This window comes from Lemur catta, chromosome 7, assembly GCF_020740605.2.
Source record: "Lemur catta isolate mLemCat1 chromosome 7, mLemCat1.pri, whole genome shotgun sequence".
NCBI lineage: Eukaryota > Metazoa > Chordata > Mammalia > Primates > Lemuridae > Lemur > Lemur catta.
This window is the reverse complement of record NC_059134.1, coordinates 60,830,845-60,901,855: the sequence shown is the minus strand read 5'-3', so window position 1 is coordinate 60,901,855 and position 71,011 is coordinate 60,830,845. Positions and strand designations below refer to the sequence as shown.

The 71,011-nt window shown below is 42.6% G+C and overlaps 6 protein-coding genes across 7 annotated transcripts; 1 reads left to right on the top strand and 5 right to left on the bottom strand.

Moving 5' to 3' along the window:
• Positions 1–2,694: 2,694 nt before the first annotated feature.
• Positions 2,695–12,110, bottom strand: LOC123641548 (olfactory receptor 51E1). Its single transcript, XM_045556423.1, has 2 exons — positions 12,007–12,110; positions 2,695–3,964 (listed from the first exon to the last, which is right to left on the bottom strand). Exon 2 carries the CDS (start codon positions 3,923–3,925, stop codon positions 2,969–2,971), a length of 957 nt encoding a protein of 318 aa, XP_045412379.1. The 5' UTR covers positions 3,926–3,964; positions 12,007–12,110; the 3' UTR covers positions 2,695–2,968.
• Positions 12,111–15,392: 3,282 nt separating this feature from the next.
• On the bottom strand, positions 15,393–16,495 carry LOC123641649 (olfactory receptor 51D1). Its single transcript, XM_045556527.1, has one exon. The coding sequence runs from the start codon at positions 16,473–16,475 to the stop codon at positions 15,459–15,461; it is 1,017 nt and encodes a 338-aa protein (XP_045412483.1). The 5' UTR covers positions 16,476–16,495; the 3' UTR covers positions 15,393–15,458.
• A 9,459-nt stretch (positions 16,496–25,954) lies between these two features.
• Positions 25,955–34,737, top strand: TRIM68 (tripartite motif containing 68). 2 transcript variants are annotated; one of them, XM_045556421.1, is made up of 7 exons: positions 25,955–26,033; positions 28,597–29,079; positions 30,818–30,913; positions 31,744–32,004; positions 32,467–32,489; positions 33,065–33,165; positions 33,338–34,737. In XM_045556421.1, the coding sequence occupies exons 2-7, from the start codon at positions 28,711–28,713 to the stop codon at positions 33,886–33,888; spliced, it is 1,401 nt and encodes a 466-aa protein (XP_045412377.1). In that variant the 5' UTR covers positions 25,955–26,033; positions 28,597–28,710; the 3' UTR covers positions 33,889–34,737. The 2 variants fall into 2 exon arrangements, with proteins under 2 accessions (XP_045412377.1, XP_045412378.1); XM_045556422.1 differs by lacking the exons at positions 25,955–26,033; positions 28,597–29,079 and having other exon boundaries at positions 30,851–30,884.
• Positions 34,738–39,454: 4,717 nt separating this feature from the next.
• Positions 39,455–40,496, bottom strand: LOC123641463 (olfactory receptor 52I2-like). The gene has a single exon (XM_045556268.1). The coding sequence runs from the start codon at positions 40,400–40,402 to the stop codon at positions 39,455–39,457; it is 948 nt and encodes a 315-aa protein (XP_045412224.1). The 5' UTR covers positions 40,403–40,496.
• Positions 40,497–51,618: 11,122 nt separating this feature from the next.
• On the bottom strand, positions 51,619–52,644 carry LOC123642015 (olfactory receptor 52I1-like). The gene has a single exon (XM_045556943.1). It carries the CDS (start codon positions 52,615–52,617, stop codon positions 51,619–51,621), a length of 999 nt encoding a protein of 332 aa, XP_045412899.1. The 5' UTR covers positions 52,618–52,644.
• Positions 52,645–65,314: 12,670 nt separating this feature from the next.
• LOC123641459 (olfactory receptor 52I1) lies at positions 65,315–66,410 on the bottom strand. Its single transcript, XM_045556265.1, has one exon. The coding sequence runs from the start codon at positions 66,309–66,311 to the stop codon at positions 65,337–65,339; it is 975 nt and encodes a 324-aa protein (XP_045412221.1). The 5' UTR covers positions 66,312–66,410; the 3' UTR covers positions 65,315–65,336.
• Positions 66,411–71,011: the final 4,601 nt, after the last annotated feature.

Below are 71,011 nucleotides of genomic sequence, written 5' to 3'. Positions count from 1 at the left end.
AAAAACACGTCCAAGCTACATGGGATTTAGGACTAGTGCAAAAGATACTCAAGGCAAGGATTCCAATGTGGAGGTTGTGGCAATTGTCCATGCAAGAGGTGAGTATCTGGACCTAAGGGTTGGTAGCCATAATAGAGGGCACAAGGCATGTTAATGAAATATTTCTAAATAAAACCTAAAAGAATTAGCAGGTGATTTAGAGACTGAAATTTAATATTATTCAGACTTCTCCAAGACTCAACAAAGGTCCAAATGGCTAAGATGGTAGAGCCTGAGACAGGAGGAACCAAACAAAGGAAATGGGGGAGGTAAAAGGATGTCCTCGTGAAGGACATGTGATGACCTTTGTCTAGAACATACCCTAACTTTCCTGCCAAATCCCTTAAAAGAGGCTTTATCTGCTCCTCAACTTGGTTCTCAACTCCAGGTTCTTTCAGAGAACCCAGTGAGTCCCATGAAGTAAATCACCAGAGATCTTGCCTACAAGTTAGGAAATTCCTGCTATACTTTTGCTGCTGTTTCTGGTATTTAATATTTGTTAAGAAATGTAAGGAAGGTGGGGGTGGGGGGATGTGTTTGTGTATTTACATTCACAAAATGCTTAAATCATTCAGGATCAAAGAATATCCTGGCATATCAAAGCATGTCCTGGGCATATTCACTATCACAGACTTGAAATCCATTCTAAAATCTGCGATAATGACTGCATACGTAGAAAAATTTTAAAATGAGTCTCCCTGATTTAACTTGGTATTATCCATCCATGGATAACATTAGTAAGTCTGTCTTCAGTAGGATTCTAAATGTGAAACAGATGCACACATTTATCATATGCTCATGCAAAATCATGCACACAAATACATATTAAAAATCTGGATGAATAAACACCAAAATGCTAACAATGTTTATTTTAATATTTTAATGCAACTTCATTGAAGATTTTCATTACATTTTTATTTCCTTTATATCTTTAGGGTTTCTAAGATTTTTGTTTAAGGTGTTCATATACTGCTTTACATAAGAAAAACATCTGGCTTTCCTCTGGCTTTCATTCTGTCTTTTTCTCTCAATCCCAATGGCAGGGCACTTCTGGGCAAAGGTCTGACCCTCCATAAAATTCAAAGTGACCAAACCCTGCACTGACCTTAGTTTATTCTCCTAGTACTGTTGGCCGCTACTCACTTGGGCATAGAAGAATCCACACCGCCCACAATTGTCATCTTCTGGATTCCAGTTCAAAAAGTTAGATATGCTGCCTCTATGTGTCCTCTCTACTAGGTACGCCTCTGTAATAGTAGTTACGTTAGTAAATTCTGGCTGGCCATGTGTCATGCTCTCCACTGTGCTCCCTGCCTCTCCTACTCACCTACTTCACTTTGGGTCTGACTAGCATCCCCTGTGGGTGGTGATCTCATTCCTGCCCTGTCCACTCCTACTGTGGTGGCCACAACCACTCCTTCCTATTCTGCTTCCCTTTGGAAGTGCCCTGCCTGGTTGGTGGGGCTGCCAGATGGGCCTATGGGGCCACACCCATGCTAAGTACAGCTAGCAGGGATTCAGTCTTTATTACCTTGACCTACAGTCTTATTATCCAATTATCAATGCTGCGAGCTTCTCCTGAAGGACAGCTCAAAGATCTGGGGATGTGTGGCGTCCACTTATATGCTCTCCTCACTTTTTGTGGTCCCATCCTCCCCTTAGCCTTGCTTCCTGGACAGCCACATGGGCCACTGTCCCTACTCAGCCTCCTGGTGCCTCTTGCTCTTGACTCCCTGGGCCATGGCAGCCAGTTCTGCCATTTTGCCATGGGCTGCTGGATGTTGTCAGCTGTTTCTCTACATAAACTGTCTCTCAGATGTCTCAGTGACTCCGCTGCTAATCGCACTATTTCCCAAACAAGCCACTCCCCACGCATACTCTTGTTTCCACTACACAGATACAGTGACAACCGGACCAGGACAATGAGCAAGAGCTCTTGGGATTAAAGCCATGAGTTCTGTTGTCAGGAAACTCCTAAATACAACATTAGAGGAATGAGAATAAATGAAATACCTTCTCTAGAAAATACAAGACTCTAGAAATGCCTAACTCACTCTCCTACTGGTCTCTTTAACAGTTCTTCTACACAATATGGGATTGAGCATTACAAGTCTTATTTTTTTTTTTTCTTTTTTTGAGCTTGTGTGACCTCATGCAATTCACTGATCCCCACTGAACGTTAATTTTCCCATTGGTACAACTAGGGTACTAACAATATCCCTGCCTAAATCAAAAGGATCATTAGAAAATTAAATAGGAAAAAGAGTGTCCATATGCTATAAAAACTCTCAGAACAGAGTATGTCATCTATCATTAATGTAGGTATATGTAGTCTTTTCAAGGTTTTACTTCCAATCTTGCCCTTAAGGGCTAGTGCCCAAAAGAAAAGAAATTATTTCTTCTCTGTATAGGTAATTTTGAAGAAGGTAATCCAGGTACATCTCTTTTCCTGAGATCCAATATGGTTGGGAGTTTTGAAGAGGAAGTCACACTTTTAGGGCAGATTATCTCATTTTATTGTATCCTTGTGTTTACTTTCCTTTTGCCATGCTTAAGCCTTCTGATAAATGTTCTTTAGATATTCCACCTTTATTTCAGAATGCCTAGGACCATCAGTAGTAGTAGTTTAGAATTAAACTGGACAGTAAGATGGAAAATAATAACTTTCTAACCACAACCAACTCAGGGTCTTAATAATTATATATAGAGAAAAACCAAAGCGGAAAATAATATTGAAACATTGGGATTAGGAGTATATAATCCTGCTATGCCTTTTCACATGGCGATTCCCCAACCAGATTCATCTTTGAAGGATCTGAGTTGTATTTTTATTATGGGAGATTTTTTTCTTAATACTGTCTTCCAAAATGTTGACATGAAATTCTGAATCAGAAGATTTTGAATGGAAAAGACGTTAGATCATGGACACCTAGGGATCCGACGTGTGTGTGGCCACATGGAAAAGACGAAGGATGCGCTGCCTGATCTCCTTTGTCTTCACTCCATAGACAATAGGGTTGAGCACGGGAGGAACAAGCAGATAGATGTTGGCCATGACAACAGGCAGGAGAGAGTCACGCCGCTTACTAAAGCGGTGCACCATAGATAATCCAATGAAAGGCACATAGAATATAAAAACAGCACACACATGAGAGACACAAGTGCTAAATGCCTTGGCCTGGGCTTCACGTGTCAAGCCCAACACAGTCTTAAGGATAAGCAGATATGAGAGGGAGATGAGAAGTGAGTCCAGGCCAATGGCAACGATGATGACAATGAGGCCATAGATGACATTGACCCGGTTGTCAGCACAGGCCAGCATCATGACATCTTGGTGCAGGCAGTAGGAATGGGAAAGGATGTTAGAGTGGCAGAAGGGCAGCCGCTTGATGAAGATAGGCAGGGGTGCCATCAGCGCAGCCCCCCGCAGCACAGCAGCCACGCCAATCTTGGTGACACGAGGCAACGTGAGCATAGTAGCATGACGCAGTGGGTGGCAGATGGCCACATAGCGGTCAAAGGCCATGGCCAACAGCACTGTGGACTCCATGCCAGATAAGGAGTGGATGGCAAACATCTGTAGCAGACAAGCATCAAACTGGATGGTAGTGGAATTGAACCAGAAAATCGCCATCATTTTGGGCATGGATGAGGTGGAGATGAGAATGTCAAGGCCTGAAAGCATGCAAAGAAAGATATACATGGGCTCATGTAGACTGTGCTCAGTCCATACAATGTAGATGATCGTCAAGTTTCCTAGCACGGCAATAAGGTACAGGGAGCACAATGGGAAGGCCAACCAGAACTGAGCTTCTTCCAAGCCTGGGAGGCCGATTAGGATGAAATATGTGGCACTGGATTCATTTCCATTGGGGGCCACCATCATGAAAAAGATGAGCTGTCACCAGCGTCGGGCAGGTAGAGGCTGGAATGCAAAGATAAGCCATTGTCAGATCTTGCAGAATCCCAATACCACACTTTGCTCCCTCCTGATGTCCTATTCTCAAACCCAAACTCTAATTCCATTGCCTATCCAAATTTTGATCCTAATCTAAATTCGCTCTAACTATAACTCAAGGATCTGGGGCAAATTCACCTAATTCCACTTACTAACCACATCAGTGTAGTTAATACTGAGAGCAAGTGAAATACTAAGATAAAAATTTTTAAGTCTATTTCAAATCAGTTAGTTATCCAAAGAAAGGCTACTGAGTATACATCAGTCTTAGATGGTAAAAATTTCTCATCACTTCTTCTATCCTATCCTACCCTTTTCCTTCCCTATTCTTAACACTAACTGTAATTCTAAGCATATCATTAGACTATCTCTAAAATGAATTCCAGTCCAAATGCAACAGTACTAATAGTAACAAAGATTGACATTTAAACATAACCTCATCACTAATCTAATGATTTCACCAATTCTAGTCTTAACCCTAACTTTGACATTAACCTAAGATTTAAATTTAATAGCCACTTCAACCTTAATCTAGAACTTAATAGCACCTATTTTATTATGATAAACCCTAATCCGATAAAACCTGACACTACCTTCATCCTGAACTCTAACTCCATATTTCATTCTTGCATAGTTTTACACTTGTCCAGACTACTCAGTTTATATTAGAAAAGGAACAATGGCTATAGTGAGTGTCATTGGTATCCCACCAAGATCCCATTCACAAAGTCAGCACACCTATCTCCCATCTGCAGTGGGTGTTGAATGCTAAGGGCTCACAGCTCCCCTTTCTCCAGAGAATTGTCCTTGGTGAAATGGGAGGCACCTCACCCAGGAGGTTACACTATGCCCCCATGAGGCACATCTAGAGGTCAGTGACTGCCTGACATAAGGGTACAAAGACCAGCCCCTTGCCTGCAGGTGAGAACAACACTATGGTGCAGTTTGTGCTTCAGAGCTCCCCAGGGAACTGTGCTGAGGCTGGTCTCCAGCTGAGAGCACAGACTTGCTTAGCTTTTGTCTCCTGCCCTAGCCAGCTTCCCTCCCTTTTTTTCTCATGACAGCAGTCCCTCAATATATCTTTTGGACAAGAATCTCCATTTCAGGATCTGCTTCTAGGAGACCCATCCAGCCTAAGAGAGTGGGATTGACACAATTAGAACACTAACCCTGAGTGATGATGGCATTGGAAACATTGAGGAATAATCAATCCTATAGCAGGGTTCAGGCTGAATATGAACTGAATCTGGCTATAAAGGTGATATATAAGGAAATATTGCTGAGGTGGAAAATGTCAGACTTGAGTTATCTTAGATTGCATCTCTCTGTTGAGAATTAACTAACTCCCTTCCTCCCTTCCATCCACAAATACTTATGTGTTCCTACCACAGGTTGAGCAACCCTTATCCAGAATTCTTGGGATTTCAGATTTTTTCTGATTTCAGATTTTTTCAGATTTTGAAATATTTGCATTATACTCACCAAGTTCAGCATCCCTAATCCAAAAATCCCAAATTTGAAATTCTCCAATGAGCATTTCCTTTGAGTGTCATGTTGGCACTCAAAAATTTTCAGATTTGGAGCACTGCAGATGTCTGATTTTTAGACTAGGAATAGTCAACCTGTATTCATCAGATCATTATATTACGTAATTTGTAGTTTTCGAATCATTTGAGACCTTGAGAGCTGGGGTAGGGGCTTCATGCATGGGTTACCAGGAAGTAGTTGAATGTGAGGCAAGCTCATGGCCAGTGTAGGAGGGATATAGACCATTCACTGGGCTCAGGATGTGTCAGTGATAATGGTTCCATCATTGAGCTGTCATCCGGAGGTTCCCTCATACCAGAAAGAGTTCAGTGGGAAAACACCGGGAGCATGAGTTTTAGAACAGAGGGTGACAGACTTCAATTCAATCTGTTTGAAGAGAAGGTTTAAGGCAGAGAAACTATATTTAACCTAGAATTCAGGCCAAGAGGCCCAAGTCATCAATCCCCTTTCACTCTTCCATAGTTTCACTGTAGCATGTGGTACCGTGAGCAGTCCCCTCCCTCTTAAACTCCTCTGTCTCTGTCCTGCTGTCCCTTATCTCTTTCTCATCACTAGTTCTGAGTCTCCTTTCTGGATCTCCACCTTCCTCTTCTTGACTCTTCAACATACCCTTACATGATACTGCTCTTTTTTTATCTTCAGTGCTCTTCTTGTTCCATAATTTCTTCCCTGACCATCTCATCTCTTTCAGTAGATAGATAGATAGATAGATAGATAGATAGATAGATAGATAGATAGATAGATAGAGATAGAGATTCCCAAATCTATTCAGTGATCTCTGAATTCTCTTTTTTGATCCAGATTCATAACCCTAAATTGTTACTGAAAGGGTCCACCTGGTTGTCTCTCAAGTATCCAACTCTCCATGTCCCAAAAGCTGAGCTCTCCCACAGACAGCCTTGTATAGCTGTGTACAGTGTGACCTTTGAATTCCATCCTGCATTGAAACCTCAGTCAACAACCTCACAAGCTGTGTGATCTGGGGCAAATCATTTAACCTTTCTAAGCCTTGGTTTCCTCATTTTTAAAATGATGATAATAGTCCCTGCCTAGTAGGGGTTAAAGTGAGGAATAAATGGTATGGTAGGTGTAAAGCATTTAATACAATACCCCACACGTAGTAAATATGCAAAAAATGATACCTGTTTTCCTCCAGTATTTCTTTTTTCTGTTATAGTGGCCTGAGCAGCCTCATAAGAGAGGTACTCTGATCCTGACTGCTGTGCCTCTGGTGTAAACTTTCTCATCCACACAGTCCCAATAATCTAACCAGTTGAAATCAGGTCACTATCTGTTGTTTTAAAAAATACCCTTGAAACTCCAAATTGATTCTAGAATAAGACTAAACCCCTTAGGAAGTAGCTAAAGGTCTGTCTTTCAGCATCTGGTCCTATGTCCTCCCTCATCGCCCCTCACTATGACCCCTGTGCTCCAATGACATTTCATAAATGTTTCACTGATTCCTGTGACTCTGTATTTCTGTCCTTTTTACTTCTCATACCTTTGTCCAGAAGAACTGCTGCCCCCAGATCTCCCTCCTTGACTTCCCACACTCATTTTTCACGTCCTGGCTTACTGTTTCCTACACTACTTTTACAAAGCCTCTTTCCCCTGGGTATAATTAAATGTTTGCTGCTCTGTGCTCCCAAAGAACTTTATTTAGGTCTTTTTTTATTGTATTTACCCTCCCGATAAGAATAACCATAATAGCTATTTCTATATTTATTTCCCTGGAATTATGAGCTCCTTAATGCCAGGACCCTACTATATGTATTAATTAGTGTTTAATTAATGTTTGTTGAAGATGAAAATGAGTTTTGTCAATGGAAGAATCCCTCAGTAAGCATCTACTGAGGGTAACACAGCCAAGGGGGTAGGTAGGACTGAGAGTTGTCTGAACTGCAGAGACTTTTGAGAAGGATGAAAGAATGTAAGGTCAGTGGAGAGAGATCTTAAGTTCAGAACGAGAATCTTTAGGGTCAAGCAGAAAAGCCCTTTCTTACCCAGGGAGCCAAAGGGCATGACAGGATGTACAGAAAACAGGGCAGCTGCAAAGTCTTGGCCCTAATAAATGCAAACTGTACATGCAGCACAGTTTGTGCCTGAAAGCAGGGGAAACCTAGGATCCCTCACCTGGAGACATCAGCAAGAAGATTCTGGTACTCCAGAGGGCCAGATATCTATGCCATCCAGCAATTTTATACAAACAGACATAGTAGAGCAGGGTGGTCCCCAGGATGAAAATGTGCTGCCTTAGGAAACATATTGGGAAAGAATCATATATGGGCATAAGCAACCCAATTGCCTCTGAAGATAAAGTGATGTGGTGAGCAGAATCCTGGTTTTGGAATTCATGTCTTGGCTCTTAATAAACACAGAGAATAATAATAGCTTCATAGCGCTGCTGTGAAATTATATGAGATAAAGCATGTTGAAGGAAGTTGCAAAAACTAAATAACAGTGCACATTTTCTCCCAGAAAAAAAGGGGAACAAGGCCTCTGAAAATGTAGGAAGTTTCTAAATACTTTCATTTCCCAATATGTGTCACCATTATCATCACTCGGCTTCTATGCACACACTCAGGCACATACATATTGACTAGCACTCAATCTCTCACAATGGCAAGACTGGGCCCTGATACAGAGATATTGGAAATCAGAAAGGGTAGGATCCAGCCCTCCTGGGAGCAAGGTGGCTAGGCAGCACAACACAGGCAGCTAGAGCTGGAGGTGAACTATCGGGCTGGCCCTCAGAAGTATGCAGCAGAAGCAAAGTGAAGGACTCTAGAGGGAGCCAGCCAGACAGCCCAAGTACCATCCTTCAGACCAGCCAGCCCTGGAGCATCCAAATCTCCAATAGTCCCTACAAGAGGCAGAGAGAGGGACCAGACGACTTCCAGGTAGCCCTCAAACCTAAGCAGCTGTTAGTAATTAGGACTCAGAGAGACGGTTTGGAGCTCCGGATGAAGTTGGAACTCAATCATTCTATTTTAAAAGTAAAACACAATCAAGGAAAAATAAACTAAGAAAGCTTTTTTTTTTTTTTTTTTTTTTTAAGAAAGCCCACACACTACCCTAATCTCCAGGGAATAGCCTTATGCCTGAGATTTTCTCTGAAAAAGTTGCACTATCTTAACAAGTCCCAGAAATGTTTCTTGGAGAACTATGAAGGACATCTTAGCCATTTTTGGGAATGGGGGAGCAGGAGCCCCAGCTGTGCAGAGTGGAAATCCGCTTTTAGGCCCTCAGCCCTGCTCCTTCCTTCCCCCTGGCCTTCAGGACTCAGCCTTCCAGGGCCAGCTCAGCCACCACCAACAACCAGCCCATCCTCACACTCTTCCCCAGAACTCTGAATTCCTTCCTGCTCACAGACCCATGGAAAAGCAGTCAGGGAGGTAGACCAGGCGCTATGAGCCCTATCTCTTCTCACCCAAGAGAACAACAGGGTCACTCTTGGCCCGGATTTTGTTGTTTTTATGTTATGAACACTGATTAAGCATTTACAAAATTCCAGAAACTATGCAGTGCCATCTGTGTAAAGATTATCTCTAACCTAGAACAGCTCTGCATGGTAGGAGGTCTATGTGTCCTTTTCACATTATAGGTGAGAAAATTGAAGCTACAAAAGGTTAGATAATACTCCCAGGGCTTAACAATTGACTGCTAAAGCAGAAACTTAACCTAGATTGTCTAACACCAGGCCCTGTACACTTTCCCTCATTCTTGGCCTTCTCTAATTTCTCTGAACCTTCTGAAAGCTAATACCATCTGCCCAAGAGACAAGGTAGGAGAAGGGCATGGTAAGTCTGACACCAGACCCTTGTAAACTCTTAAATGGGAAATCAAGACGGCAGCCCAAAAGACTCTCCTGAATAGGAATGTGGGCACCTGCCTCCTCTTCCAGCCCCATCTCCCCTGGCTGTGACATGGGCAGGCCCCACAATAGAGATTCAAAAGCTTTATCCTCTACCACGTATTTCCTTCTTATCTAATTAAAGCCTCTCATCAACCTGTCAAGTAGGTATTATTAATCCCATTTGACAGATAAGGATGTTGAGGATTAGAGCCCTTAGTGCCAAATCCATTGCTTTCCAATATGCCATGCTAGTGCCTTGCCCCTCACCAGTCTCCTTAAGAATGGACTGGTGCTTTGGTAAGAGATTTTTCAATGTTAGTCTCCAAGGAATCCAAAATTGAGGCTCCATGGGTCCAAAGGCCCCTCTATGACTCAGGACACCTGACCAGCTCTTCTCACTTAGGTTCAGTGTGGAAGAAGAGCAAGGAGGGGATCTGTGGTCACTGTCAATATCTAGGCTAAACACACGGAATGCTCCATGCCCAGAGCAATGGAGTGGGACCCTCTTGTGCTACTGCCAGCCTTTAAAAATAGTTGGAAGAGAATTTCTGTGGAGGGAACCCCAAACATACCTGGGAGCCTCTGGTGCCTATTCCCAGGCCCAGACAGGAAAGGCAGACCTCAGGGGCAAGGCTGTGGCTGGCAAGGACTGTGGGAGCTTGTCACTTGATGCTTGGAGAGAAAGCTCTTTCCCTAAAACTCTGTGACAGCAGTAGCCCCAGAATCCCATCTACCCAAATTACCTGCATCTGCAGTCCCATACGCCTTGCTTGGGTTTGATAAAGCAGATGAACTCTTACAAGGTGTTGGCCACAAAAGATGGAGAGTAAAATTTCTAACTCTGAAAAAGCAAAGGGAGGCCTCCACCCCACCCTACTCACTCAACTCAGCCTGGGCCCCTAAAATCACCCCCGGACAGAGTTCCTAGGGTTCAGGTTCGTACCCCTGCACTCCCCAAGTAGGGCGATATAAGTGTTCTACAGACCTGCAAAGCTGGACTTAGGTATCAGTGCGCTCTGGGGCTACTCTAGCTAGGGAAGTGCCTGATGTGGGACTTTTATCAGTGCACTCATTTTTTCAACAACTATTGCTTGACCGACTCTGTGCTGAGCACTGGAGATACTAAGTCCCACAGTAAAGCAGGCAGAGTTCCAGCCCTCCAGGGGCAGGGAGAACTGAGACAAACATGCAGGCATCAAGCACAAGGGCTGCAGGAGCAAAGGGAACAACAGCTCACCAAGCTGTGTAGGCTCAGAGGGCTTCCCTGAGGAGGTGACATCGGACATGACCTGAGGACCAGTTGCAGTTAACCACGCCATTAGTGGGAACTTGGGGACAGGAGCACTCAGTTAAACAACAAAAACATGGTGAGAGTCAAAACTGGAAATCAGACAGTGGATAAAACAGACAAGATCACTGCTCTCACGGATCTCATGTACTAGGAGGTCAACAACAAAAAGTAAAAAATAAATAAGCAAGAAAATTTCAGGTAAAGGTAAGTGTACTAGAAACAACGCAGAAAGCTAGAGTAGAGAAAGATGGGAGCTGGGCACCCATATTTGAGACAGGACCAGAGAAAGCCTCTCTGAGGACGTGACATATGAGCTGTGTGATGAGAAAAAACAGCCATTCTAAGACCTAAGGAAAGAGCCTTCCAGGCACAGGAGGCAGCAAGTGAAAAAGGTCTTCAGGCAAGAATGAGTTTGGGGTGTTCGTGGAACAGAAGGCAGGTCAAGGTGGCCACAGCATCGAGAGCACAGCAGAGCTTTAGAAGATGAGGTCCAGGGAGGGCAGGGCCAGATCACGTAACGGGGGCTTGCACAGCATGGCAAGGAGCTTTGCTTTAATTCTAAGTGACTTGGGGGAATTTGATCAACAAACTTGATCTAATTTGTTCTTAAAATTACACTCTGGCAAATACAAAGACCCAGAGAGAATGCAAACAGACGTTTTTTAGAGAGCTGCAAGTGGCTCAGTGTGGCTAGGGAAAGTGCAAGGCAGGGGAAGGTGCACTGTGGACACTAATCCACCTTTAAATGGGCTGAAGACCAAATCCTGATCCTAGGCACAGATGATCCGGGACCAGAGCCCCAGGAAGATTACAAACCCCTGGTCTCAGCCACAGCCTGACCCCCAATGCACAGTATAGAATGGCCCTGGCCCCTCAGAGTTCCCACCTCAACCCCAGCTGTATCCAGACCCCCAGTTACAGACTCAGCTTCAGCCATGCTAACAACCTGGGTACTGGCCCTGTTCACACATCAAACCCCAACCCAACCCCAATCCAGCCCCAGTCTAACCCCACCCCAGGCTGTGCTCAGACCCGGTTCACATTCATTCACACCAGCCCCTGCCAGCCTCTAGATGGGTACCCCAGTAAACCGGTCACTGCTTGAAAGCTATCCTTAGGCAACTTCTAACACCTTCAATGAACAAACCGAGACATTGCTAAGGATGCCTGTCCTTTGAGTCAGGGGCTTCCTTGACACCCCCCACTTCTGGTTGTTTACCACCTGGCTTCTCAATCCCTCAGCAGGTCTGATGGGGGATCCCTCGATACAAGAAACCCACACACCTGGATGTCCCCCAGGTCTCCTGCACTCACCTCAACTGTCTGGAAGGAACGTGTGCCCCCTTTTGTCCAGCACTCTTCCTGAAGAGGTCTGGCAGGCTGCGCTGAAGTACAGCCTCTCCGACTCCGCCTCCTCCTTTGGACCTCCCTGGTCAGGGTTGTTTATTCTCTGCCTTACCTCCTCCCTCTTTCTGCCTCTCCCTGCTGGAGGGCAGAGTGCTGTCCAGATGGTCCACCAGCAGCTACCCCCCACTAGCCCGCTGAGGTTTGGGTTTCCTCCTTGGCTTCTGCATCCTGGGAGGACGTGTCTGGGGGTGTGGGGAGGAGGGGAAGCGGGTAGAGAGGTTTCTAGACTCCTCACCAATGGGCCTGTGCCAGCTGGGACACTTCTGCTGGCTCCCAGTATGAAGTCAGACAGGAGAGATGAGTAGGAAAAAACTAGAAGAAACACATGTGTGTGGTCATGGTCTTTGTGAGGGTCTGTCCCCAAAATTTCTTCACAGGCCAGAAGAGAGGCAAAGTATGTTTTCAGGAAGACCCGTGATTAAGTGTCAGCCCATTTCCATTCCGAAGGTTTCTTTCTCCCCTGCCGTCTGTCCCATGGTGGACCCTGCTCAGTAGTCCCATCCTCCCTTCCCCAATGCCCTAGGGCTCTCTTCTCTTTTCTCCCAGGCTCTGGTGCCTGTGTCTGGCTAACTCATAACAGAGGTCCCCAGGGACGGTGCCTCTGCCTTCCACTCCCTGGAAGAACTTGTAGCTGGGGAAGGAGGATGTCGTTTCTTTAACCCTCCCTTATCCCCAACACCAGCCATATGAGACCAGTGACATCTGGTTTCTCTCTTAAGGGCAAAAATAGTGATAGAACATTGTAGATAGTTACAGAATAATTTGAATATGAAACCAAATGCCTTATATGTTAAAATAAGTAAAAACTATGTCAATAAATAGAACAGCAGGATTTGTACTTGGTTTCTCCTGATTTTTTATTGATTGGTTTTACAACTGTAAGTTTTAAATTCACAACACAAGGCATGTCAATTCAAGAACAAAAAAATAGACAATGGAAGATCAGACCATTCTAATTCAGACCACATCAAAATTACTGATTACAGCTGGGCGCGGTGGCTCATGCCTGTAATCCTAGCTCTGGGAGGCCAAGGCTGGTGGATCGCTCGAGGTCAGGAGTTCGAGACCAGCCTGAGCAAGAGTGAGACCCCGTCTCTACTAAAAATAGAAAGAAATTATCTGGCCAACTAAAATATATATAGAAAAAATGAGCCAGGCATGGTGGCGCATGCCTGTAGTCCCAGCTACTCGGGAGGCTGAGGCAGTAGGATCGCTTGAGCCCAGGAGTCTGAGGTTGCTGTGAGCTAGGCTGATGCCACGGCACTCACTCTAGCCCGGGCAACAGAGTGAGACTCTGTCTCAAAAAAAAAAAAAAAAATTACTGATTACAAGAGCTTCTGGTACCTGCAGGACCTGCAGGCTGACACTTGCTGTCATCACCCTAGAGCCATCTCTGCTGCCTCCGTTAACTTCCCATATACTTAGATGATGCAAAAACTTAAAAAATTACCCCAGAGACTTCTATTTCTATCCAAGATGAAGTAACAGGAAGTAATACCCACATGAAGGGGAAAAATGAGACAATGTGCATGAAACAATGGTTTGCAAGACACTAGACATCCACCAGGCACTAAAGGGCAGTGAGACAGGAGACAAAGTGTACAAGGAGGTGAGCTCTGCGGGTTTACAGCTTGCTGCCTGAAGGGAGTTCCCATGCGCAGCTAACTTCCCTCTGCCCTGCTCCCTCAGAAGGACTAGCAGAAACTCTCTACAATGAAGGCCTTGTATACATGTTTGGCAGACCGGCAAGAGAGGGAGGGGGGAGGTAAAGATGTTGTGACCTGCTATTGAGGCAGAGGACAGGGTTTGGGGAGGCCAAGGCCTCAAGTAGAGTAGGCAGGGAAGGTGGGAAGAGACAGCAAAGGCACAAGAAATCCTTGCAGTTAGGGTCAGGATGAGGAAGATGTGGTCTGGCCAGTGAGAAGGCGGAAAGAGGAAGAACCTTTCACTCCCAGAGCCTGAGCCATAACCCCAGGCTGAGCCCAGGAGGAGAAGCTGGGCCTCTTAGAGTCTTGTCTCTCAACTTTGGAAATTATGCCTGCTCCTCACACGCAGACTTCCTCAATCTCCTACCTCCACCCCACACACATACAGCACCACACACTGGTTGATGCCCAGGAACACAGACGCCACACTCACGGCCCTGCCACGCAACCCACACCCAACACACAAAGGAAATCTGCGCAAGACATGGGCACCACAATACAATCACAAAGTGCCCATACACACACACATTCTCACACACACACACACACACACTCACACACACACAATTAGGACATTACCTTTCACCTACATGTGACTAAAGACACATATACCACACAAAAGGATTTCATATCACAAATACTATGCACAACAGACATATGACCAAAGATAAACATCACGTATGCCAGAAGGTATGGCCACCCCAACACTACCCATTCCACAAACTCACACACCACAGTCTACATATTACAAATATGAAGCAAAGATAGAGGCAGCATTCTCATCAGACACACAGAGAGATACTGCCCACCATTCAGGTACAGATACTAGCGTTCTCACACAGACACACATCATATAACAACAAACAGAACCACACAAACACAGTAAATGTACAGTCAGAGACATTACTTTGAAACATACACATGCCAGGACACGGTGACCTCACCCACTGAGGCACAGCTGGAGCATATTCCATGTGCCCTCTATCTCTCACATACACTAAAAGGTACATATGTCCACATAAACACACCTACACACTCTCACCCACAACCAGAATACACAGTGTCATCCTTGTGGAAAAATAGTCTCCATAGAGCCACACAGATGTACACTGACAAATTTCACAGAAAGACACCTGTACCCACATGCATACAGAAACGTAAACACTTCACATTAGCTGCCTCCTATCCTGTTACCATCTCTTTCCAATCACTATCCCCCAAATACCTTCATTAGCCCCTGATTATGACTGGGTAACCACTTTAGGGTATGAGCAATAACTTTTGTAGGCAGCACGGATTCACATGACTTGGAAGAAAGAATAATTAAAATCACATCTCAAGACTGGAATGAATCATGAGGTGTGACATTTATAGCCTTCCCACATCAAAACTATTTGTATTTTCCAGTTAGGAGAGAGAGAGAAAAGGCAAGTCCATGACAGCACAGAGACTGGGGCAGCCTTTCTCCAGGATGGTCTGTCCAGACAGGGTCGCAAGTTCTTCTGTACTGACACATTCCTGGAGACAGAATGCGAGATCTCTCTAGATAACAGACAGCCCAGTGGGTTCGATTTTCCAATTACTAAGTCAATAGATAGGATACTAATCCTCCCATCTTTGAAAGTATTGAGGACACTAGGGTAGGGGTCGTTCTTACCTGCCACCTTGTGAGAACATATGGAAGACCCTTGAACGGATCTCCCTGGTCTTGGCTCCATAGACAATGGGGTTGATTACAGGTGGCAGCAGCAGATATACATTGGCCATAACCACATGAAGCAGGGACGTGGGACCACCCAGCCTGTGCACCACTGACAGCCCAATGAGGGGCACATAAAAGACCAGGACAGCACAGAGATGGGAGATGCAGGTGTTGAAAGCTTTGAGTGCTGCCCCCCGAGAGGACAGCTCCAACACAGCCCGCAGGATGAGGATGTAGGAGAGGCTAATGAACAGGGAGTCCACACCCATCACTGAGAGGATGATGAAGAGTCCATAAACCACATTGACCGTGGTGTCAGTACAGGACAGCTTCATAATATCTTGGTGCAGGCAGAAGGAGTGTGTGACAGTATGTGTTCGGCAGTATGACAACCTCTTCAAGATGAAGGGCAGTGGGAAGAAGAATACAAACCCCCTGGCCAGGGCGGCTAGTCCGATCTTGGCCACAGTAGGCCCTGTGAGCACAGATGCATGGCGCAATGGGTGGCAGATGGCCACGAAGCGGTCAAAAGCCATGGCCAGCAGGACAGCTGACTCCATGGCTGACAGAGCATGGATAAGGAACATCTGAGCCAGGCAAACATTGAACTTGATCTCCTGGGTGCCTGTCAGGAAAAGGCTGGCCATCCTGGGCATGGTGGCAGAGGAGAGGACTAGGTCAATGGTGGAGAGCATGGCCAGGAAGAGGTACATGGGCTCGTGCAGACGCCTTTCCATGCGGATGATAAGGATGATGGCCAGGTTGCCCAGGGTGGCCAAGGCATACATAAGACACAGAGGGAAAGCCAGCCAAAAGTGTGTGTCGGGCCCCAGCCCAGGGATGCCCACAAGAAGGAAGTATGCTGGGTGCACCAGAGTTCCATTTGGAGTGGCCATGGCAGGGATCAAGAGCTGGGGCTTCTGCATCTCAAATCCAGGCTCTAGGAAAGGGAAAAGTAGAGACAGCATTTGGCCATGGCTCAGGGGAGGGAAAGAATTTATAAGGAAAAGGCATTAGAGCAGTGATGGTACCAAACAGACTTACTTTTAGTAATTCTGTGCCCTAGCCTCTCTCTGATCCGATTCTCCTTATATACAACTCTCTGGACACCCTGAGCCTTGCCCTGAGCCCCTCAAGACCCCAGCACTGCACAAGAAGATTCTATTACTGCCCCATTCATCTCCATGTGTGAAGGCCCACTCACAAAACATGTAAAACAGTCCTTCATTCTCAGAGCTGATGTTGACCAGGGCACTGGTCTCGGCCACTTCACAAGAATAGACAGGATTGCACAGAATTGTCCACACTGGCCACTGCTCTTCTGGTGTGTGTTGGGGTTAGGATGGGTTTGGATCCATAGTTAGAGGTTCAGTCTATGGTTTCCTTATAGACCCACTATAATCTGATTTGGAACAGGAAGCAGGAGCTCAGTCTGGAACGGGATTCCAAAAAGTTTGTGTTCAGGCCTGAGTATTCTCAAATTTCCCTGATAGCATGATCTAAAGTAGTTGAAAATATCGTTCATCTAGGTCCTACTCCAGGTCCACAGAATCAGAATTTCCAAGGGAGGGGCCTGGAAATCTGTTTAAAGAACAGTAAGTCCCTTTCCCATAGGTAGTTTTTTTTTTAATCAGAGAGATTTAGGGAAAGCTATTCTGGTGTCCTGGAGGGTGGGAGGTAGGGATGAAGATGGTCTATCATTTCCAACCCCTAACAAAAAAGAGAACCAAATCTGCCATCAGGATCTCTCGAGGCCTGCGTGAGGGTCAGTCTCAGATTGTGCTTATCTGGAGCATGACACAGAAACCAGATGCAGCTGAGACATGGAAAGAAAATGAGTCCGTGCTGCTGCCATCACTCTCCAGTGCCCGCAGGCACACCCCTCCCTCCACCTTCCCTCCCTGGTGACCACACAACCCTCCAGGCTCTACTTCTTTCTCTACATAGACCACACTGTGCTAAGCCTCTGTCCTGAGATCCAGCCATATAACCTGTGCCACCCCCTTGATACTTCCCCTGGATGGCCTATGCGCTTCATACTCATCCCGCCCAAAATAGGACCCCTTCCAAACCTGTGCCTCTGTTCTGCTCCTGGTCTCAGAGAATGCTGCCACCCAGTGCCCACGTCCTCCAAGTCAGGGCAGCTGGTCTCATCCCAACTTCTCTGCTCTTTCACCCCCTACATGTGATTCTACTCTTCCAATTAATCTATTGTAATTTTTTCTCTTATGTGACACACCCTTCCTCCCCTGCAACCTCATTATATCATCCACTCTGCCTTGATTATAAAAAGAGCCTTCCAACTTGCCTTCCTGCCTCCAAATCCAGTCTATTCCAATCCATCTTCCACACCACTGCCATCTAAACAGGGAAACTGGATGTGTCAGGGTCCTTTTTATCAACTTGCAGGTGATTTCCATAGCCTTCCAGATAAACTCAGCACTCTTGAAATCCCATCCTAGACTGAGCTCCTGCTTCCTGTCCTAAATCAGATTACAGTGGGTCTATAAGGAAACCATAGACTGAACCTCTAACTATGAATCCAAACCCTCCTAACCCCAATACACAAGGCCCTTGACAAGGTAGCTCCAACTTCAGCCCAGCTTCAGTTTCCAGTCACCACCACCACAACATACACACACACACACACACACACACACACACACACACTTTTCCTGGTCAAGTAATTCCCCTTGCCTTAAGTGCAGAGTAGGAGGCAGGAACTAAGGAGCCCTGTCCTGGGACAAAGGACAGGCAAAGCCTGGCATGAGCATCACGGTTTGGAAAAATTCCTCTTTGTGTAGGTCACTGAACAAGGGCCGGGATCCCGAGTTCTGTAATCCGGAGCGTGTACCCTGGAAGCCCCCTGCAGTCAGCCCGGCTGCCTGACCTGGCCCAGCGCCCTTAGGCAGTGCGACCTCCCTCCCTGCCAGTCTCCGGAGGACTTTCCAAGGCCAGGCAAGCCTTCCCTGGCCTCTCCTGCCTGCACTGGGCCTGCAGCACTCACCAACGATGCCTCTCCGGCCCATATGTAACTTCTCTGAGGCCCTGGGGGGGTTGAGGGGCCGGTGAGGGGTGATTAAGGGTGAACAACCAGGGGCTCCCTGGGACAGGCACTGACCTCAGGCGCCCAGGGAAGGCTGAGCCCTGACTCCCACCCAAGGGGAATGAGCTCTGTTACTATTCTGAGGTCAGCTCAGGAGACTGGGGAGGGGAGGAGGTTCGTGGGGTGGACAGGAGAAAAGGAATGACAGGACTGGAAGAGACGAGCTACTGGAATGGAGGCGGGGTGCTCACCAGAAGGCACCCGCGCTCAGAAAGCAGAACCCAAGGCGACCCAGAGGGGGGCCGGGGGCTGCCTCTCGCTTCTTGCTGCTGCCCCCTCGTGGTCACTTCGGGGACTTGCAGCCTCCTGGCAGTCACTGGACAGTGACTCTGAGATTGACGCCTTTAAGAACCAAGGACCTAACTGACTCCTGAATGTGATTTAGGGCAGCGGCCCCCAGCCTTTTTGGCACCAGGGACCAGTTTCATGCAAGACAGTTTTTCCACCGATGTCGGGGGAGGGGGCGGGGGGGAGGCGGAGCTCTGCGTCCAGGTCCTTAAAAGGCCAGGGACTGCAGGCCACTGGTACCCATACCTGTCCACGGCCTGGGGGTTGGGGACTACAGATTTAGGAGAAAAAAATATTTTTTCACATTAAAAAATAAATAAATGAAATATAAAAGTAGAGAATTACACAGTTACAATCAGAATGTAAATGACTATAATCTTTTAAAAATATAGCAAGCATGCATTTCATGGTATGTGGGGGGAGTTTGTTTGTTTGTTTCTTTGTTTTTAGAGACTGGGTCTCACTCTGTTGTCCAGGCTGAAGTGCAGTGGCCTGATCATAGCTCACTGTAACCTTGAACTCCTAGGCTCAAGCAATCCCAAGTCAGCCTCCTGAGTAGCTGGGACTAAAGACACAGGCCACCATATATGGATATTCTTTTTTCTTTTTACTTTTTTTCTTTTTTTTTTTTTTTTTGGTAGAGACAAGGTCTCCTATGTCACTCAGACTTGTCTTGAACTCCTGGGCTCAAGCAATACTCCTACCTCAGCCTCCCAAACTGTGGGATTACAGGTGGAGCCCCCGTGCTGGACTTATGTTCTTTTTTTTAACATTATTATGTCTGAAATTTACTTCGGAGCAATAGTATTTTGTTAAATAAACAAGTAACAAGCAAACATTCTGAATAACTATCATTGTTTAATTACACTTGGTTTCTAATGCAAAATTAAACCCAAAGAATTCAATCCTCTTCAAAGGGAACTTTTGAATTACCCTGGGTTAGAAATGCAAAGTTGTGTTACTTTTCTTCCAGATTTTGTGAATATTAACATATTGTTACAGGATTTACAGATGAATTGTTATTTAACTCAATAGGAAAAAAATTATTTTACAGCACATTGTATTGATTTTACAACCAGATTATATTCTTGAAGCGATTGTATCCAAATGACCTACAGTTTTCTAATAAAATAAGTCCAAACCATATCAAGTGTCTTTTCTGACCTCAGTGGAATAAATCTAGAAATTGATAACAAGAGGAACCTTGGAAACATCACAACACACGGAAACTAAACAAGACCCTGAGTGACCAACTGATCAATGAAGAACGTAAGAAGGAAATTAAAAATTTCTTGAAACAAATATACTCAGCAGAAATGTATGCAGCACCTAATACATACCAGGCACAATCCTGGCACTGAGGATATAGTGATGATCAAGACAACCCCTGCCATCATTTGAGACTAAATTGAGCAGGCATAGTTGTTCATTATGAACTGCTAACTGGCGTCAAATTCCCTTCATGAAGAGGTGTTTATTCCTATAAACCTCCCTCTTAGTACTGCTTTCACTGTATCCCATAGATTTTGGTGTATTTCCATTGTCCAACAACTGCAGAATATACATTGTTCTCATCACCATACAGAACATTCTCCAAGAAAGACCAGATGTTAGGCCACAAAACTAGCCTCAATAAGTTAAAAAAATAGAAATTATATTAAGTATCCTTTCAGGCTCACAGTAGAATAAAAATAGAAATCAATACTAACAGGAATTCAAGAAACTATAAAAATACATGGAATTTAAAAAACACACTCCTGGTTGATCTTTGGATCAATGAAAAAATTAAGATAGAAATTTAAAAAATTTTTGAAACAAATAAAAATGGAGACACAACATACCAATACATCTGGGATACAGATGGTAGGGCACACCTGTAGTCCCAGCTACTGGGGAGGCTGAGGCAAGAGGGTTGATTGAGCCCAGGAATTGAAGGTCATAGTGAGCTATGATTGGGCCACTGTACTCCAGCTTGGAGATAAAATTTTAAAAAATTTAAAACCAACTTTTCATTTTGTTAATCTTCTGGGTTTCTTTATTTAGTTGCAATTTCATTAATTCCTGCTCTGATTTTTATTATTTCTTTTTTCACAAATTTTGGATTTGGTTTGTTCTTGCATTCCTAGTTCTTTGGGGTACATCATTAAGTTTGTTTATTTGAAGTCTCTCTATATTTTTGATGTAGGTGTTTCAAATCCTATTCCACAATATACCAAATAGTTTTTTCTTCTTTTACAGATATCCTTTGTAACTGTGCAAAACACTCTTAGCCATGATAGATACATTAGTAGCCATATCAGATACATTCTTATTTAGTACAAACACCAGTTTTATGAGATAGGTACTATTATCATCAGTTTAAAAACAGACCTAGAAGGAGAGGTTAGGTGCCTATGTCTGAAGTTGAAACATAGCTGAAGATCTCTCCACTACACAGGATTTCCTAGTCACTTAAAATCTATGAATAAGCAAAGTATTGATTAAGAGGAGTTTGATGAAGTTTTTGTAAACAATATTGTAGTGTATTTTATTTATTTATTTATTTATTTTTGAGACAGAGTCTCACTCTGTTGCCCAGGCTAGAGTGCCGTGGCGTCAGCCTAGCTCACAGCAACCTCAAACTCCTGGGCTCAAGCGATCCTCCTGCCTCATCCTCCCGAGTAGCGGGACTACAGGCATGTGCCACCATGCCTGGCTAATTTTTTCTACATGTTTTTGGTTGTCCAGCTAATTTCTTTCTATTTTTAGTAGAGACGAGGTCTCGCTCTTGCTCAGGCTGGTCTCGAACTCCTGACCTTGAGCAATCCTCCTGCCTCGACCTCCCAGAGTGCTAGGATTACAGGCGTGAGCCACCACGCCCAGCCTGTAGTGTATTTTTAAATGTATATTTATATACACATATTTATGCACATACAATATACTGTGTATATGTACATATATTTATGCACATACAATATAATGTCTGTATATATGTGTGTGGGAGTGTGTGTGTGCATGGGTGGTGTATGTATGTATGTATCTTTTGAACCAAAAGACCAGTAGCCGTGATACAAAAGATGCACAAATATTTGTTGAAGATGCTGAGCCAGAATATTCAAAAATGAAATGTTCCCAACCTCTAGGCAAAGAAAATGCTAGAGTTGAAGAAGAAAAGTGAGTACTTTCCTACAAACCAGGGTTCAGATTTCAACTTGGGCTCTTGAGTACACATATCTACATCCCAGAGTCCTCAACTGTATGATGGATGTGATAAATCCTTGTAAGGATGTTGTAAAAATTGGACTGCATATAAAGTGAGTAGCACATAACCAATTAAGAATTGTGACCTTTTGAGTATTTACTGTTTATATGGGTTTCAATGGTTAGATATGCTATATGTTTTAAAGAAATCAAATTAAATTATGTGCTTGGATAGCTGTAATAATTATCCACATCCAGAAGAGTTTTAGTTATCTAGGTGTCTGTTCCATAACCAGCTCTTATCCCAAGTTACAGTTATAGTGTCAGGAAAATACCAATTTCAGCCGTTTTTTAAGCTATTGGCAAAGGCAAAGAATAACAGACCTTCTGGTGCACAAAACTCAATAGAAGGAAATAAAGTGGCATAAATGGCAGGGAGAAGATCTTTGAGAATTTACTTAGCCAGTAATCCAACTTGTCATGGCTTTGGTGCCCCAGAAACACAACAAAAATATGGATGTGAGTTCAAGTAGTTTATTTGGGAAGTAACTCCAAGATCAAATAGTAGGGGAATAGGGGAACTGAAAAAGGAAAGGAGAGGAAGCCAATAAAGTGTGCATTTTTTTTTACTCAGTTAATATTTATCTGAAGGTCACTAAATAGGCTGAATCACAAAACATTGAATCATAGTATCCAGTAAGTAAATGTTGGTGATTCTGGTTTGACTTAATTCCTCTTTTCTTTTTACATATTTGTATTAAACAGCAGTGTCAGTTGCATAATCATTTTAACCAGCAGTAAAATAATGATAGAGTGCCTTAATAAGATATAAAGAGACAACTATGAGGCAGTTTTAGCTTTAGGATTAGTAACAGACAAACTAAGAGTGAATCAAGAATTGAAAGAGGAAAGGAACCTCCTTAGCGGTTGAGTTGAAAAGGAAAATGAGGGAGCACAGAAAGACATTCTGATCCAGCAAATGTGTTGCTCCTATGAGTGGCAGATAAAAAATAGAGCTAATGTTAGAAGTTTACGGGGGAAAAATGCTGGACCTACTTGAACTGACAGTAGAAGAAAACAGTCATAGCTTACTATTCATGAAAAGAGAGGTTTCAACATATATGTATCTCAAAGGATAGGCCCCTCTGGGTCTCTGAAGAGTTAGGCTCTGGAATAAAACAGAAGTGCAGGTTCAGGAATCAGTTAATTGTAATTTTGCACCTCTCATGAATGTGGCAAGCAATAGGAGACCAACCTCCCCAGGAGAGCCAGTCACACAGATCTAAGGAATTTCAGCATAGGAAGTAGCTATGATAGCCACTTTGACAAAGAGCTAAAAAGTCCTTGGAAACCTACAGTAGATGCAATGAAATACAAAGAAAATACCAGATAATAAGAACTATGGAAAATGTTGGTTGCTTAATTTCATTTAAAAGTGTTTTTTGTTGAACGTGCTGCATCTTGGCATCGTGCTTGTTATGGTTTGAATGTGTCTTTCCAAAATTCATATATTGCAACTTAAGCCCCAGTGTGATAGTATTAAGAGGTGGGGAGACTTTAAAAAGTGATTAAGTCATGAGGGCTCTGCCTTCACCAGACACCAAACCTACCAGTGCCTTGATCTTAAACTTCCCAGCCTCCATAACTGTGAGAAATGGATTTCTGTTCTTTATAAACTACATAGTCTCAGGTATTTTGTTATAACAGAGAAAATGGACTAAGACACTGCTCAAAAAAATGTAGAGTTATATCCCCAGACAGAGCATACTCTCAATACTGCATTGGGGTGCTTGGAATATAACTGATGGAAACAATAATGTGGAGGTTTTATAATATCCATAATAGTATTTAAGGGAATAATGGTAAATTGAAAATTTCTAAACTGTCTGAGAAAAAGTAGTGTTTTGTATACAATTCCCCACAAAAAGGAAATTGTTTATATAGATGGATTTTTTTTCCCTCACATTATATCAGAATAATAGTACCACCCTTACTTCTTAATTAGGGATATTCTTGAGTTAATTCTCAGGTTCTGGACACTAAACAATAAGAATAGGTTGACATAGGAAATAATTCTGACAACCTGAAACTATCAATCCTTTCTTTATTCCCTCTTATTTTTCCATTCTGTGCTCTCTTCAGATAACAAAACTTTTCTGTAAGGACTCATACCAGTGATGGCAATGTGGGTCTGAACTTCTCTTTGACTGAAGAAATGCTATTATGCTATGTGGTGGTCACACTTTGTTCTAAGGACTTATTTGTGTTTTCTAAATTTTGTGAATGTAGAGTTGGTGCTTGTGGTGCTTATTTGTCATTCAAATAAAACAGCACCCTGAAGGAGTCTGAGAAGGAAAATATCTCTGCCTGGAAGGTAGACACTGATATGTCTTCAAAAGCTCACTGTCTAGCCTTCCCCTCATGAACACAAGCCCCTTACTCCAACAATCCTAAGCCCTGTTGCCAGGGCTCTTGAGAGTCAGTCATAGTTACAAATTGAAAGTTACACATAAGAAAGATCTCCCCATTGTTGCAATTTCACAGAAATTCCAGAGAAGTACAACCAATTTGATCTTGAGCTCCTAAGAGCAGAGACTGCATGACCAACAGTTGTAATCCCAGCACCCAGTATAAAGTGTTGCCAAAAAATTGATATTGAATAAATGTTTAAAATGGCTTGTTTCGATTAATCCATTCACTATTACCTTAGTGCAGCTATTTCTCCAGTTCCAGTTGAGGCAGAGAGTCCAGCTCAAACCTCAGGTACCTCTTTTCTTTTCTTTTCTGTCTTTTCTTCTTCTTCTTCTTCTTTTTTTTTTTTTTTTGTTTTTGTTTTTGTTGTGGAGTTTTTTTTGTTTTGTTTCAGTCCCATTCGTTTCAGGAATTTTATGACCTTCACCCTTCAGAATTTCACCCATGGCCTGGGCTGTGACATTGGAATGAGGATTCATAGAGCATCAGTCCTAGCAATGAAGATGTCATTTGGAACCGGGCTTCAGTCGGAAGATTTCCTGGTTATTTTCTGTGCAGATAGGATGTGCCTTCACTTGCTTACTCGGTAAAGACCTAAGTATCAGGAAAAGTACAAGGCCCTGATAGTACAAAGAAAAACCCAAATCACTGTCTTAACTAACGGTTGTGTTTGTGCATTCTTGTTGTCTGTGTGTTTGGGTGAGGGAGGGATACCAGTTGTTTAAAAAAAAAGAAAAGAAAAAAAAGAACATGTTTAAGACAGTTTGTGACCAGGGATTCCACTTCTCCACCATTTCCCAGTATCTCTTTCAAACTCCAAAGGTGTTGTGGCAATAGTGATGAGAAGCTGCCTATGGAACTATTGAAGTTTAAGAATTTGCCAGGAAAACTCAAGAGGATTTTTCAGGAGAACCCAGGATTTGCAACCTGGAGCCATGAGAAGTCATAAATCTTGCAGGGAGCTGCAGAATCCACTGCATATGTGTGCTCAACCCTGCACTAAGTTGGGTCACAAAAACAGACCCGGCTTATGTCATTGGCTGCTGAGTTTAGCAAGCAAAACGGGGGAATGAACAGCTGGCTGGGCCTCTCTTAATGCAGGGCCTGAGCAGCCTCATTCCGGAACCTCAATCCTACGACCCATCTTGGAACTAACTCCTGGGCCCCTTTACGGTGTAAGGGAATCTGAGTGAAGAAGGGGCTAGAAAAACTGAAAAAGCAGAAAACCACATCGCTATAGGAGAGCCACCTTGAGCGCCGCGCCCGTTCCCATCTCCAATAGGCTAAGGTTACCCTGATCCCTGTCTGTGATTGGCTGCCGCCAGCCGGGCGGAGCCTGCGCCTGGGCCCTGCCCGCCGCTCATTGGCTCCGACCCTGTGGGCGGGGCCTGGAGCCGGGACCGAGTCGCGGAGGAGGTGGTGGCATCCCGGCTTTAGTCACTGGCCTTAAAGCTCTGGGCTTCCGGCGCGGAACAGGCCGGTAAGTGCTGCGCTGGCCGGTCCTGCCGCTTCTGACGCTGCGGGGCCACTGGACGGTATGGAACCAGGCGCCTCCATGTTCGGTTTCCGCTGTGAAGCGGCAGGCCGGGCCGAGGAGGGAGGCGCAGGACGGCCCTGCCTCTTCTGAAGTCAGGTCCTGCAAGCTCATCGTATCCGGCGCCCGCGCGCCCGCCGCCCTAGGGACCTGCACAGCGCCCTGCGCCCAGTCCAGGGGGTTTCGTCCCCGTTGCTCCCAGACCCCGGAGGTTACTGCCTTCTCCGCCCTACCCCCTTCCCATTTGGGTCCTTTCTCGGGAGTCCTTCCCAGGCCCCGCCCTCTCCCCCAAAGGTCCTTCCCCGGCTGGCTGCCCACCCTGCGAAAGGCACAGTCAGAGCAACTAAACGTTTAATTACTTAAGTTTTCTCAAAGTAATTTATGTAAAAAAAAAAAATCGAACCTTAAAGCAGGTCTTATTTTGAAGAGCAGTAACTACTCATCTCCAAATCCTCTTTGCTGAGGCCACTGTTGAGGTCTTTCCATGACCCTAAATCAGAATAATATGCTTCCACTGCATTTCTTGATATATCATTTTGATATTTCTTTGCCTCACTTATCTTACTGCCACGATCTTCTCAATTTTCGATTACTATTTTGGTTCTTCTGTTGATCTTTGTAATTTTAGATATATTATAGGTATCAAACTTTATTGTTCTGTCGTTAGTCTTTAGATGAGGATTTTAACATTTCCTCTGCTTCCAACCTACTATCTGCTGGACTTGAACGTTTACATTTAATTCTCACATATTCAACAAACATTTGAGATACTGTTCTTGGTGTTGGGGTAATAGAAGTGAACAAAACAGACAATGTCACTATCCACAAGAAACTTTTAGTTTGAGAAATCAGACAATAAACAGACACATGGCAAATTATGTGAAGAGCAGGGTCATGGAGAAGTCATTCCCAACTGGGAGAACAGCAAGAACTCAAGTGGGGAAGAATGAATGGACATGGGGTTTCCAGGAAATCGTGGAAGTTTATCCCTTTGCTTGGCTGGGCACAGATGCTGTTGCAAGGATGAAGGGAGAGAGCTTCCTATTAGGGAGCCAGGATGGGATCTTGAGTGGGTTAGTGACTTAGCAAAACTAAGTTTTAGAATACTGGATCCCACAGTTTGGTAGTGATTGTGGGAGGAAGAAAGGCAGGCAGGAAGCCCTGTGAGAAGGCATGCCCTGCCATTGGCCTGTAACAGAGTCCTGTAAGATTTACTGCCCTGATTCCTGTAGGAAGCCCTACTGGACTATTATAAACCACAGTGATTTCTCTCTCTCCTGAATTTGTATTGTACCTTGAAGCTAAAGAGGTTAAGTAATTTGCCCGATATAGAATGGTAGAGCACTGGCCCAGCACATGTGAAATGAGAACAATAATGGTTTCTACCTAGGGTTGTGAAATAAACTGAGTTAATCCATGAAGAGTGCTCAGAACAGTGCCTGGCAGGTAGTGTAAATGCTTGAGGAGTGCTTGCTACTATCATTAATGTATAATATGCTCTCAGTTACCTAACAATTTATAAAAGCATTTTAGGTTTAGGAACTATTTTCTAGCTGGTTTATTCATTCAACAAATATTTTTTCCAAGACTGCGTTCCTATCAGGCCCTGCTTAGGTGCTAAGGATATAGCAGTAACTGAGACCAGCATGGCTCTTCCTTTCGCATACTCTAGCTAGTAACACAGACTTGCAAAGTGAGTGAATAAATATTGCCAACTGAGCCAAGAGCCTGCCACTCACCATTCAAGTTCCATACACATATGTAGCCCTGCCAAAATCTCAGCTTTCTTACTGGAGAAGTGACCATCAATATGGGTTTGTCATCAAATGATCTTTGTTTTTATCTTCCAAGGGGTTTTATTTCATCTCTGCTTCCAGCATATCACTAAAGGCTGAGGAGAGCCTTGGCATCTTGGTAAATAATAAATATGTTAGTGCTGGAGGAGTGGGCAGGAGTTTATGGGGCCTGGGGAAAGAACTGCTGTTTCCCTTACACTTTCCACTTTAGTGTGCAACACAAGAAAACAAATTGAGCATATGATGGCAGTGGTATTCTGGCAGATTACCTTTTTGCACCTTAAAGTATATAAATGTAAATGCAAACATACCAGAGAGTGAGGTGAAGGTATTTATGGCCTTACTTTGGATACTGAAACACCACATTTTATGTGACCTTACCCAAGTAGGAAACAATGCCGATTTGAGAGCATTGGCTGGAGTGGGAATGGTCTGGTAGAGCAAACCCAGAGGAGTATCAGGGTCAAAAAATGAATGAGAACTGAGAATTCCCAGCATCCACTTGCTTAGGCATCCCGTGTCCCTTCTGTGGTGTGAGTAATGTGAACAAATCAGAACTTCAGTGGGAAGGCAAATGCTTATTAAACAAAGTTGATAAAGGGTCAAAGGGAAGAAGTTTTGGTAATTTTTTTTCAGTCACTAATTGTACCTTTTACTGAACTCTCTGTTCTTCTGTCACCTTTTTCTCTTATTTCTTTTTCTTTTCTTTTCAGCCTTCGCAACTTCTCCTTGGTTATATTCATGTTCTGAGGAGGGTGTAAGAAGGAACTGTGGACCCCACAGCCTTGGTGGAAGCCGTTGTGGAAGAAGTAGCCTGTCCCATCTGCATGACCTTCCTGAGGGAGCCCATGAGCATCGACTGTGGCCACAGCTTCTGCCATAGCTGTCTCTCTGGACTCTGGGAGGTCCCAGGAGAATCCCAGAACTGGGGTTACACCTGTCCCCTCTGTCGAGCTCCTGTCCAGCCAAGGAACCTGAGGCCTAATTGGCAGCTGGCCAGTGTTGTAGAAAAAGTCCGTCTGCTAAGGCTGCATCCAGGAAGGGGGCTGAGGGGTGATGTGTGTGAGCGCCATGGGGAACAGCTAAAGGTATTCTGCAAAGAAGATGGCCTGGTAATGTGTGAGGCCTGCAGCCGGTCCCCGGAGCATGAGGCCCACAGTGTCGTGCCTGTGGAGGATGTTGCCTGGGAGTATAAGGTGGGAGATGCAGCCTGGCCAGATTTTCCCCTGCCCCTTGCTTGGCCATCTCTAATCAAAGGCTTCGCTACCAGTGCCAGAGACTGAAAACTGATTCCTTCAGCTCCTGACACCCCCAGAGCCCTGGGATCTGATACAGGGAGCTATACTTTTCCTTGTATTCATGACCTTCTTTGATTTCCTTCCCTCCCACTTCTTCCTTACCCTATCCCGATCCCAGCATGGCTCAGTGCCTAACCCAAAGATGATTTCAATACTGAGAATTTGAAGGAGACCAGTCTGGTTTTAACTGGGGTTCTGGATGCCTTGAATGAGTTTGGGGATGAGGGTGTTATATAAGTAGTGAAGGCTGTGCCTAACCTGCAAATTCCTCCCGGCAATGCCATAAATAGTCATTTGACATTGAGTGAGTCACTTATACTCCTTCATTTTATAGGCAAAACTGAGGCTTAAAAATTTAAGATCGTGGTAAATGATGTTAGAGCTAGAAGGAACCATGGGTGAGTCACTTAGGATTGAGTGAGGTTTTCTGCTGTAATGTTCTCAGGTCCCTCTGACTTGAGGTGAAAGAAGATCAGGAGCTATGACTCAGGTCATCTTGCTCTTTTTCCAGTTTTATGTCTCTTCTCAAGTTGTTTTTTTTTTTTTTTTTTTTTTTTTACTTTTTGGGCCAAGTCTTCTCTGACACAACCTGCTACTCCTTTTTCATTGCTAACTTCGTCAGCTTCCGGCGTCCAGACCTCTTGTTTCTCTTTCCCCAGTCTCCCATGTTGACATGTCTGTATCAGAACCATTATCCCAGTGATCCTGTGATCCAGTGATCCAGCATGGGTTTTAATTCTCCTTCTTAGAGTTGAGATTAGAAGGTAACAATGTAAAACAAATCCCCTTAATTAGGTTTTTTTTTTCTATATGGGAAGAATGTCTAAAAAATTAGAAGTATTTACTCACTCATTTTGTTTTTAGAATATTAAAATAGGAAGATAGCATAACATAGGGGTTAAGGGCTGGGTTAAATCCCAGCCCAGCTATTTGCTAGCTGAATGGCTTTGGGTAGGTCCCTCTCTGAGCCTCAGTTTTTTTGTTTATAAAATAGGGATAATACCAGTCTCGAGAGATTATAAGTATCATATGTATGTTTAGTGTTTAAGCCATGTCTGACACTTGGTAAATTTAAACAAAATGGTTGCTATTAGCAGAATTAAAAGTGTTATTTGAATGTTTTATGCTTTTCAGTAGAAATCTCATGCATTCCTAGGAAAGTGCTTCTTACCTTTAATGTGCATATAGGAACCACCCGGGGATCTGGCTAAAATTCAGATTCGTATTCAGTAGGTCTTGGATGAGGCCCAAGATTCTGCATTTTTGACAAGCTCCCAGGTGATGCTTCTGCTGCTGACCCACTTGGACCACACTTTGAAGAACTGGGTTCTAGGAGACTGTAGGACAACATGGTAGATAAGGATAAAGATAGGCATGGATAGGAAAGTTCAAGGTGGTTTTCTGGAAAGGTTAAAAATGGACCTTTTCTTCTACCTTACAGACATTTAGAGACTGTGGTGGTTGAAATGATTCTCAGCTCAAAGAGCCACCTTGGATGTCACCCGGGCAGAGTCTGCTCCCTCTGTAGCATTCATTCTGGCTCACTGCCTGAGGGACACTGGTCTTCCCATAACCTACCAGTGCTAGGAAGCCCAGGCTGTCTGAGCTGGCCTAATGAGGTTTTCATTTCTTGCAGTGGAAACTCCATGAGGCTCTAGAACATCTCAAGAAAGAGCAAGAAGAGGCCTGGAAGCTGGAAGTTGGTGAGAGGAAGCGAACTGCCGACTGGAAGGCAGGTGCCTCCTGGGAGAGGAGTTTGTGTTGTCCCTGTGTTGCCCTGTAGCTGGCCCCCGGTAGCTTCCTCATCTCTGTGAAGCAGAATATGGGGTTTGAAGTCCAAGAGCCTGGGGTTCCAACACCAGCTGTCCCCTACCAGACGCATGGCCTTAGGCGGCCACCTAACCTCTCATTTCCAGTGTCTTGATTATGAGGTAGGGCTAACCTGTGGTGTCTGTCCTCATGTATTGGAAAGGAAAAGTGCATACCTCACATACATGCCAGCTCACAGTGGCATGACTCGTATGATGATTTCTGTTTCACTTTCTCCAATTACAGCATATTTGCTAAGAGTTCAGTTATTAAAATATTGGAAAATCATTTCTGAAATAAATTCCAGGCTAATAAGTACCAAGCTATCAGAACTTTTGATCAATAAAAGGTAATATTGAACTGATGTAAAAAAGCACATTAAATAGATATAATATAAGCAAAAACAAAAGCCATCTAACAGTGTAGTTAAGTTACACTGCCTTAGAGACTTAAGTGTAACACATCTGGTCGTTATTCTGAAAATGGAAACTAGTCTAGAGCAAATAGTACCGAGATAATATCCTGGATCCTACCAGGGTCAAGAAGAGTGGCAGTAGGAACCAGAAGCATCCACTGGATCTGTGGGAACAGAAAAAGGAAAAATAGCATCCTTTATCTTGTCTCTACAGTGCCTGGCACATGGTTGGTACCAGAACATTCCAGGGTATGTGTGTAGGCATGTGCCAATGTCCTCAGTCCTGGGTGACCCTTACACTACAAATGCCAGTGCTGATTTCCATCTTGATTCCACAGATACAGGTTGAAACCCGAAAGCAGAGTATCATGTGGGAGTTTGAGAAATATAGGCGATTACTAAAGCAAAAACAGCCACCAGGGCGGCAGCTGGAGGTAGAGGCAAAGGCAGCTCTGGCCAGCCTGGAGCAGGAGGAGGGGGAGACCCTGCAGAAACTGCAGTCCAACCATGACGAGCTCACCCAGCAGAGCCGGGCCCTGTGGCGGATGATTGCAGAGCTGGAAGAGAGGTCCCAGTGGCCTGTCCGCTGGATGCTGCAGGTGAGGAGCAGATTTCCCTGGGAACCCTGAGTGAGGGCTGGAGACAGACTGGGACTCCGAGAGAGAGGATCAGTGGGTGTTCAGTGGGGCCTGTCGGCACTCTGCCAGCTGCTCCTAGATCCCGTATGCTCCCAGCTGTTCTCCTATCCCTGGTTGATGGGTGATCTGGCCTGGGGTAGCCTCATAGGTGGGGCAGCACTCAGGCAGCTCCAGGGTCATTCCAGGCCCTCCCCTCTGCCCTGAGAGTCTGGAGATGGAGCCTGAGTCAGCCAGTCTGGCCAAAGCCCAGCCTGTTCCGCTGTCCTCGTGTGGGCTTCTTCGCTGTACCTGTGCAAGGCTTCTCTGCAGCCTTGGTGTCTGTCTCCCTTCCCGTAGAACAACCACCTCCCAGAGTTTGGTATCTGTCCGGTTCCTCTGAGGGGCAGCACATACTTATGTGATACATTTTTTTCCTCCTTCTAGGGTATTGAGGAAATCTTACACAGGTATGTCCCATCCTTGAAGCCTCTAGGGAGCCCTATAAGAGATAGTGGGGCCTGGCCAGAGCCAGAAGCGGGGAAGGTGACCCAGGACCTACAGAAAAGCAGGTGCTGGTCCACAGTCTTGTCCCTCTTACATGTATTGGCTGAAGAAGCTTTGTTGATCTTTAATTTTTCTTCTTTTTGAAAAAAGAAAAATTGGTCAAACTCAGTTTAGGTATAGGTATAACCAAGGAGAATTTCAGGTAAAGTTATAAAATATATTGTTTCAAGTAGATCACTCAAAGAAGGAAAAAGACTACCCAGAGGCTCCCAGCTCTGAGTTTCAGCTTTTCTCCTTTGTGGCACTTCCTCTCCCAGTGTCATATGCGTGTCTGACCCTCCCCACAGTGTGGGGATGTGGGTGTTCTCACCTCTGCACACAAACTGTTTGAGGCTCAGCCATATAATCATCACATCTCTACCTTGCTTGGGAGGAGCATTTCACTATGTCCCTGGCCAAGCCCCTCTTCCCCGGACTCAGAGAAGGCCCGTGTGGCAGAGCCAGGACTCCTAGCCACAGACTTCCCGTTCTCTACCAGGAGCAAGTCTTGGAGCCTGCAGCGGCCGGAACCAGTGTCCCTGGAGCTGAAGACAGATTGCCGTGTGCTGGGGCTAAGAGGGATCCTGAAGATGTATGCAGGTAAGGGATGCTGGGGGACTGGGGGGGACAGTGAGAGGCTCAGCGCCCTCTGGATGCCCCCTCTAGCTCCCTCTGCCCATCATTGAGAAATCTGTGGCTGTATTTATCAGAGAGACCTCACCCTTGCGCCCGGCTTGATATCAGTGTTACCAGCCAGGTTCTTTCTCCCTAGCCGATGTGTGCCTGGATCCAGACACTGCTTATTATCGCCTCATCGTGTCCAAGGACAGAAAACGCGTGTACTATGGAGACGCCAAGCAGAATGTGCCCGACAATCCCGAGAGGTTTTACCGCTATAATATTGTCCTGGGCAGCCAGTGCATCTCCTCAGGCCGGCACTACTGGGAGGTGGAGGTGGGAGAAAGGTCTGAATGGGGCCTGGGGGTTTGTAAGGAAAGCGTAGACCGGAAGGAGGTGGTCTATTTATCCCCGCACTATGGGTTCTGGGTGATAAGGCTGAGGAAGGGAGATGAATACCGAGCAGGCACCGATGAGTACCCCCTCCTGTCCCTGCCAGTCCCTCCCCGCCGGGTGGGAGTCTTCCTGGATTATGAGGCCCATGACATCTCCTTCTACAACGTGACTGACAGTGGCTCCCACATTTTCACTTTTCCCCGCTGTCCCTTCCCTGGGCGCCTCCTGCCCTATTTTAGTCCTTGCTACAGCATTGGGGCCAACAACACTGCTCCTCTGGCCATCTGCTCCCTGGACGGGGAGGACTAAGAGAGCTACCATCCTGGCCAGAGGCCTCGGAGTTTGGCCTGGCCTGCTGAGGTCTTGGACGGCCCTGCCCCTGACAAGTGCCCCCTTGAACCGAGCTGAGCCTAGATTGAGGGATTCCTCTGCCTGACCCAGTGGTCTTGTGCCACTAGGCCAGTGTATGTCACTAAAGCACTCATGTAAAAAAGCAGGAACCTAGTCAAATGAGTGCTGCACCCCATGAGGGAGACGGGATAGGCCTGTCAGTGAGGATCAGAGCAGTTCTAAGGCAACTTGTTGGGGTAAGGATCAGTACTTTGTCCGTTCTCTAGCTCACACCCCTCTTCCCTGGTTTCTATCCGGTGCCATAATTAAGTCAGTGAGGATGACGGAGTGGATACAGTCTTCACAAAACCTTTAAACAGGGTTTACCAACAAGCCAAAAGAACACTATCCATATCCGAAGCTGGTTGCTATGCTGAGACCACTCAGGGGCTGCTTTCCCTGAGATTTGCTGCAACTGAGCAACCTATATTTGACCCTAGCTCTCTGACCCCCTGACTAGAGAAATTTGGTGCAGCAAAGAATACAGGACCTGCCCAGACCACCCTCTGTCATCCCTTCTCTGAGCACAAGCCAGGAAAATCACTATTTCTCAGTCTCTAAGGAGACCAGTGTCCAAGTCCTGCCCTTTTCTAGAGTGGAAGGAACAGAAAACCTGTGAGCCTTAGTTTTGTATTTTCACTTTGTGGATGAGGAAACAAATGGTCTTAGTGAAGCAAGTTATCTCTTATAAGGCTGTTGAAGATAAGAAGGTTACAAAAAATTATAAAGTGTTTTTCACATTCAAATGAAATAAGATTGACAAACTCACTTCTCAGGTCACGTGTCTGCCTATCATTCATTACGTTTGGGTCTGAAACATCTCACATGTTTGCAAGGTTTAAGTGTTCTCATTGGAAAAATTGGTGTAATTCAGCCTAAAACCGCATATTCTACCACATAGGGTTGTACAGATCCCAGATCTATCCCACGCTTTTGTTCCTTTCTCAGGGATAGAGGCAGGCAGGCCCGTGGCAACCTTCCCCTCACGGCCAACATCTTTACAACAGAGCCCTTGTCTTTAGGGGCTCTCCTGACAGTCCAGAGCCCTTCAGGCAGAAAGGTGCCCGTACCAGCGGCACACTGTGGGCCACAGTCAAATATTGTGCATCTGATTACATGTGTTTGGCTTTGGATTAGAACGTGTACTGCGACCTCAGAGTGGTAGATGGAGATAATAAAAAAAGAAAAAGTTGGACGCGCTTGGGACTCTGACTCAGGGGGATGGGCGGGACAGGGACAATGTATATGACCTGAACTTATGTACCCCCATGATGAGCTGAAATAAAAAAAAAAAAGAAAAAGTAAAACAAGTGAACAGAAAGAAAGGCTCTTGCACCGGCTAGTTGGGCTAAAATTTAGATCTTTTGATGTCACCAAGGGAATCTTCATGGTCGTGGAAACTACATGATACTCCCCCTGTCTTTCTCTTCTCTGATTCTATGACAGAAAGAGGAATGGGGGAGAGAAATGTGGGGGAAAAGAATGGGACTAGACACCAAAAAGCCAGTTTGGGAGCCATATATTATAAGGAAAGGGAATCAAGGCCATCTATGTGGACAATTAACCACAGAGTGATCGTTATGTGTGGCAGGGAAGGTTGTACCAAAATAATTTACTAAAAGTCTGAAGAGTGTGGTGTGGGAATGACTGTAGCTGGAAATAAACTGAGGCAAGCATATGAGAATTATTGGCTCTGCTTACTGAGAGGGGCTACATTATGTACAACATCTTGTGTTGTCACCATGATGCTGCGTAACACAAGCTCTCATGGAGTTCAAGCTTGAAGATAGTGATCATTGGGTTAGGATTGGGCAACAAAATAGATCCAAGATTACGTATAGGCAGAAGCAAAGTAGCTTCAATTGGCTATGATAAGGAATATTAAAAATTGTGTTTCTACTTTAATTGTATTTGCTGTTCATGTATGAAGGAGGTAAAACAAGCAAAAATGAAGATACAAACTCATTCTAGCCACTGAGCTTTCAAATTGTTCCTTAAGAATTAGCAGTAGAAGGGGAGAAGTTTCCATCAGCGCTTGGTGGGGAATGAGCTGGTGAGTCACAGACGTGGTCCTGGCAAAGGGTGGAACCTACCTACATTAGAGGGACCAGTGTGTTTCTGTGGGGTGAGTCCCTGGGGTAGAGTTGAGAAAGGTCATGAGGAAGCACTTCCAGCTATGTCCCTGGACACTAAGAAGAGGGCTGGGACAAATCAATATTGTTCTTTTACTGTGGTCTTAGAACAAATCTTGGAAGGTTCTTAGAAAAAGAGGATTATTAGATATTAAATTCATTCAAACCTAGAATGAATTAAGCAATGAAGTACATTCATTTATAATGTACTATTTGTGGCTTGTTTATTTTTTTTATTTATAAGCTGATTTGGGTACTATGATTACTTGTTGGAAGAATTACAGGCCGGGCGTGGTGGCTCACGCCTGTAATCCTAGCACTCTGGGAGGCCCAGGTGCGAGGATTGCTCGAGGTCAGGAGTTCGAGACCAGCCTGAGCAAGACCAAGACCCCATCTCTACTAAAAATAGAAAGAAATTATCTGGCCAACTAAAAATATATATAGAAAAAATTAGCCGGGTATGATGGCGCATGCCTGTAGTCCCAGCTACTGGGGAGGCTGAGGCAGGAGGATCGCTTAAGCCCAGGAGTTTGAGGTTGCTGTGAGCTAGGCTGACGCCATGGCACTCACTCTAGCTCGGGCAACAGAGAGAGACTCTGTCTCAAAAAAAAATTACAAGGTTAAACGATGGCACGTTATTTCACATTGTCTGATTTTTAAGACCAGGCAAGAAGTTGAAGTTTTTTAGTGCATGAAAATGATTTTCTAAAGGGTAGTTTCTTATATCCCCTTCTAAGAACTACATGAAGAAAAGGACCTTGTTTTTCTGGATCACTATTGTATCCTGGGAATGGTTCTCTCCCTCCCCTCTCTCTCCCTCTCTCTCTCTCTGTGGTTTAAATATTTAAGTGAGGGAAAATTCATTGATATGTGTAGAATCAAAACAACAAAAATCTGTTCCTGCCTTAAGGGGGCAGTAAAAACTAGATGACACTTAATTATCCTTATGTTCAAATACTAATTTAATGGATCATTTCTTCTACTGTGACTTTCAAACATGGTCCAGAAGGGGAGGAAGCAGGTAGCCACACTGAGTTGGTGCCCAGCGTGGCATCCCCAACATCGTGCACTCATCCATTATGAGGCAGGAATGAGCTTTTCTCATCTTTGTTTTACTGGCAGAGAAACTGAGGGCTGCTATGCCTGAGCATTAAAGGTGAAGACAGCCAAAAGGGTTAAAAGGGTTGGGTCTTGCTAAAGAAGGACACAGAAGGGCAAATCCTTGAGTTTGAAACTCCCCACAGGAAATCCAGTCTGCCTTTTTTCAAGCAAGGTTGGTTGTAATCTCTTAAAATCCAAACATTAAGGGTCTACTGTGGGTCCAAGGCCCTAGGTAAATAAATCATACATTGCTTCATGTGTCAGGGCAGGGGCCATATCTGAATGTCTTGTGAGAGGCACAGGATTTTCTGTTTGAGGGTAGCCATGGCAAGGAACGAATACACTTTAGGAAGTATGTAGTTCAGTAAGTATTTGAGTACTAACAGCGGGCCCCATCTAATCAGGGAGTTCCTCTGAGATTAAGCACAGAGCTGGCAGGGCAGGCTTTCCAATGGAAATGTTAGGAGGAAATTTCTTTTTTGGCTGTAGGCAGGAGTATATGTTTGTTGCCTTACATCTGACTCTTTAGTACAGATAATATTCATTGATTTAACGGACATAGTCAATTTGTTAGGTTGCTTATGGAGAAAGAATAGTGTGACTTTTCAAAATGGTTATCTTATCAAATATGCTTAACAACCTTTGTTTGTATATTAAAGGTTTCCAAGGCAAAGAGTTTCTTTTTACTGCTCTTTGGGACCTCAGTGTGTCATTATCACATTTTTAAGAGTATGATTCCTACTCTGCTATTCTTCAGAAATAGAATACAGTCTCGGTAGGTAAATAAGTCCAATATTAGCAAGGGACATGGATGGATACTAAGTTGTTAAGCAGCTGGTCTATTTAAAAGTGCTATATGATTATGGATCTATATTGGACTATCCATTAAAATTATGGAATCAGAAATGTATTGAGTATATTTTTAAGTACATACAATATGTCAGAGGTTATATTATATGCTCTCCATTCATTATTTATTTAACATGCAGTACCCTCTATTAATTAACATTGTATCCCCTATTAGTAGAAAAGAAATGTTAAGCCTCAGATACTGTAACTTGCTGTGGACATAGTTTCTTCTTGCTCTTTGAAAATTAATACTAGGAAATTACCATTTTATTAAGATTTCGATTCTGAGTCAAATATAAGTGCCCATCATGTATGAGATCTTTTTCCTTTAATGTATACTGATTATTCACTTTAAGACTTTCTGATAAGGGGGGAAAAACAAAAACAAAAATCATATAATCATTCAGAGACCCAGCAAACAGTAATGACATTTCAACTTCTTCATTTGTATTGTTCTCTGTTAACCATTTCATCTCAGAGCACACCTCCTAAGAGGTGCCCAGAAGAAGAAAAACCAATGTTATATTCAATCCTTCTCGTCTATGCCTCAAGGAAAAGTTAAGCAGAGCAGGACTAGGAAGGAAAAAGAGATTTCCAAAACCAAAGTCATGTCGACATAGCTTTTGTTGCTTAAAAACAAAAAGCTGCTAACTTTTTGTTACACTAACTCCAACTAGCTTAACAATAGAGAATAAATTAATAGGATGTAGAGATATTTTACAGAACTTAATGGATGTACCTGGGTGTCCAAAGTGAATTGGAATCAGAGAACAAGAGGCTTATTCTTTTCATCCCATCTTGCTAATTGTTTTCTCGTGCTGTGGGCCAGTTTCCTGTTTCTAAGTTTATGTGTTATAAAATGACCACCATCGCTGATTCCCAGTCTCCCCAGATAAACTGGAATTCTTGTTGACTGGACGAGAACTCTAGTGTAGGTGTGAGCACACGAGTTAAATTGAATAGATTCATCACTGGGCCAGAGAGCAGGGTCATATTCTAGTACTCATTCCATATAATCACATGAGGGGAGGATCAGTTCTGAGAAAATCAGCCAGGTTTGTGCAGGGCTACGAAACAGTTGATTTCTTTGGCAGACGAACTGGTGGGACATTAGGTTGGAAATACGGGTCAGAAGCTAAAGAAAAAAATCCCAAACTTGCATTCTCTGCCCACAAGTATCTCTGATTCAGAGACTGGCTTACTAAAACCATTGAAAATATTTTCAGACTATCAGAAACATTTCATTCACATTCTTGCTAGGAATTGAAAGCCTACACAAGGCTACCCTGTACAGATATATCTGAGAATTCCAATAGTGCCAGTGTAACCAGTGCAGCTCCACCGATCTCAAAGGCATTTTGAAGTTGGCTAGAATGCTCAAGGTCTGAACAGAGGTTGTGTTTTCATGAACCCAGGTTGGAGTGGCCAAAGAGCCAGTGCATCAGCAAATTCCGTATTCTCTTCCTCATTTGTTTGGTCCTCATGCCGTAGATGATGGAGTTTAAGGTGGGTGGGATGACCAGGTATAAATCAGCTAACAGCACCTGGGTGTGCAAGGGCACTACATACTGCCCTAGCCAGGCTACATAGACAGATACCATTCCAGGTAGGTAGTACAGAGCCATAACTCCGATGTGGGAGCCACATGTGCTTAATGCTTTCAGCTGAGCATTCCTTGAGGAGAGACCAAATACTGCCCTGAGAATCAAAATATAGGAGGCAGCAATGAAGACCACATCAGATCCCACCATAATGGAGGAAACAACCAGACCGTAGAGACTGCTGGGCATGGGGTCAGCACATGCTAACCTGGCCACTGCTATGTACTCACAGTAGGAGTGGAGAACCACATTGGAGCTGCAGAAAGGTAGATGGCTCACCATCCAACTCAACGGTGTCATGGCTGTGACAGCTCTGATGGTGATGGTCACACTCATTCCCAGTGTCACTTGAGGTGTGAGAATTCTCTTGTAGTGTAAGGGCTTACAGATGGCAACATAGCGGTCAAAAGCCATGGCCAGCAGCAGACCTGTCTCCATAGCTGTGGCTGCATGGACGAAATACATCTGAGTGAAACAAGCATTAAAGCTGATGGAACTGTCTCCTGAGCAGAAGATGCTCACCATCTTGGGTACCACAGATGAGGCCATAATAATGTCCACGGCAGCCAGAACACACAGGAAGTGATACATGGGCTCTTGTAGAGTGGAATCCATCCAGATTACAGTCATGATGAGGGTGTTTCCTATCAGGGCTATGGTGTACATGGCACTCAGTGAGGTAGCCAGCCAGAGATGGGAAGACTGCAATCCTGGAATACCTGCAAGGAAGAACGTGGCAGAGGTGTCCATCGTGTGGTTGTAGAGTGGCTCCAGCTTCTCAGATGAGACTGCTTTCTTGTTAACGCACAAAGTGATGTAAGAGCAGGATGCAATCCTGTAAGATTTGTTCTCATCTGTGGTTTTGGTAAAGACTGGGAGTGTTCTCAGCTTCGTGGTATTCTTGGGTTCAGGAGACTGATACCTGATAAAGTTACCCTGTTCCACCTTCCTGTCTCAAAATACTGTGACTTAAAACTTTCTATTCATCATTCTAGCATCAGTTCATGTGGTACGTGCTTTAGGAAGTCTCCTCTTATCTCTCTTCTCCCTCATCCCATTCCAAGGCTAAGTTAGGTATTTTTTTCTGAGCTTTCATAAAATTTCCCATACTGACCTGTGATGAACTAAAGTGCCAATTCAAATATCTACCTATGATTTTATTGTATGCACTCAAGTATATGTCTCTTGTTCATGGCCTTGAATCAAGTGTATAATCCATACCTGTGATGCACACATCCTTTAAAAAAAAAAGACATGTCTATTCAATATAGTAAATAGTTCCATGAATGAATGATAAATCAGAGGAAAGAATTTGTGTTCTATCTCAGTTGCCAACAATTATTGAATGAAACAAGAACCTCTTGAGATTAAATATGTTGCATTTTGCCTCCTCAGTATAGTGCCTAGAGAAACCAAGATGCAGCATCCTTGTGGTGGACGAAATACGTTAATAGTTTTAGAAAAATAGGATCAATAGAGAACAACATTAACACTTTCCATAGGAGATAAAATGTTTGGAAATATTTATCATCCTTAAATTCTCAAAAATTTAGCCTGGATTTCGCATTGAGCTAGGTTCAGCTAATAAAATCAATAACTACAAGTAATATTTGGGGTACATAATAGACAAATACCTTCCAAATATGTTTTTCTGATTCTTCAACCCAGCTAACTGCCTTTTCATGATGAACTACCAAGACATTATGAACAACAGGAAGCTTTTTTCCTTTAGAAAGTAAGCACTTTTTAGTGAACATATATGTACTATAGAACTATAAAAAATGAATATTATTTATTTATTTTATTTATTTTTTATTTTTTATTTCAGCTCTTCATGGGGGTACAAAAGCTCAGGTTATATACATTGTCCGTGTCCCGCCCATCCCCCTGAGTCAGAGCCTCAGGCATGTCCATTCTCCAGACAGTGCGCCTGGCATTCACCATGTAGTCATACTGTGAATATATTTATTTGTAAAATAGAGCAAATATCTATTCGATACAAGACAGCTGGTATAACTTAAATGAGATTGAATATTTTATCTAAGAGCACATAGCAACTATATGGTAAATTTGAGATTAAGTCCAGATCTTTCCAGCTGTGACTCCCAGGTGTCCTTCCAGCCCAAAATTAATAGTCAAGCAAACAACTATGGATACCAATTTTAAAAAACAAAATGCTAGAGGCTTCACTTGGTCCATCTTTATGAGGCAAAGAGACTACTACTCTGCACAGCCAGGATCTGAGCGCCAATACTTGTTCATTTCTGTGTGTTGCTGCATATGCCCTCCATTGCCTGAGTCAGCTGTTACAATATCATATAACATTTAACGATCTGGTTGGGTAAACCTGAATATAAGGAGTCAGCATTAACTACTTTGCATTCCTGCGTCATATCTCTTTAGTTACTCTCTCTGTAGGATGGGGTGGTTTGCATGATTTCATCTGGCATTTGGGCATGTGCATGTTTTCCCAACCATCTGAGAACACTCTTGACAAAGAGCCCTTCGTACCCTGGTGGTACCACTCAGCCTTGGGAAACATTGGTTGAACTATTATAAGGAAACCCTAGTTTCTCACTCCACTGAATATAGCATAAAAATCCTGCATACTTTTATGTGCCCCATTCAAAAAATGTGTGCTTGGTCCTATATCAAGAGGCAGGATAGCAGAGAGGTGAGAAGTATTGTTTCAATATTCAAACTCCCTAGAATGAAAATCATACTCTGTCACTTGCTGGCCATTATGCCTCGGTCAAATTATTTAAATTCTCCAAAGCTAAATTTGCTCATTGGTAAGATGGAGATATTAGTTCCTACATCCTAGAGATGTTTGGAGATTTAAATGAGAAGCTATGAAAAAGTGCTCAGCACAAAGTTAAGTATATCAGTGCTGGATAAAATGTAGCTAATTAAAAAAGACCTAATTTTCTCTGCTTTATTTTATGGTTGGTTCTAGATTGCTCCAAATGGCATACTTAGAGAGCTAAGTGTGACTGCAGGCCATGTTAAGAAAAAATAAAAAACACTTCAACCTGCATTACCCGAAGCTTTCACCCTGTCCTGTGATCTGCCACTGAAGATGTCTCTCCCACTGGCTATAGAGAGCAAAGTTCTTCTAATCTGATTGTGATGAGAAGCTCACTATCTGTTCCATTATAGGTCGGTTCTCAACTTTAGGGTTTTTGTTTTGGTTGCTTGCTTGCTTTTATTGTTTTTCCTTCTTCATAACTGCTGTGAAAAAGTCTCACATTTGCCTACAACTTACATCTAATAAGGAAGCCTAAGAATGGCTAACACTTCTGCTGCCATATAACAGCTCTTGCCAAATTGAGACTGGATTAAGGATGGAGTGGAAGTGGGTATGAAAAATATTCCTCTTCCAGGCAAAACTGCTGCTTCAACTGTTTTTCCTATTGCACATCATTTCACTTTCTAAGGACATGGACATGAACCTTGGTCTGAGACCTGGACCCAGGATCTCAAGTGTAGACCAAAGAATGCTAAGTACAATTGATCTCATTCCTCAAACCTTCGTTGCCATAATATTGTATCTCTGAACAATCAGCCTAGTGGTTGTCCACAGTAATTGTGTGACTTGCACTGAATTAACTCCAGTCATCTATAGCCTGAAAACTGTTTCTAAGGGGTTTGGGCAATCTTATGTAAAGGGTGCTTACTTACAAAGCCTCAAGACTAGCTACATTTAAATATCACTTCTTATGTCTCTCCTCAGTTAAGACCATCCAGATTGAGAAGTTGTCATACTCCTACCTTTGGATACTGCACCGGCTCACCCCTTGTTAATTTCTCCTCTTGTGCCTGGCCCATCCCTGAATCACTGGATAGAATAGATTGATAGAATTCTGAACTCAGGATCCCATGTGCTGCAGTAGACATTTTCTCTGTTAGCCAAGCAATAGACGAACATTCACCTGGTCCTCAATCCTAATCATGGGACACACATTCCCCACTTCCCTTCACCTCCGGAAGAGCCTAGACCTGACTTGACTCCACACCCAGATGCCAGGTGGGAGTCTGCAAGTGTTTTCTAAAAAGCCAAATATCTGGCACAGAATTGCAAACTGTGTTCCTTATTGAAACAAACCAACAACAAAAACAAAACCCTAAATAGAAGAAATGCTATATCCTGGAACAGATTGAATAAAGTACTTCACAGCACAGCCAGATTACAGGAACCTTGCTGTGTATAGCCCCTGGGCGAGACACCTTTAGTGATAGATCTCAAAAGATACGGGAAAGCTTTTGAGGTAGAAAGGTGGTGAAGAGTGAAAAAAAATCCAGAATATGCTTAAGACTGCTATATGTGTTCTGAACGCCACAGCTCAGGGTCGAATATTACTGCTTAAAGGGCAGAGAAGAAGTCCAAGGATCCAGAATGCCTGGTCCCCACCACCTCTGAGCCAGGACCTTCCTCTCCTGGCTGCCCTGTGTCCATCCACCTTTCTTCTGAGGCAGCTTCAGCTGATGCTCTGCCCCATCCCTCCTCTCTGCAGCCCTGAATACTTCTACCTGGGCTTACCTTCCATGAACTTCAGAGTGTTTTTATCTTCAGTCTTCATTTAATTTTCTTCTTGATCAGCATTGCTATGATTTACATACATAATCGGTCTTTTCATAAACAGGACATTTGGTTTGGTTTCCTGTTCCTTAAAAATTTTGTTTCACTCAACCTGTTAATACTGAAACTTACTTGCTAAGATCAACAATGGTCTTCATCAAAGATCTGTTGCCAATTCAGCAACCTCTTTTAATTTGTTCTTTCACTTGACTTCGCCAAACATTTAACCTTACTGCCCTTTCTCTCAGTTCTTGGTTGAAATTTTGAAGCACTACACAGATCCCATAAAATACACAAATCTCAGGTGCAAATTTTGATTAATTTTTGTAATGTGAACACATGAACACACACACATATCCACTACCCAGATCAAGATACAGACACAAACAATTCCTGATTGTTGAGGTTTACTCTTCTTAGAAAGCTCTAGCCAACCTCTCTGAAGACACATTTCCAGCCCTGCCTGCCTCTGGGATCAGCCCTCAGAGACCTTCCCATGAAGATCTGGAGGATCAATCACTGAAAACTAGCTTAGATGAGTCAACATCAATAGGTAAATCTGAAGATTTGTGGTAACTTTTTATTCTTCTTAAAAGGTTAGGGAATACATAATTCAAATAAAAATTTTCTCAAATGTAGAAGTACTAATGCATAATTCATTTGAATTGATCCTTTCTGTTTGTGATAAACCTGCTGTGCCCCTGAGTACCTACCCACCCCACCCCCAAGCCAAACATGCTCCCAGTCACCCCTACTGCTTGGTTTTCTTTTTGTTTGTTTTTCTTTCCTTTTTCTTTTCTTTTTTTTTTTTTTTTTTTTTGCATAAGTCTTTTTGGTCCCTAAAATCTGTCTATCATCCCAATGTTGGACTTACCCCTTCCTCTCTCATCATTGATCCAAAATAATCATGTTTCCATTCCATCTCCCGCCTGCCTCATGCTCACATCATTTCCATAAGGTGTTGGTATCAGCAGTACCGATCAGACCTGCCCAGCCCTGTAGTGAGAATTGAGGGCTTATATCTTCCTTTCTTGGGTGACCCTGGCTGTGAGACTCCATCAGCCCATTACCAAAGCCCTAGGTCAGTTACCCACATCCCTGGAGTTCTCTGTATTCAACTTTCTCTGATGGGTAGATGCCTGGTAGTCCACATTTCTTTTACTCAAAGGAGAGATTTATGTAGGAAATATCTGGAGGAGCAAGAAGAACAATGCAAAATCAAACAAGAACAATGTAGAGTCATAATGAGGAGCATTGTCCTTTTCAAAGACCTCCCATCAAGAGCCCTCTTTTCCCTATAGATACTCTATCATCCTGCCTTTTCCTTGGACATTCCACCTTCCCTGGCCTCTGTCCAGCAGCCAAACACTGTAAGTCCTCCTGAGACTGCTTTCTCTTTGGGCTCTGGCCCCTGGGGCTTTCCAGGTTGCAAAAGGAGGCAGATGCTTAATGAGCAAAGAGTCTCTGTTTCATGCAGTTGTCAGAGGATATCTAAAAGTTATGAGTAAGAATATAGAATACTAGAAATGAAAGCAAAAGGCCCAACATTAGTAGGATTTGTAAAAGCCTACTATGAACGAGGCAACTAATAAATACTTTTTGGAAATTATCTTTCAAGTTTCAAAATATTCTAAAATACCTGCCAGCATTTCATCTACATTAGATAGATTCAAGTGAGGTGCATAAAACCAGAGTCTGGGAATATCAATTATAACCATCATAATTCACTTTACTTTGCTGTAGCAATCTTCACACTAATATGTACTTAATATGTCAATGTCTATTTCACTGTTCCTCAGTTCTCCCTGTGGATTCATGGTAGGCTTTGCTGGTTCAATATTTGTCATTATGTGTTTTAAAGTCCTGTCTGAACAGAGAACCGAAATAGGATGTAGGAAAGACCAAGAAAGATAAACTTTTCAAACTGAGAGAAGGACTTAGCACAAAAGTATGAAAAAGCAAAATATTCTCCAAGTAGAGATTATCCAGATGAGGTAGAGGGCAGGGCACTTAAAGAGAATGAACAGAGGCCAGAGGGGTGCATGGACCATAATGTAAGGTCATGACTACTGCCTGGGCATCACCATGGGACAGGAATATAGATGACAAAAAGAAACCAACAGGCAAAAAATATAAAGCTTATTTTTTAATGGCAACAGATATAGGAATACTTGGAAATATGAAAAATCAGGAGACAATGTGTCACATTCGCAGTTCCCCACGTTCTCAGTGGAGACATAGTTATTCATGATATGCAGTACGAGAGGCCTTCTGCTGCCTTTTTATGGGAGGTTAAGAGGGGTGAGGGCACAGGTTTTTGATTTCTTCAGCCTAACCTGGCACATTGCTACAGACCAAGTTCAACTTAGCATCTATTACAAGACCCAGTTTTCAAGCCTGCAAGAGTTCTACTCCCAACAACTGCCATGCTTAGAAGTTTAAACTCCAAACATGCGGATCTCTGTTGCCTATAGGGTAATACAGACAGCATGTCAAAACATACACATAAAAACAATATGTAATATTGATAGGGAAAGTGAGGAACAACTGCAAAGGCAATTAGAATGCTACTTAAATAGCCAGAGCATGAGATGACACAGCTAAACTGTGACAGTGGGCCACTGTCTCCTGGGATTCAACCTGGCTCCTACTGAAGCATTCAGAGCAGTATTGGATCCTCACAAACAGCAGGTGGCCTTAAACTCCCTTTGCCACACACAGTCCCATGGAGAAAGAGTTCCAAGAGGAAGAAGCAGCCCTCCAGAAAGGGCAAAGACCCAAGATAAAAGAATTATGATAAGGAAAGAAGGTATTCTATGTGTAAGCAAGAGATTTGAGCATCTTTGATTCTCCCTACCTTTGTCATTATTTGCTCATAGTCCTTGCTTTGCAACTTTGTAGTCTGCGTAATATAGAAGAAAAGCTAGGATTACACAAAACCAATCAAAGAACAAAGCTGCCATAGCATGTAAAGGAATAGAAACAACATAAAAATTAGATATGTTGCATATCATGTTTCTCAGAAATTGCACAGAATTGTTCAACTTTGCATTTACCTAGTATTGCCTTGTGTTCAAGATACTGAGGCTACAGACGATGGAAAAATATTGGCCTAGCTCTTTAATATTCAGAAAAAATGTTCAGTTCCTCTCTCGCTTTTTGTCTCTCCACATTTTACCTCAAGACAAGGGATGCATTTAGAAATATGTTAAAGATCTATCCTCAGTAATTAATATACATGTCGTCCAAGTGTACTAAGTTGTTATTTACACTAGTTGATGCAGGACCTCCAGCTCCTAAAAGTCCCCAGCCCCAAATATTACTAAGCATCCACAGAAGGTACCTGTAGTAGGTACCACCACAGATGGCATCCAGTGTTCTCCTTCCAGTGTTCAGACTCATGTGTGATCCCAACCCTTTCAATGTGGGCTGGACCTAATGGCTCATTTCTAATGGATAGAATGCTACAAAATTTCTGGCTAGTTACAAAGGGACTGTGATTTCCATCTTTTTCACTTTGTCTCACTGTCTTTTTCTGAGATAACACAGCTGTCATGTTATGAGCTGAACAATGATGGGTCAACCAGGCAAGAAAACCATGTGTCAGACCAATAACTAGCAGTGTCCCAAGACCCAACCAAAACAGTGAGCCTGGAAGCAGAACTTCTGAGGCTTTTCACCAGCCATATATAGAGTGAATTTGAAAGCAGTTGCTCCTTCATTGGACTTTTAGATGACTGCAGCCATGGCCAACACCTTGGTTGCAACCTAAGAGAGATATTGAACAAAAGACCCCCATTTAAGTCCCACCCAGATTTCTGACCCCCAGAAACTTTGAGGTAATAAAATATTGTTGGTTTAAGCTGCTAAACTGTAAATGTAATGTACTTCACACCAGAAAGAATACTGTAGCTAACTACGTGCTTTAGTTTCATTTTTACAACAAAAGAATAGAATTTGATGCCACTACCACTGGCCATTTTTGCTATTGGGGGAAGTTACCTTCTCACTCTGCTGGACATATATCATCTTTGTATTTTTCTCATTATTAATGAATTTGAGCCATTATGGCTACTCTTTCTGTAATTTGTTCTATTTTCTATTAAAATAATAGAAAAATATTTTATTCTGTGTTTCCATTGTTTCTTTTACTTACATTTTTTGAGAAGTTCTCTGAATGCTCTGTTAATCCTGTACCTGTTTTTGACATTGCAACTATCTCCCACATAGCTTTGGGCGTGTAGGGTACATGGTCACATAATCCAAAAGTGGTCTGCTGGTTGCTTGCAGAGTGTTGCTGAGGAGTTGTAGACTGAAAAATTTTCCTAAGAGGAGCAGAAACAAGGTATATTGAACATGAGAACTAATTTAGGTGAACAGCCTGGAAGCTGTCAATAACATCTGTCCCCTGTCCATAGCTCTGCATGTATATATGGGTCCCAGGTATGGAGGGCTGTAAGTAAACTCTGACATACCATGGCATAAGCAATATTGCCTCTCAACTCATAGTGGAAAAGCATTATCAGATCATTAACAGTCAGAAAAGAGAGCCAACTTCTCTACAGATTGCCATGCAGTTTTAAAACCCAGAGGGTCCAGGTTGGTCACAATTTTTTATTCCCTACATTACCCTCTACTATCCTCCTAGTGCTTCCTAGGATAACTTCCCAGTAAACTACTTGTAGTCAAACCCTCGACTCAGGATCTGTTTCTGATAAAATATTAATAAGACAGTGGGTATTCTTGCCTTGTTCCTACTTTTACAGGGTATTTTTTCTGTTTCTCCCTTAAGTAAGATACCAGCTTGTTGAGCCTAAGAATACTGAGTTATAGAAATGCCCCCTGTATTTCTGGAGACAAGATTTGATTTCAGAAGTCACATAAAGCTTTGCCTTAAAGAAAAAAGAAATGTGTTAGTTCAAAAGCTGCCTTGTCTCAGAAGGGCGTCTCCTTGGTCAGTAATAGCTGCACTTCAAAGAGACAGCTGTAAACTGGGCCTATGGTTCTCACCTGTTTTGAAAGACAAGACAGGCCTCTTCCTGGAGCCTTGGGTTGCCAGAGCTGGCAAGGACCCCCGGAGATGAGAGCTGATCAGAGAGATTTGCTAATGCCCAAGCCGGGCCCAGAAGGAGCCATGCGGTTAAAGTAATTAACACAAAGCACAGCTCATGTTGACTTCTGAAATCATCTCTGTCCCCAAGAACACAATCACCGGAGCCAAGATGTCTCTGTTTTTTGCTAAAGTAATAGCCTTATCAGAAAACTTAGAAGTTTCCCCAAGAAGATTTTACAACTCATTGTTCCCCTAGTTAGAGTTAGTTAAAGGATCTGTAGTAGCCTTTTAGAAGACTTTGACCCTAAAGCAAACTGCCTGTTAGTATGTAAATCCCGTTCCCCTTGGCAACGGGAGCCTGTATCTACCCTATATGATACCTGTGTGGATATTAAGTTTGGGAGATATTTTTGGCGGGAAGAAATATACCCATCCGGATACCCTCCTTTTATCTATTTTCATAAGCCTTTACTTTATAAACTATATCTTTGACTCTGTGTATTATTATTATTATTCTGTTTCCTACTATTTTTTCATCCTTTGCGATGACCCCTGCCTGAGAGACCTGATCCGAAGAAAAAACCTCTTTGCAGGGAGCGTAGCTAACTCCCCGCACCAGCTCTTGGAATGAACTATACATATCCATTATAATCAATGTTTATTTTATTGAGTACTTTTATGAGAAATTGGTGTTGAACGGCCTTTTCAACATCCCTGCAGAGTGTATATTACTTTTCTCCTTTTATCTATTAATATGGTGATATGATTTCCTAACTTTAATCTTGAGAATTAGCAGTAGAATGGGAAAAGTTTCTATCAGCTGCTTAGTGGGAAAGGAGCTGGTGAGTCACAGAACTGGTCTTTGCAAAGGGTGGAGCCTTCCTGCATTAGAGGGACATGTGTCTTTTTGTGGGGCCACTCCCTGGGGAAAAGAGTTAAGAAAGAGGTCATTTGGAAGCACTTCCAGTTACATCTGTGGCCACTTAAGAAGAGAGTTGGTGATAAATCAATTTTGTTCTTTTACTATGGCCCTATTAGAACAAATCTTAGAAGGTTCTTAGAAAAATGATATGATTAGATATTAAATTTATTCAAACTTAGAATGAATTGAGGAATTAAATGGATTCATTTGTAATATACCATTTTTGGTTTGTGTATTTTTTACATTTATAACCTGATTTGGATGCTATGATTACTTTATAGAAGAATTACAAGGTTAAACAATGCCATGTGATTTCACATAGTCTGATTTTAAAAACCAGACAAGGACCTTATTTTTCTGGTTCACTATTGTATCCCAGAGTGCTGTGTGTGTGTGTGTGTGTGTGTGTGTGTGTGTGTGTGTGTGTGTGTGTTAAATATTTAAGTGCAGGAACACTCATCGATATGTGTAGAATCAAAACAAAAATAAACTCTTCCTACCTTAAAGAGTCAGTAAAAACTAGATGTTACATAATTATCCTTATGTTCAAATACCAACATGATGGATTATTTCTTCTACTGTGACTTTCAAACATGGTTCAGAAGGGGAGGAGGCAGGTAGCCATGCTGGGGTGGTGCCTGCACGGCTCCATGTAACACCCAGGGTGGCATTCGCAGGGCTGGTAAATGCTGCACTAACTCAAACTAACTCAAAAGTTGACAATAGGGATGAATTAAAAGGGTATACAAGTATATTACAGAACTTAACAAATGCACATAGATGACCAAAGTGAGTTGGTAGTAGAAAAGAAGAAACTCATTCTCTTCATCCCAACTTATTTGGCTTCTCTTGCTGTTGTCCAATTTCCATGTGTTGTAAAGAACACCATCACTGATCTCAAGGTGATGTCTCCCCAGATAAACTGAAATCCATTTTTACAGGAGAAGGACCCTAGTCTAGTTGTAAGCATATGACCTTAATTAAATAGATTCATCACTGAGCCAGAGGGCAATGTCATATACTAATACTTATCCATCTAATCACATCAGGAGAGGAACAGTTCTGAGAAAATTGGCTGGGCATGTGTAGGGATATAAAATAGGTGAAAAATAGTAACCTCTTCAGCAGAGGGACTGGTAGGTCATAAGGTGGGAAATATAGGTCAGAAATTAAAGAAAGAAAAATCCCAAATCTGTATCCTCTGCCCATATTTATCTCTGATTCGGATACTACCTTTTAAAAACCATTATAAATATTCTCAAAATATCAGAAACATTTCATTGACGTTCTTGCCAGAAAATGAAAATCTACACAAGGCTACACTTTAGATTCATCTAATAATTCCAATAGTGGCAGGTTAAAAAATGGAGCTCGACAGATCTCTGAGGCATCCTTGAAGTTGGCTAGAATGCTCAAAGTGTGAAGAGAGGTTGTGTGCGTGAACCTAGATTGGAGTGGCCAAAGAGCCATCGTATCAGCAAACACCATATTCTCTCCCGTATTTGTTTGGACCTGATCCCATAGATGATGGGGTTTAAGGTGGGTGGGATTACCAGGTATAAATCAGCTAACAGCACCTGGGTGTGCAAGGGCACTACATCCTGCCCTAGCCAGGCTACATAGATGGATGCCATCCCAGGGAGATAGAACAGAGCCATAACTCCCACGTGGGAGCCACATGTGCTTAATGATTTCAACTGAGCATTCCTTGAGGAGAGACCAAATACTGCCCTGAGAATCAAAATATAGGAGGCAGCAATGAAGACCACATCTGAGCCCACAATAATGGAGGAACCAACCAGACTGTAGAGACTGCTGGGCATGGGGTCAGCACATGCTAACTGGGCCACAGCCATGTGTTCACAGTAGGAGTGGAGAACCACATTGGAGCTGCAGAAAGGTAGATGGCTCACCATCCAACTCAATGGTGTCATGGCTGTGATAGCTCTGATGGTGATGGTCACACTCATTCCCAGAGTCACTTGGTGTGTGAGAATTCTCTTATAGTGTAGAGGGTTACAGATGGCTACATAACGGTCAAAAGCCATAACGAGCAATAGTCCTGACTCTATAGCTGTGGATGCATGGACAAAATACATCTGAGCAAAACAAGCATTAAAGCTGATGGAGCTGTCTCCTGAGCAGAAGATGCTCACCATCTTGGGTACCACAGATGAGGCCATAATAATGTCCATGGCAGCCAGAACACACAGGAAGTGATACATGGGCTCTTGCAGAGTGGAATCCATCCAGATTACAGTTATAATGAGGGTGTTTCCTATCAGGGCTATGGTATACATGGTACTCAATGAGATAGCCAGGAAGAGATATGAAGACTGCAATCCTGGAATACCTGCGAGGAAGAACGTGGCAGAGGTGTTCATCATGTGGTTGTAGAGTTGCCCCAGCATCTCAGATGAGACTGCTTTCCTGTTAATGCACAAAGTGATAGGATGCAATCTTGTAAGATTTTTTCTCATCTGTGGTGTTCATATATACTGGGAGTGTTCTCAGCTTGGTGATATTCTTGGGATCAGAAAATGGTTATATTACAAAGTGTCCTGTTTCACCTTCCTTCCTCTACAAAATTCCTCGACTTACTAATTGCCATTCATCATTCTAATATCAGTTCATGTGGTACCTCCTTAAAGAAGTCTTCTCTGCTGTCCCTTCTCCCCCATCCCATGCCAAGACTAGGTTAGGTATCTTTCTTCTAACCTTTCATAGAATTTTCCATACTGACCTCTGGTAGACTAAAATGAATATTGTAATACCTACCTATGTTTTTATTGTATTCCTTGATGTGTATGTCTCTTGTTCATGACCTTGTACAAAGTGTGTGATCCTTAGCTGTTGTTCACGTGTTCTCTAAAAAAAGGCATGTATTTCATTGTGGTAAACAGTTCCAAGAATGCATGATAAATCAGAGGAAAGAATATGTCTTCTGTATGCTCAGTTACTAACACTTAAAAATTACTGAATGAAACAGGAATTTTTTGAGGTCAAATATGTGACATTTTCCATCCTTGATATAGGGCCTAGGCAAAAATGGGTGCAGCATCCTTGTGGTTGAAGAAATATATTACTGGGTTCAGAAAAATAAGGTCATTAGATATAAAGAGACAATATGTCTGACCAGAGATACCAGATGACATATTGTCTCAGAAAGAAAGAAAAGTTTTAGATGAAAAAGAACAAACAATCATATATTGGGTGTAATTCTGAGGGAAAAGTGACATAATCTGCAAGAGATTCCACAGGAAGAAGTTGTGGAGAAGAAAAATAAGGAGCAAGATGTCAGCAGAGGTCAACCCCTGAAAGCCTGTAGTCCAGCAAAAGGGTAGGTGGAATAGTTTGTTTCTCCCTCTCTCATATCTGTGGCAGTCAACAGGCTCCCAAGCTGCTGGAGAGTCTTTCTACTCTCATGCTGCCACCAATGAACTGGGAGCTTCTTGAGGAAAAAGCTCTAGGCTGCTAGTTCCATTGGGGAACTTCCAGGCACCACAGACCAAAGCCAAGATGGCAGGTGCCATATTGCTTCTCCACCTATAGTGTGCATTTGTCCTCCCAATAGGGCTTTAGTCCCTCAGTTTTCATCTTGCTCGTTCTCACAGAAACATATCCTAACTGTGGCCCACACTGTGGGAGCCACAGGTGACTGGTGGGGCCTGGGGTTGTGTGTGACCCCAGAGCCTGGATAGTATGGGCAAGCTGCCTTCCAGAGAGAGGGACAGAGACAACCAGAGTGCTAGCTTTCCTCCATTCAGAATCTTTTCCTCCCTATCCCTTCCCCCGACCCCCCATGGCTGCCAAGACAGACGCTTGAGCTGGGGCTCTCAGGAATTGCTGTTTCCCCTCTGTTGCTGCTTCCACAGAGGAATTAGGGCTCAAACCTTTCCTTTTAAAGACCTGCAGAGGAATGAGGGTTGCTTGAACTGTGAGCTTCCTCCTCACCAGACCTCCCAGTGCTGCTTGCCCAGCTCCTACATCAGAGCAGGGCATACCCCAAAGCAGAGGGACATCAAATCTGCTTAAGCACCCCATAGGCAACTCAGGACCAGCATGCTTCTCCCTGGATCAGCCAGGGATTGATGTTCAGGGGACCAAATCTCATATCCCCAGGACTCGATCATGTTGTCGGGGGCATGGAAGGAGATTTCTGAACTAATCTCAGGAGGTGAGGGAGCCTGCGTGGGCAGAACTGAAAGGAGAGTGCATTGTGTGATGCAGCCACAGGGCACTCATGGAGCACCCCTTCCCCCACAGGAAAGCCAAAAGTAAGAAGCAACAGCTGCTCCAAATGAGAAGGATTCAGTGAAAGAACTCTAGACATATGAAAAATCAGAGCAAAAGGACACCTCCAAAAGGGAACACCAGCTCTCTGACAATGTATACCAAACAAAATGAAAATATTAAAATGGCAAAGAATTCTAAACATGGATTGTAAGGAAGCTCAATGAAATCCAAGGGAAAATGGAGAACCAACTCAAAGAAGCAAGAAAACCAGATCTCAGAATGTAAGGGAAAGCTTTTGAGATAGATGGCAGTGAAGAGTGAAAAAAAATCAGAATATTCTTAACATTACTATATGTGTTCTGGATGCCACAAACTCTGGAGCATTACTGCTTAAAGGGCTGAGAAGCGGTTCTAGGATCCAGAATGCCTGGTCCCCACCACCTCTGAACCAGGATCTTCCTCTCCTGGCTGCCCTGTGTCCATCCACCTTTCTTCTGAGGCAGCCTCAGCTGATGCTCTGCCCCCATCCCTCCTCTCTCCAGCCCTGGAAACGTCTACCTACCTGGTCATACCTTCCTTGAACTTGAGAGTGTTTTTATTTTTAATTTTTATTTAATTTTCTTCTTGATTAGCATTTCAGTGATTTACATATGTAATCAGTCTTTTCAAAAACAGGACATTGGATTTTTTTCCTTATCTGTTTTTAAAATTTTTGTTTCACTCAACCTATTGATACTGAATGTTTCTTGCCAAGATCAACAGTGATCTTCATCAGTAACTTTTAACTTTTTGTTTTGATTGACCTCTCCAAAACATTTAACCTTACTGCAGGTTCCTCATATCTTGGTTAACTATTTAAAGCACTACACAGATATTGTAAAATGCCCAGATCCCACGTGGACACCTTGAGAAATTTTTATAATGTGAAAAAATGAACACACCCACATATCAACTACCCAGAAAAAATACAGGTACAATTGCTTCCTGGTTTTTGAGGTTTATTCTTTTCAGGCAGCTATGGCCAGCATCTTCTGTGACATATTTCCATCCTTGTACCTCCTTCTGCCTTCAGCCATACAGAGACATTCACATGAAGACCTGGAGGATCTGTCACTAAAAACCAACTTCAATAAGTCAACATCAATAACTAATTCATAAGATATGTGGCAATTGATTCATTCTTCTTAAAAAGAAGGGAGAATACATAATTCAAATTAAAATTTTTCTAAATGTAAAAGAACTAATGCATAACTCATTTGAATGAATTTTTTCTGTTTATAATAACACTGTGCCCCTAACAAAGTATCTCCCCTCTTGGACCAAAAAATGCTCCAATCAGCCTTACTTGTTGGTCTTTTTGCATAAGAATTTGGGTCCCTAAAAATGTCTGTATATCATCTCAAGCATGTACTTACCTTGGTCTGAGCTTTGATCCAGAGAAACCATATGTTTCCAGTCCCTCACTCACCTGCCTCATTCTCACATCATTTCCATAAAGTCTTGGTATCAACATTGCCCACCAGACCTGTCTAGCCCTTTTGTGTAGAACTGAGGGCTTATGTCCTCCTTTCTGGGGTGACTCTGGCCATGACACCCCATCAGCCCAACACCAAAACCCCAGGTCAGTTACCCACTTCCCTGGATTTTCTCTATTCAACTTTCTCTGATGGGTTGATGCCTGGTAGCCCACATTTCTTTAACTCGAAAGAAGAGGGATTTATGTAGGACATTTCTGAAGGAGCAGGAAAAATGACACAAAATCAAAGAACAATGCAGAGTCATGGTGAGGAATATTTTCCATTCCAAAGACCTTCTATCAGGAGCCCTCTTGTCCCTGTAGATGCTTTATCATCCTGCCTTTTCCCTGGACACTCCACCTTCCCTGGCCTCTGTCCAGCAGCCAAACACTGTAAGTCCTCCAGAGACTGCTTTCTCTTTGGGCTCTGGCCCCTGGGGCTTTCCAGATTGCAGGAGGAGGCAGATGCTTAATGGATGAAGAGTCTTTGTTTCTTCAAGTCATCAGAGGATATCTAAAATTCAGACTAACAATAGAGTACATCCTGAAAAGAAAACAAAAGGCCCAAGATAAGAAGGATTTCTGAAAGCCTACTATGAACCAGGCACCTAATAATTGCTTTTCAAAGATTATATCAGTCGATTATCACAGCCTTCTAATGTAGGTGCCGTCATTACATCTACATTTGATAGGTAAAAGTGAGGTATATAAAACCCAAGTGTCAGGATTTAACTTTTAGCAATGATAATTCATTTCACGCTATTGTAAAATTATTCACACTAATATGTACTTAATATCTCAATGTCCATTTCACTGTCCTCAGTTCTCCCTGGGGATTTGTGGTAGGCTTCACTGGTTCAGTATTTCTCATGACAGTGTGTGGTAAAGGCCTGTGTGAATAGAGAAGGATGTAAGAGAGACCCAGGAAGATAAGCTTCTCAAGCTGAGGATAGGACATGAACCTCAGCACAAAGTAAGAAAAGGCAAAATATTCTCCAGAGAATTATCCAGAGGAGGTGGAGAGCAGGGCATTTGAAAGAGAATGAAAAGAGGCTACAGGGGTGTGTGGATCATGGTTTAAAAGGCATGGCTACAGCCTGGGCATCATGATGGGACAGGAATAAAGTTGAGAGAAAGAGGCCAACAGGCACAAGATACAAAGTTTCTTTTTTTTAATGGCAACAGGTATAGAAATATATTGAAATATAAAAAACCAGGAGACAATGAGCCATGCTCCCAGTTTCCTAAGTCCTCAGTGGAGACATAGTTATTCATGATGGGAATGGTGAGAGGTCTTCTTGCAGGGGATTAGGGGAGTGAGAGCACAGGCTTTTTGGATTCTTCAACCTAACCTGGAACATTCCTAAAGACCAGGTGAGTTTGTGTTCAACTTAGCATCTATTACAAGACTCAGTGTTCAAGCTGCAAGAGGACTATTCCCAACAACTGCCATGCTTAGAAGTTTAAATTCTAAAACCTGCAGGTCCCTGTTGCCTATAGGATAATTCAGACAGCATGTCAAAACATACAGATAAAAATATTGATAGGCAAAATGAGCAACCAAATGCAGAAGGCAATTAGGATGCTACTTAAATAGCCAGAGCATGAGATGACACAGCTAAACTGTGACAGATGTACCACTGTCTCCTGGGATTCAACCTGGCTCCTACTAAAGCATGCAGAGCATTAGTGGGTCCTCACAAACTGCAGGTGGCCTTACACTTCCTTTGCCACACACAGTCCCATGTAGAAAGAGTTCCAAGAGGAAGAAGCAGCATTCCAAAAAGGGTAAAGACCCAAGATAACAGAATCATGATAAGGAAAGAAAGTATTCAGTGTGTAAGCAAGAGCTTTCAGCATCTTTGATTTTCCCTACCTTTGTCATTATTTGCTCATAGTTCTTGCTTTACAACTTTGTAGTCTACATAGTATGGAAGAAAAGCTAGGATTACATAAAAGCAATGAACAAAGCTGCCACAGCATGTAAAGGAATAGAAAAAAATAGATGTGTTACATATCACATTTCTCAAAAATTGAACAGAAATGTTCAACTGGGCATTTACCTAGTTTTGCCTTGTTGTGGTAAAGATATTGAGGCTACAGACAACTGAAAAATATTGCCTAGCACTCTGACCTTCTGAAGTATTTAATTCCTTCCTCTCTCACTTTTCCTCTGTCTACACTTTACCTCAACACATGGGGGACATTTAGAAATATATCAGAGATCTATTCTCAGGAACTCACACATCATTCAAGATTGTAATTTACACTAGTTCATGCAGGACCTCCAGCTCCTGAAAGTCCCTAGCCACAAATATTACTAAGATTCCCCAAAAGGTATGTGTAGTAAGTACCACAGATGGTACCCAGTGGCCTCCTTCTGGTGTTCACACCTATCTGTGATCCCATCCCCTGAAGGTGGGCTGGACCTGACGGCTCCTTTGTAATGAAGAGAATGATGCAGAATTTCTGATTAGTTACAAAGAGACTGTGCTTTCCATCTTGCTGTCTCTGTCTTGCTGTCATTCTCACTCTTTCTGAGGAAACACTGCTGTCATGTTATGAGCTGCCCTGTGGAGAGTTCGACATGACAAGAAAACCATGTCTCTGCCCAGTAGCCAGCAAGGACCTAAGGCCCAACAACAGCAATGTCAACGAGCCTGGAAGTGGACCTTCTGAGGTGCACAACAGCCATATGAGTGAACGTGGAAGCAGTGCCTCCTCCAGGGGACCTTTAAACGGCTGCAGCCATGGCCACCACCTTGGTTGCCCCCTATCAGAGACCCTGGGGCCAGAGACTCCCAGTTAACCAGATTCCTGATGCCCAGAAACTCTGAGATAATAAAATATTGTTGGTTTAAGCTGATAAACTGTAAGGTAATGTATTACACACCAAAAAGAAATAATAATACAGCAGCTAATCACATGCCTATAGTTTCACCTTTAAAACAAAAGAATAGAATTTGATGCCACCCGCACTAGCTATTTTTGCTGTTGGGGGCAGTGACCTGAATGTGACCAACTTGGACTGTCTGGGTCTTAAAACTTATGATAAAAGGTGGGGAAGATGATTCTTTCCTTATTGCTAATAAGCTGACATTACTGCTCCACTAAAAGTTGAGAAGTAGGTCTCAAGGCAGTGTTGCTTTGCCATGGTATGACAGAGTTTACTTACAACTCTCATGCCTGGGACCCACATATGCACCCAAAGCTATGGACAGAGGACAGATGTCATTGATAGCCTCCAGGCTGTTCACCTAAATTACCTCTCAAGTCAATATACCTTGATTTTACTCCTTTTAGGAGACATCATCTGTCTATGCCTCTTCAGCAGCAATGGGCAAGCCACAAGCAGACCACTTTTTGATTATCTGACCAGGTCTCCCACATGCCCAATGCTATGTGGAAGATATTTGCAATATCAAAAACTGATAAGAGATTAATAGAACATTTAGAGAACTTCTTTTTTTTTATTTCAGCTTATTTTGGAGGTACAAAAGTTCAGGTTATATATATTGCCCATGCCCCCCCAACCCCCCGAGTCTGAGCTTCAAGCGTGTCCATTCCCCAGACAGTGCACATCACACTTATCACATAGGTATGCACCCATCCCCTCCCCCCATCCCCCCCAGTCATAACTTCAAGCGTGTCCATTCCCCAGACAGTGTGCATCACACTCATCAAGTAGGTATACAACCATCCCCTCCCCCCAGCCCCCACCTCTGTCTGATACCCAATTGGTGTTATTCCCAAATGTGCACTTAGGTGATGATCAGGGAAACCAATTTGCTGGTGAGTACATGTGGTGTTTGTTTTTCCATTCTTGGGATACTTCACTTAATAGAATGGGTTCCAACTCTCTCCAGGAGAACCAAAGAGATGCCATATCACCGTTATTTCTTATAGCTGAGTAATACTCCATGGTATACATATACCACATTTTACTAATCCATTCATGAATTGATGGGCATTTGGGTTGTTTCCTGATCTTTGCAATTGTGAATTGTGCTGCTATAAACATTCGGGTGCAGGTGTCTTTTTTATAGAATGACTTTTGTTCTCCTGGGTAGATGCCCAATAATGGGATTGCTGGATCGAATGGTAGGTCTACTTGAATCTGTTTAAGGTATCTCCATATTGCTTTCCACAGGGGCTGTACTAGTTTACAGTCCCACCAGCAGTGTATGAGTGTTCCTGTGTCTCCGCGTCCATGCCAACATGTGTTGTTTTGGGACTTTTTGATAAAGGCCATTCTCACTGGAGTTAAGTGATATCTCATTGTGGTTTTGATTTGCATTTCCCTGATGATTAGAGATGTTGAACATTTTTTCATATGTTTGTTAGCCATTCTTATATCTTCTTTTGAAAAATTTCTATTCATGTCATTTACCCACTTTTTGATAGGGTTGTTTGATTTTTTCTTACTGATTTTCCTGAGTTCTAAATAGATTCTTGTTATCAGTCCTTTATCTGATGTGTAGTATGCGAAAATTTTTTCCCATTCTGTAGGTTGTCTGTTTACTCTCGTGACTGTTTCTTTGGCTGTGCAGAAGCTTTTTAATTTAATTAGGTCCCATTTATTTATTTTTGTAGTTGCTGTGATTGCCTCACCTCTGGCTAGACTAACCAAGAGCAGGAAAGAAAAATCCCTAATAACCTCCATCAGGAACATGAAAGGAGAAATCACGACCAATGCCACAGAGATACATGATATCATCTATGAATTCTACAAAAATCTTTATGCACATAAATTGAAAAATGTAGAGGAAATGGACAAATTTTTAGAAACACACAGCCTTCCCAGGCTCAACCAGGAAGAAATAGAATTCCTGAATAGACCAATATCTAGATCTGAAATCGAAACAGCAATAAAAAACCTTCCCAAAAAGAAAAGCCCTGGACCAGAAGGGTTCACACCCGAATTTTATCATACCTACAAAGAAGAACTGGTGCCCATCCTACATAAACTATTCTCCAACATCGATAAGGATGGGATTCTCCCCAACACATTTTACCAAGCCAACATAATTTTGATACCAAAACCAGGAAAGGATGCAACAAAAAAAAGAAAACTACAGACCAATATCCCTTGTGAATATGGATGCAAAAATTCTCAATAAAATCCTAGCAAATCGAATCCAAGTGCTTGTCAAAAAAATAATCCATCATGACCAAGTGGGCTTCATCCCAGAGATGCAGGGATGGTTTAACATACGCAAATCTATAAATGTAATTCACCACATAAATAGAAGCAAAAATAAAGACCATATGATCCTTTCAATAGATGCAGAAAAAGCATTTGACAAAATTCAACACCCTTTTATGATCAGAGAACTTCTTGAAAAAATATAAATAAAAGAGATAAGAGAAACATAGAATGAAATATTTTTCTATTATTTTAATAGAAAATAAGGTGTAAGTCAAGATGTTCAAACTCACTAAAAATGAAAAAAAATACAAACATAATATTTCCATGAATATGGGAAAAGAAGAAAGTTAGGCAACACCATGGATTGGTATGGATATGAGGATATGGGAATTTTTGGGTACTAATTTACAAACATATTAACAACTTCCAGGGAAGATGTCAGTCAAAGATGGATGGAGCCAGTGGTTACTACTCTAGCCTCCTACACTTGCTGTGGAACATCTCTGAGGCAGGTTCTGCACAGTCACTCAGAGGTCTCCAGCAGGATCGACCACCCCCTCTCCAGGGAGCCACACAGCAACCTACCCATTACATAACCTGTATTGGCCTTTTTTTCCCCCTACATTACTCTCTACTATCCTCCTAACACTTCCTAGCAGGACTTCTCAAGTAAACTACCTGTATTCAAATCCTTGACTCAGGATCTTGATAAAATACACTCTAAGGCAATGGGTATTCTTGCCTTGTTCCTAATCTTAGTGGGAATTTTTACTGTTTCTCCCTTAAGTAAGATGCTGGCTTTAAGAATGAAGTACATATATATCAATTACAATTAATTTTTATTGAGTTTTTTAATGAGCAATAGGTGTCAAAGGGCCTTTTCAACATCTCTGATGAGAATATATTACTTTTCTCTTTTGATCTATTAATTTACTGATATGATTGAATGATTTCCTAACATAGACCCTTGAGAATTAACAGTGGAAAGGGAAAAGTTTCTATCAGCGCCCTGGTGGGGAATGAGCTGGTGAGTCACAGAACTGTTCCTTGCAAAGCATGGAACCTTTCTACATTAGAGGGGCATGTGTCTTACCCTGGGGGCACTCCCTGGGGAATAGATCTGAGAAAGAGGTCCTTAGGAAGCACTTCCAGTTATGTCTGTGGACACTCAGAAGAGGGTTGGTGATAAATCAATGGTGTTGTTTTAGGATGGTCCTATTAGAACAAATTTTTGAAGATTCCCAGAAAAAGATGATAATTAGATATTAAATTCATTCAAACAAAGAATGATCTAAGGAATGAAGGATTCATTTGTAATGCACTATTTTTAGTTTATTTTCTTCATTTATAAGCTGATTTGGGTGCTATGATTACTTGTTAGAAGAGTTAGAATGATAAATGATGTCATGTTATTTCATATTGTCTGATTTTTAAGACCAGGCTTGAAGACTGAAGCTTTTAAGGGCATGAAAATGATTTGTTAAAGGGTAGTTGTTCAAATTCCATTCTAAGAACCACAGGAAGAAAAAGACCTTTTTTTTCTGGTTTACCACTGAATCCCAGGAATAGCACCGTATGTGTGTGTGTGTGTGTGTGTGTGTGTGTGTGTGTGTGTTTGTGTGTGTGTGTGTGTGTGTGTGTTAAACATATAGGTGAGGGAACATTCATTGATACGTCTAGAATCAAAATAAAAATAAGCTCTTTCTACCTTAAGGGAGCAGTAAAAACTAGATGATGCTCAATTATCCTCCTGTTCAAATACTAATTTAAGGGATCATTTCTTCTACTGTGATTTTCAAACATGGTCCAGAAGGGCAGGAGGCAGGTAGCCATGCTGAGGTGGTGCCTGCACGGTTCCCTGTGGTGCCCAGGGTGGCATCTCCAACATCATGCACTTATTCATTATGAGGCAGGAATGAGCTTTTCCCATTCTTGTTTTACTAGCAGAGAAACTGAGGGCTGGTATGCCTGAGCATTAAGGGTGAAGGCAGCTAAATGGGTAAAAGGATTGGATCTTGCTAAAGGAAAACATGCAAAGGCAAATCTATGGGTTTGATACTCCCCACAGGAATCCAATCTGCCTTTATTTAAGCAAGATTGGTTTCAATCTCTTAAAATCCAAACATTAAGTGTCTACTGTAGATCCCAGACCCTAGGTAAATGAACACACATCACTTCATGTGATAGGGCAGGGGCCATATCTGATTGGCTTGTGAGAAGCACAGGACTTTTTGTTTGGGGATAGCCACAGTACGCTTTGGGAAGCATGTAGTTCACTAAGTATTTGAGTACTAACAGTGAGTTCCATCTAATTTCAGGGAATTCCACAGAGAATGAAACACAGAGCTGATAGGGCAGGCTTCCTGATGGAAATGCAGGGCAGAAATTTCTGTTCGGGGTAGAGGCAGGACTATATGTTTGTTTCCTTACATCTGACTCTTTAATGAAGTTAATATTCATTGATTTAGTGAACATAGTCAATTCGTTAGATTGTTTATGGAGAAAGACTAGTGTGACTTTTCAAAATGGATATCTTATCAAATATGTTTAACAACCTTATTATCTTATTTTGTTTGTATGCAAGAGTTTGCAAAGAAAAGAGAGTTTCTTTTTACTGTTCTTTGGGACCTCAGTGCATCATTATCACATATTTAAGAAGATGATTCCTACTTTGCTATCCTCCAGAGATAGAATACAGTCGTGGTAGGTAAACATGTCCAATATTAGGAAAAGATATGGATGCTAAGTTGTTAAGTAGCTGGTCTATTTGAAAGCGTTATCATTTGACTATGGATCTATATAACTACAGTTTGAGTAATTACTAGAATTACTCCTTAATATTATGGAACTACAAATATATTGGGTATGTCTTCAAGTACATACAATATGTCAGAGGTTGTGTTATGTGCTTTCCGTTTGTTATTAATTTAATCTTCAGTACACTCCATGAATTAACAGTGTATCCCCTATCAGTAGAAAGGAAATGTTAAGACTCAGATACAATAACTTGCTATCAACACAGTTGCTTCTTGCACTTTGAAGATTAATACTTTATTAAAATCTTAATGAAAAGGAAATTATATTTTATTAAGTTTTTTTAAATATACCACAGTCAAATATATGTATCTCTCATATAGGAGATTTTTTGTTGTTAACAGATATGGAATACTTACTCTAAGAAAACTTTCTGAAAGGGTGAAATAGAAACAAAAATAATATAAGTATTCAGTGACCCAGAGAAGAGTAGTGACATTTCAACTTGTTTATCTATATTGTTCTCTATTAAATTTTTAATGCCAGAGCATACCTCCTGACAGGTGCCCACAAGAAGAAAGACTGGTGTGATATTCAATCCCTCTTCTATATCTTAAGATGAGTTACACAGAGCAGGACTTGGAAGCAAAAAAAAAAAATAGATTTCCAAAACCAAACTCACTTTGCCATAGCTTCTGTTGCTTAAATACCAAAAAGCTGGTAATTGGTACACTAACTCAAACTAGCTTAGCAATAAGAGATGAATTATAAGTACATAAAAGTATATTACAGAACTTAACAGATGCACTAGGGTGACCAAAGTTCGTTCGAACCAGATGAGAAGAGACTCATTATTGCCAACCCATCTTGTTAAGTTACTTCTCTTGCTGTGGTACAACTTCCTCTTTCCCAATTCATGTGTTATAAAATTAACACCATCATTTATCCTAAGTTAATGTCTCCTGAGATAAACTGGAATACAGTTTGGCTAGAGAAAGACCCTGGTGTAGGTGTGAGCACATGACCCAAATTGAGTGGATTCATCACTGGGCCAGAGGGCAGTGTCATATACTAATGCTTATTCTATATAATCACATGAGGGGAAGAGCCTTTCTGAGAAAATCACCTGGGCAAGTGTGGGGATACAAAACAGTTGATTTCTTCAGCAGAGGGACTGGTAGAACATTAGGTGCAAAATATGGGTCAGAAACTAAAGAAAGAAAAATCCCAAATCTGGATTCTCTTCCCAAACTTATCTCTGAATCAGATACTGGCTTACCATTGAAAATGTTCTCAGAATATCAGAAATATTTTGTTCGCATTCTTGCTAGAAATTGAAAACATATACAAGGCTACCCTTTACAGAGTCATCTTAGAATTCCTAAAGTACCAGGTAAACCAACGCAGCTCCATAGATCTTAAAGGCATTATTGAGGTTGCGTAGAATGCTCAAGGTCTGAAGAGAGGTTGTGTTTTCATGAACCCAGGTTGGAGTGGCCAAAGAGCCAGTGCATCAGCAAACTCCATATTCTCTCCCGCACTTGTTTGATCCTCATGCCATAGATAATGGGGTTTAAGGTAGGTGGGATGACCAGGTACAAGTCAGCTAACAGCACCTGGGTGTGCAAGGGCACTACATCCTGTCCTAGCCAGGCTACATAGATGGATACCATCCCAGGTAAATAGTACAGAGCCATAACTCCCATGTGGGAGCCACATGTGCTTAATGCTTTCAACTGAGCATTTCTTGAGGAGAGACCAAATACTGCCCTGAGAATCAAAATATAGGAGGCAGCAATGAAGACCACATCAGAGCCTACCATAATGGAGGAACCAACCAGACTGTAGAGACTGCTGGGCATGGGGTCAGCACATGCTAACTTGGCCACAGCCATGTGCTCACAGTAGGAATGGAGAACCACATTGGAGCCGCAGAAAGGTAGATGGGTCACTATCCAACTCAGTGGTGTCATGAATGTCACAGCTCTGATGGTGATGGTCACACTCATTCCTAGAGTCACTTGGGGTGTGAGAATTATTCTGTAGTGTAGGGGCTTGCAGATGGCTACATAGCGGTCAAAAGCCATGGCCAGCAGCAGACCTGTCTCCATAGCTGTGGCTGCATGGACAAAATACATCTGAGTGAAACAAGCATTAAAGCTGATGGAACTGTCTCCTGAGCAGAAGATGCTCACCATCTTGGGTACCACAGATGAGGCCATAACAATATCCACAGCAGCCAGAACACACAGGAAGCCATACATGGGCTCTTGTAGAGTGGAATCCACCCAGATTACAGTTATGATGAGGGTATTTCCTGTCAGCGCTATGGTGTACATGGCACTCAGTGAGATAGCCAGCCAGAGATGGGAAGACTGCAATCCTGGAATACCTGCGAGGAAGAATGTGGCAGGGGTGTCCATTGTGTGGTTGTAAGTTGGCCCCAGCATCACAAATGAGACTCCTTTCCTGTTAATATATAAGGTAATGTAAGAGAAGGATGCAAACCTGTAATATTTGCTCCCATCTGTGGTGTTGGGAAAGCCTAAGGCTAGTCTTATCTAGTTGGTATTCTCAGGATCAGAAAACTGCCTGCTCCACCTTCCATCCTCAGTGTTCTTTGCCTTACTAATTTCTATTCATTGTTTAAGGGTCAGCTCATGGGTTAAGTCCTTTAGAATGTTTTCTCTGCTTTCTCTCTTCCCTGACCCATGCCAAGTCTAACTTAGTTATCTTTCTTCTGAGCTTACTCCATACTGAGCTCTGAAGGGTTAAATTGACAATTCTAATACTCTGCGTATGACTTTATTCAATGTACTCAAGTGCATGTCTCTTGTTCATGGCTGTATTCCAAGTTTGTGATCTATAGCTATGGTGAACAAGTCTATTAAAAGAAGATATGTGTATTTATTATAGTAAATAATTTCTACTGAATGAATGATAAATTAGAGGAAAAATTTTTCTTTTATCCCTGTATGCTCAGTGGCTAATCCTTAAATTGTTAAACGAAACAAGAACTTTTTGAAGCCAAACATCACACATTGTATCCTTCATATCCCTGGAAAATGTTAGAGTATAAGATTACCACTTTCCATAAGAGATAATAAACTGGATGGAAATATTTATAATCCCTTCATTCTCTAAAATTCAGCATAGAATTACTATTGAACTAGGCTTAATTAATAAAGTAAATAACTACAAAAGAAATCTGGGGTTACCTTGGAGATGAATTCTGCTCTACCGACACCTTTTAAATTTCTCATCTAGGGCCTGGCCCCTCCCTGAATGATTGGATAGACAAGATTGATAGAATTCTGTGCTCAGGATCCAATGTGCTGCAGTAGACATTTTATCTGTTGGCCATGTGATAGACGAACATTCACCTGGTCCTCAATCCGACCAGGGGGCACCTATTTGCCCCCTTCCCTTTACCTCCCAAAGAGCCTAGCGCTGATTGATTCCACACTCAGATGCCAGCAGCAGCCTTGGTGGGAGTCTGCAAGGGTTTTCTAAAAAGCCAAAATATCTGGGACAGGATTGCAAACTCTGGTCCTCATTGAAACAAACCAACGACAAAAACAAAAACCCTAAACATAAGCAATGCTATATCCTGGAACAGATTGAATACAGTACTTCACGGCACAGCCAGATTACACCTTGCTGTGTACAGCCACTGGGCGAGACATCTTCAGTGATAGATCTCAGAAGATAAGGGAAAGCTTTTGAGATAGAAAGGTGGTGAAGAGTAAAAAAAATCCAGGGTACACTTAAGACTGCTGTATGTGTTCTGAATGCCACAACTCAGGGTCGAATATTACTGCCTAAAGGGCAGAGGAGAAGTCCAAGGATCCAGAATGCCTGGTCCCCACCACCTCTGAGCCAGGACCTTCCTCTCCTGGCTGCCCTGTGTCCATCCACCTTTCTTCTGAGGCAGCCTCAGCTAATGCTCTGCCCCATCCCTCCTCTCTGTAGCCCTGAATACTTCTACCTGAGCATACCTTCCATGAACTTCAGAGTGTTTTTATTTTCAATCTTCATTTAATTTTCTTCTTGATTAGCATTGCTATGGTTTACATACATAATCAGTCTTTTCAAAAACAGGACATTTGGTTTGGTTCTCTGTCCCTTTTTAAAAATTTTGTTTCGCTCAACCTGTTAATACTGAAACTTACTTGCTAAGATCAACAGTGGTCTTCATCAAGGATCTGTTGCCAATTCAGCAACCTCTTTTAATTTGTTCTTTCACTTGACTTCTCCAAACATTTAACCTTACTGCCTTTTCTCTCAGTTCTTGGTTGAAATTTTGAAGCACTACACAGATCCTGTAAAATACACAAATCTCAGGTGCACATCTTGATTACTTTTTATAATATGAACACATGAACACACACACACATATCCACTACCCAGGTGAGATACAGATACAATTGATTCCCAGTTGTTGAAGTTTACTCTTTTCAAAAAGCTCTAGCCAACCTCTCTAAAGACATTTCCAGACCTGCCTGCCTCGGGATCAGCCCTGAAGAGACAGTCACATGAAGATCTGGAGGATTAATCACTGAAAACTAGCTTAGATGAGTCAATGGCAATAACTAAATCTGAAGATATGTGGGGAATTTTTTATTTTTCTTAAAAGGTAGGGGAATACAAAATTCAAATAAAAATTTTCTCAAATGTAAAAGCACTACTCATAACTCATTTGAATTGATCCTTCCTGTTTATAATAAACCTGTTTACCTACCTGAGTACCCCCCTCTCCAGTCAAATGTGCTCCCAATCATTCCTACTCCTTGGTTTCTTTTGCATAAGTTCTTTTAGTCCCAAAAAATCTGTCTCTCCATCACCCCAATGTTGGAGTTATCCCTTCCTTTCTCAGCATTGATCCAAAATAATCGTATTTCCATTCCATCTCCCACCTGCCTCATCCTCACATTATTTCCACAAGGTCTTGGTATCAGCAGTACCCACCAGACCTGTCCAGCCCTTTAGTGTAAAACTGAGGGCTTGTATCTTCCTTTCTGGGCTGAGCCTGGCTTTGAGACTCCATCAACCCAATCCCCAACCCCCAGTTCAGTTACCCACATCCCTGGAGTGTTCTCTGTTTAACTTTCTCTGATGGGTCGATGCCTGGTAGTCCATGTTTCTTTCACTCAAAAGAAGAGGATTTATAAATGATTCTTTGGAAGACGCAGGAAGAGTGACATAAAATCAAAGATAAATAATATAGCGTCATGGCAATGAGTATTATTTTTTTTCAAGACCTCCCATCAAGAGCCCTCTTTTCCATGTAGATTGTAGATACTCTATCATCCTGCCTTTTCCCTGGACACTCCACCTTCCCTGGCCTCTATCCAGCCAGCCAAACACTGTAAGTCCTCCAGAGACTGGTTTCTCTTTGGGCTCTGGCCCCTGGGGCTTTCCAGATTGCAGGAGGAGGCAGATGCTTAATGGATGAAGAGTCTTTGTTTCTTCAAGTCATCAGAGGATATCTAAACTTCAGACTAACAATAGAGTACATCCTGAAAAGAAAACAAAAGGCCCAAGATAAGAAGGATTTCTGAAAGCCCACTATGTATTATACCAAGCACCTAATAATTGTTTTTCAAAGATTATGTCATTCAATTTTCACAGCCTTCTAAAGTAGCTGTCATTATTATGTCTACATTTGATAGATGACAGTGAGGTATATAGAAATATAATAAACCAGAGAGTCAGGAATTAAATTTTAGCAATCATAATTCATGTCACTTTGTTGTAAAACTATTTACACCAAATAATGTACTTAATATCTTGACATCCATTTCACTGTTCTTGAATTCTCCCTGGGGTCCCAAGGTATAGGCTTCACTGGTTGATTACTTCTCATGACACTGTGTCATAAAGCCCAGTTTAAACAGAGAAGAGAAATAGGATGAAAGAGGAACCCAGGAAAATAAGCTTTTCAAATTGGGGGAAGGATATAACATCAGCACAAAGGTATGAAAAGCCAAAATATTTTCCAAATAGAGAATTATCAATAGGAGGAAGAGGGCAAGGCACAGTGATCATGCTTTCTATAGTATGTCAGGTGATGTACTGAATCATGGCAACACCAAAAAAAAAAAAAAAAAAGTCCTTTAGCTCTAAGGTATTTTGATTTGAAAAATTAAGTGTCAAATAGTCTCCTTCATTTCCATGAAGATGTTAATGAAATCACAGAAACACAAACGATCAGTACTCACTGAATCTATTTAAATTGTTGACCATCTGTCTATATTCAGTGTTCATATGTATATACACACACACATATCATACACACACACACACACACACACACACACGCATATGTGTTTAATGCCCATCAAAGCGCTTCCACTTCTAGTAATAGCCAAGATAGCCAGGCTGCTATTGAATTGATTTCCAGATTGAGTACTTGACCTATTCAGCCACCTGCCAGACACAGTAAATTGAGGTTTTGGAAAGTAAAGCTTAACAACCTGTCATTTAAACAACAGGATTTATTATCTTTTAACCAGATCATTTAATTTTTCTATGTCAATTCCCTCATTTATAAATTGGAGATCATATATGTAAGGGAAATTGAATTTGTGTAGGCAACAGGTTTCTTAGGCCAAACTAAGAGGACTGCCGCAGTGTTTTTTCCAGTCTGCCCCTCTCCCCAGTTAGCTGGTCTTCTGGGGAGGCGTGAGTCAGCACACTCATGTAACCAAGGTGTTACCTCCTGTGTGAACCCATGTGATCGCACTTTCCCATGGCACGTGGCCACTATTGTTCAGAGCCATATATAAGCCATATATAAGCGCTCGCCATGCTTTTTGCCACTGCTGTATCCCCCCGACAATAGAGAGTATGTTTCACCTGCCTGCTGCCACTTGTCTTTTTTTCCAATTTCTGAAGACTGCACTGGAGCACACGCTAGCCACAGCTCATCCTCTTCACAATGTATAATACATCATTTACTATATTATTTTAAGAAATAAATGAATTAGTACTACATGTGCAAAGTTTACTGTATTGTCTGGCAAAAAGTTAAGTGCTTAAATATTTATCATTATGTGATTAATCAAAATAATATAAAGTATAACTGGAATATTTACATAGTTGTTGAAGGTAAGATTTCAGCTGAGTTTAGGAAATTACCAGGGTCTTT

What these genes read in the sequence shown, in the direction of transcription:
- LOC123641649 (XM_045556527.1), bottom strand. Translation starts at nt 16,475, where the DNA reads ATGCTGTCTCTACTTTTCCCTTTCCTAGAGCCTGGATTTGAGATGCAG.
- LOC123641548 (XM_045556423.1), bottom strand. Translation starts at nt 3,925, where the DNA reads ATGATGGTGGCCCCCAATGGAAATGAATCCAGTGCCACATATTTCATC.
- TRIM68 (XM_045556421.1), top strand. Translation starts at nt 28,711, where the DNA reads ATGACCTTCCTGAGGGAGCCCATGAGCATCGACTGTGGCCACAGCTTC. An exon ending in CTGTCCGCTGGATGCTGCAG is followed by an intron (nt 32,005 to 32,466) that starts GTGAGGAGCAGA and finishes TCCTCCTTCTAG; the next exon opens with GGTATTGAGGAAATCTTACA. An exon ending in GATCCTGAAGATGTATGCAG is followed by an intron (nt 33,166 to 33,337) that starts GTAAGGGATGCT and finishes CTTTCTCCCTAG; the next exon opens with CCGATGTGTGCCTGGATCCA.
- LOC123641463 (XM_045556268.1), bottom strand. Translation starts at nt 40,402, where the DNA reads ATGGACACCTCTGCCACGTTCTTCCTTGCAGGTATTCCAGGATTGCAG.
- LOC123642015 (XM_045556943.1), bottom strand. Translation starts at nt 52,617, where the DNA reads ATGCTGGGGCAACTCTACAACCACATGATGAACACCTCTGCCACGTTC.
- LOC123641459 (XM_045556265.1), bottom strand. Translation starts at nt 66,311, where the DNA reads ATGCTGGGGCCAACTTACAACCACACAATGGACACCCCTGCCACATTC.